This window comes from Zea mays, chromosome 1, assembly GCF_902167145.1.
Source record: "Zea mays cultivar B73 chromosome 1, Zm-B73-REFERENCE-NAM-5.0, whole genome shotgun sequence".
NCBI classification, from domain to species: Eukaryota; Viridiplantae; Streptophyta; class Magnoliopsida; order Poales; family Poaceae; genus Zea; species Zea mays.
The window spans coordinates 42,004,253-42,074,818 of record NC_050096.1 but is presented as its reverse complement, the minus strand read 5'-3'; the positions used below and the strand labels follow the sequence as shown (position 1 = coordinate 42,074,818).

At 47.7% G+C, this 70,566-nt stretch overlaps 4 protein-coding genes across 6 annotated transcripts; 1 reads left to right on the top strand and 3 right to left on the bottom strand.

Annotated features, from left to right (window-relative positions):
- The first annotated feature begins 33,014 nt into the window (after positions 1 to 33,014).
- Positions 33,015 to 42,021, top strand: LOC103644583 (ABC transporter B family member 20). Its single transcript, XM_020546042.2, has 11 exons — positions 33,015 to 33,870; positions 36,169 to 36,223; positions 36,300 to 36,475; positions 36,579 to 36,779; positions 37,013 to 37,272; positions 37,361 to 37,671; positions 37,749 to 37,969; positions 38,058 to 38,398; positions 39,002 to 39,795; positions 39,902 to 40,143; positions 40,510 to 42,021. The coding sequence occupies exons 1-11, from the start codon at positions 33,460 to 33,462 to the stop codon at positions 41,737 to 41,739; spliced, it is 4,242 nt and encodes a 1,413-aa protein (XP_020401631.1). The 5' UTR covers positions 33,015 to 33,459; the 3' UTR covers positions 41,740 to 42,021.
- On the bottom strand, positions 41,902 to 43,941 carry LOC103634474 (photosynthetic NDH subunit of lumenal location 1, chloroplastic). 2 transcript variants are annotated; one of them, XM_020546054.3, is made up of 8 exons: positions 43,699 to 43,941; positions 43,499 to 43,595; positions 43,316 to 43,402; positions 43,119 to 43,192; positions 42,908 to 43,030; positions 42,643 to 42,714; positions 42,409 to 42,505; positions 41,902 to 42,308 (listed from the first exon to the last, which is right to left on the bottom strand). In XM_020546054.3, the coding sequence occupies exons 1-8, from the start codon at positions 43,738 to 43,740 to the stop codon at positions 42,199 to 42,201; spliced, it is 702 nt and encodes a 233-aa protein (XP_020401643.1). In that variant the 5' UTR covers positions 43,741 to 43,941; the 3' UTR covers positions 41,902 to 42,198. The 2 variants fall into 2 exon arrangements, with proteins under 2 accessions (XP_020401643.1, XP_020401638.1); XM_020546049.3 differs by having other exon boundaries at positions 43,499 to 43,619; positions 43,699 to 43,924.
- A 576-nt stretch (positions 43,942 to 44,517) lies between these two features.
- Positions 44,518 to 58,345, bottom strand: LOC103634473 (125 kDa kinesin-related protein). Of its 2 annotated transcripts, XM_008656066.4 has the most exons (24): positions 57,963 to 58,345; positions 57,084 to 57,210; positions 56,791 to 56,946; positions 56,367 to 56,704; positions 56,142 to 56,280; positions 50,072 to 50,169; positions 49,837 to 49,993; positions 49,687 to 49,756; positions 49,533 to 49,609; positions 49,387 to 49,440; positions 49,218 to 49,298; positions 48,996 to 49,107; positions 48,796 to 48,882; positions 48,540 to 48,715; positions 48,295 to 48,456; positions 48,090 to 48,197; positions 47,844 to 48,002; positions 47,686 to 47,769; positions 47,405 to 47,610; positions 47,189 to 47,290; positions 46,991 to 47,100; positions 46,763 to 46,914; positions 45,709 to 46,528; positions 44,518 to 45,282 (listed from the first exon to the last, which is right to left on the bottom strand). In XM_008656066.4, the coding sequence occupies exons 1-23, from the start codon at positions 58,172 to 58,174 to the stop codon at positions 46,322 to 46,324; spliced, it is 3,174 nt and encodes a 1,057-aa protein (XP_008654288.1). In that variant the 5' UTR covers positions 58,175 to 58,345; the 3' UTR covers positions 44,518 to 45,282; positions 45,709 to 46,321. The 2 variants fall into 2 exon arrangements, with proteins under 2 accessions (XP_008654288.1, NP_001333655.1); NM_001346726.1 differs by lacking the exon at positions 44,518 to 45,282 and having other exon boundaries at positions 46,074 to 46,528; positions 57,963 to 58,321.
- Positions 58,346 to 61,168: 2,823 nt separating this feature from the next.
- LOC100282877 (uncharacterized) lies at positions 61,169 to 63,474 on the bottom strand. The gene is given in 2 exon segments (NM_001155783.1): positions 61,169 to 61,955; positions 63,102 to 63,474. Coding segments are annotated over 2 exon segments (918 nt in total). The 5' UTR covers positions 63,341 to 63,474; the 3' UTR covers positions 61,169 to 61,276.
- Positions 63,475 to 70,566: the final 7,092 nt, after the last annotated feature.

Below are 70,566 nucleotides of genomic sequence, written 5' to 3'. Positions count from 1 at the left end.
CCCGAAGGTGCAAACCTCTTCGACAAGATGCTCAAGGAGCCGTGCCCCTACCATCAGGGGCCCGTCAAGCACACCCTCGAGGAGTGCGTTATGCTTCGGCGTCATTTCCACAGGGCCGGGCCACCCGCCGAGGGTGGCAGGGCCCACGACGACGACAAGAACGAAGATCACCCAGCAGGGGGGTTCCCCGAGGTCCGCGACTGCTTCATGATCTATGGAGGGCATGCGGCGAATACCTCGGCTCGGCACCGCAAGCAAGAGCGCCGGGAGGTCTGCTCGGTGAAGGTGGCGGCGCCAGTCTACCTAGACTGGTCCGACAAGCCCATCACTTTCGACCAGGCCGACCATCCCGACCGTGTGCCGAGCCCGGGGAAATACCCGCTCGTCGTCGACCCTGTTGTCGGCGATGTCAGGCTCACCAAGGTCCTGATGGACGGGGGCAGCTGCCTCAACGTCATCTACGCCGAGACCCTCAAGCTCCTGCGCATCGATCCGTCCTCCGTCCGAGCAGGCGCTGCGCCCTTCCACGGGATCATCCCTGGGAAGCGCGTCCAGCCCCTCGGGCGACTCGACCTCCCAGTCTGCTTCGGGACACCCTCCAACTTCCGAAGGGAGACCCTGACGTTCGAAGTGGTCGGGTTCCGAGGAACCTACCACGCCGTGCTAGGGAGGCCATGCTACGCGAAGTTCATGGCCGTCCCCAACTACACCTACCTGAAGCTCAAGATGCCGGGCCCCAACGGGGTCATCACCGTCGGCCCCACGTACAAACACGCGTTCGAATGCGACGTGGAGTGCGTGGAATACGCCGAGGCCCTCGCCGAGTCCGAGGCCCTCATCGCCGACCTGGAGAACCTCTCCAAGGAGGTTCCAGACGTGAAGCGCCATGTCGGCAACTTCGAGCCAGCGGAGACGGTCAAGGCCGTCCCCCTCGACCCCAGTGGCGACACCACCAAGCGGGCCCGGATCGGTTCCGGGCTCGATCCCAAATAGGAAGCAGTGCTCGTCGGCTTTCTCCGCGTAAACGCCGACGTCTTTGCGCGGAGTCCCTCGGACGTGCCCGGCATACCGAGGGGTGTCGTCAAACACTCGCTGGATATTCGGGCCGGGGCCCGATCCGTCAGGCAGCCTCTGCGCCTCGGTCATCGAGGAAGGGTCGGCCTCGCCATGGCGGAGCCCGACCCTCCCTCGGGGGGCTAAAAAGGGGGAACCCCTCTGCGTCAAGATCTTTTTAAATCAAAAAAGGGGCCTCTTGCGTTCTCCCAGCTACGTTCTCCTGGCTATGTCAGAAGCCGGGTCTCGAGGAGCGAACGCGGGTTCATGAAAATGGCAAGGCCGATTGAGCCGAGGAACTCCCGTACCTCCGGGTTAGGGATACCTCACTCATCACCTGCCACGAAGAATGGCCCAACTCGAGAAGCCACTCTATTATTGACGAGCTAGGACGAACATGCAGATGAAAAAAAAGGAGAGTACGATTCCATGCAAGAAAGACAAAAGTGTTCAGGCCTCAGCGGCCGTGGTGAGACACACGTTCAACAAGAAACTGTTCAAACGAGAATCAGGCACCGCCTTGGGAAGGAGCCGCGCCTTCAACTCCACCCCCGCCATCGGTGGGGCCCATCTCGGCCTCCGGTGACGTCACAGGAGGAAGGACCTCCGCCTCAAAGGTGGTCGCCAGCACCGCGCTCGGGCCGGCGGCAACCGCGTCAAGCCGCTGCACCTCCGCCAGAGCAGCATCGTCTTCGTCAGGAAGACAGTACCCCTCACTAACCCGCTCCAGATCCACAACGTAGTGAGAAGCGAGCACGGCGAAGGCCCGCCTGATGCCGTGGTGTAGCGCTTCGCGGACTCTGTCGCGGGCGTGACCACCCAAGGCTCGAAGGCGGCTCTGAGGGGAGCTTCCTGAAGGGACGTCATCGGAGCCGAGGGCGCGGTAAAAGTCCGAGACGGCCTCGGACATGGCCGCAAGGTCCGCCTCCCTCTGCTCGGCGGCTCCGGCAAGCGCCTCAGCAAGCGCCTTGGCGGACTCATCAAGGGCGGACTCAAGCTCTGCAAGTAACCAGGAAAAATACCTCAAGCACAAGCAAGGGAAACGGACAAGAAAAAGAACTAGGGAGGACCAAGACATACTCCCGGCTCGAGCACGGTGCTCCGAGGCCGCGGCTTGGGTCGCAGCTAAGTCAGCTGCGAGGGTCTCGGCTCGGCTTTCGGCCTCGGCAGCCCGGCCTTGAAGTCGGTTCCGTTCCTCGACGACCTGGGCGAGCTCCGATCGCTGCTGTTGCGCCTCCGCACGCGCCGCTCCCGCCTCGGCTCTCAGGTCGGCGCATAGCAGCTGGAGATCCGCCACCTTGGCGTCTTGCTGAGAAAGGCGCGTGGTAGCCCCGGCGAGCGAAGACCTCAGGGATCGCAGCGAGCCCCAGACATCAACCTCACGGCGGATGAACGACGACTTAGCGGCGCTCCGGTCCGTCAGATCCTGGGAAAAGGAAACAGGGCGTCACAGCGAGTGTCACACAGAAGGAAAAAAGGTATGCCCGAAACCGCTACCTGGAGGATTTTTGGGACGTCTCTGCAGAAAACCTCCAGCGACGCCCGGAGCGACCCCACCGTCGCCTCTGTGCACTCGCGGAGCTCACCCCAGGACTGGTCCTCCTGCTCATCATCAAGAACGAAGACGGGGTCCGAGGCCTCGCGGGTCCGGAATCGGAGCAATGGACGCCGGGCCTCGGGGCTCCGCCGCACAGCGATGAGGCTGTCGCTCGGCTGGACGGATTGCGCGACCGCGTCCACCTCTTCTAGGGTCTTGGGCACCGATGCATCAGCCATCCCGGCGCTGGCGGCGGCTGGACACCCTTCGACAAGGACGACGGCAACCTCGGCGGTGGCAGGCGCCGGCATGACCGGCGCGACAGGCGGACTCAGAGCCGCGTGGGCGTCGGCCGCCTCCTCAACCACGATCGCCGCCTCGGCTGAAGAGCCGGCCTCGGGAGCCCGCTCCTCCGAGATTGGCGACGCCCGAGCCCCCGATGTCGGGGTACCCCGCGAGAGGGTCGGCTGAATGGCGCTGGCCGCACAGTTCGGCGCCGTCTTGAGGGCCTTCCGGGGTGCCAGGTCGGTCTGGCCGTGACTTCGCTTGCTGGATAAAAAAGGAAGGGGATCACAACCGAAACATACGAATGGGAGGCCAAGACGAAGACGTTCCGAGGTACTCACCCACTCCGGGCCATGATCCACCGCGCCTGGGGAGAGCCTTCTTGGACCCCGGCTCTCGAAACGGCCGCCGAGGCCCGCTTCGCCGGCGCTTGGGGCGCCTGGGAGGCAGGTTCCCCGGGCACAGCAGCGACGACCTGAGGGTCACTCCAATCCTCCACCAGCGCAAGCGGCGACCTCTGGGGAACAGACGCCTTGGTCTGGACCTCCGGAACTACTTCAGCTCCTCCGGCGGAGGGGTCAGGTGGCCTCTCGGTTCGCCTCCGCGCCTCGGGTCGGGAGCCCGACGCCCCGACTTCGGGGCCTGACGGAGTCGGTTCGCTCGGGGGCTGGCTGGACGGCCCCTGGCCACACCCCAGGCCGAGGCTGAGGCCGAGACGGGCGGCCATGTCGTCGTCATCATCATCATCATCGTCGTCGTCATCGTCGTCGGGCGTCTCTGGCGACGGCTCCCTCGGAAGACCGTCCCTCTCCTGCTGGCGGCGGCGCTTCTCCAAGGCGTCCCGAGCCCGCCTCCGCTCGCGGGCCCGGGCCTTCTCCGCGTCCTTCTTTTTCTTCTTCTCCTCCGCAGCGACCCGCCGCGCTGCACGGTCCACCGCGTCCTCCGGAACCCGTGGCAGGGAGGGTTTGTGACACCCCACATCCTAAAAGGAGGGGAGAAAGGAACCCGATCATAAGGACCCGGAGCAACCAGATATACGAAGAAGGGAGGAGCAAACGCTCACCAAAGTCACGCACCCCTGGTCGGGGCGCATCCGAAGCTGGGAGTATGCGTGGGGGTCCGGCTTCCCCATCGCAGCCGACACCCGCCATTGGAGGGCGTCGAAGGGGAGAGGATCAGGCGACATTCGTGAGCCCTCCCAGTCGGCTTCAGGGGTCATCTCCCAGAGCGACAGCCGCCGCTCCGCCAATGGGAGCACCCTCCGACGGTGGATGGCGGCGATCACTCCCGCGGCGGTAAGTCCCCCCTCCCGCAACTCCTTCAGGGCCTGGAGAAGGGGCTCGAGATTTTTCTGCCTCTCGTGCGGGGTCCCGTGGCGCCAGGCGTCGGTGGCAGCCGTAACCACTCGCTGGGAAAACGGTGGGAGCAACTCACCGTCATTCCGGAGGTAGAACCACCGGCGCTGCCACCCCTTGTTCGAAGACGCGAGAATGGCAGGAATGTACTGCAACGCCCGCGACTGCCTCAACAAGAGAATGCAGCCGCCGGCCCGCACCGCTGCACGGATCCTCCTCTCCCCCGTCGACAAGGCGAAAGGCTCGGCGAGAAAGAAGTAAGTCCACAAATCCCAATGAGGAGCGATCCCCAAGTACCCTTCGCATAACGCTACAAAAATAGCGGCCTGCGAGATGGAGTTGGGGGAGAGGTTGTGCAACTCCACCCCATAGTGGAATAGAATGGCCCGCATAAAGCGGCCCGTCGGCGCGCCAAATCCCCGCTCATGGAAGGAGACGAAGCTCACGACATACCCCGGCGGCGGGGACGGAGCGGCTCCGCCCACGGGAGGAATCCACTCTGGCCGCTGCTTGTCGGTGAGGGGGCGGAGCAAACCTTCGCCGACCAGCTCCTCCAGATCACTCGCCGTCACCGTGGAGAAGGGCCACGGATCGCGCGGGGGATTATGGTCACTCGATCCGCCATCGCCAAGGTGGAGAAGATGGCGGCGCGGGGGGCAGGGAGGGCGATTTCTCTCTCCTCCGACTAAAGTTTCCCGGGTTGCAAAAACCTAAAGGAAAAAGAAGGGAGTAGAGCGAAGAATCGTCACCGGACCCCCTCTCAAGTATATGAAGGCCAAGGCGAAACCGTTTCCAGCACGCCGCCTGGACCGGACGCAGGATTCGAAAAGCGCGAAGCGGCACAGCCGTTCCTCGAAACGGCTCGCACACGCGTAACGGCCGCCCCGCCAACCACCCGCCCCGTCGCATTAACTCCGCGGCGGGACACGCGGCGCCTCTGGCAGGAGGAGCGCGCGACGCTTCACCTTCGCTGTAATAACCGCGTCAGAAAAGGTACGCCACGTCGTCCGATTTCGTATCCTTTTCCGTTTTCCTCTTTCTCTATCTCTTGCAACAGGGACCGGGAAAGGGGGATACCCCGAAAGGGATCCTTCTCCGCGAAGGAACCGGGCTCCGAGCCCCCCATTACTAATCAGGGGTTCGAAGGCTGGCCCCCCAAGGGTTCAACAGTCGCCTCAGGTCGCGTGGGCCCGACACCCACTACTGGTCAGGGGTTCGAAGGCCGGCCCCCCGAAGGGCTCCATGGCCGCCTCAGGCTACTCGGGCTCCGCGCCCATTACTGATCAGGGGTTCGAAGGCTGGCCCCCGAAGGGTTCACAGTCGCCTCAGACACCGAGCGAGGGATGACCAGGGGTACGTTCGATACATAACCGAGGCTCGGGCTGCGCTCCCGAGGTACCCTAGGACATTTCCGAGACCAGCGGGAACGACCTTGTAACGGAATCCCATCGGAGGGAGGCATCGAGCCCTCGGACCCCGTCGCCAGGGGACTGGGTCCGGCAAATCACCCGCAGGTACTTTTGGGCGTGCCTCTGGGCCCCTAGCCGACCCCCAACGAACGGGGCACGGACGTCCACTCGGATTACCCGCTTGCAGCTCACCGGAGACACCATGTTCGGTGCCCTTCGAGGGTAACATGGCGCACTCCCCCCCCTCCTCCTTGCGGAAAGGCGACGTAGGGGCGTATGTAAAAAGTCGAGTCTGTCCCAGATCGCCCTCTCGCCCTGTGCAGAGGCTCGGGGGCTGCTCTCGCAAAAACCGGCTCCGGCCGAATCGTTGACAGCGTCAACATACCAGCCCGAGAGCTTGGGCCCCGACCGTGCACCCGGGCTACGGCCAGTTCGCATGAGGGAACGACCAGACCAGCCGAAGCGTTAAGCGAAGTATTAAGACCTCAAAGGAGTGTAACCACTCCTCCGAGGCCTCGGGGGCTACACCCGGCGGGTGCGCTCGCGCGCACCCACCGGAACGAAATGCAACCGAGAAAGGCTGGTCCCCTTGCAAAAAAGTGCGACAAAAGCCTCCAAGCGAGTGCTAACACTCCCTTCGAGGCTCGGGGGCTACTGTCGGGGACCATAATTAGGGGTACCCTCAAGACGCCTAATTCTCAGCTGGTAACCCCCATCAGCATAAAGCTGCAAAGGCCTGATGGGTACGATTTAGTCAGGGATCAGTCCACACGAGTGACTCGATCACGCTTCACCCGAGCCTAGCCTCGGCCAAAGGCAGCCGACCTCGAGAGACTTCCGTCTCGCCTGAGGCCCCCATTTTATGGCGGACACATCACCGGCTCGCCCGAGGCCTTGGCTTCGCTCAGAAGCAACCTTGACTAAATCGCCACACCGACTGACCAAATTGCAGGGGCATTTAACGCAAAGGTGGCCTGACACCTCTATCCTGACACACGCCCCCGGCAGAGCCGAAGTGACCGCCGTCACTCCACCGCTCCGCTGGCCAGTCTGACAGAAGGACAGCGCCGCCTGCGCCACTCCGACTGCAGTGCCACTCGACAGAGTGAGTCTGACAGGCAGTCAGGCCTTGCCAAAGGCGCCACGGCGAATTCCGCTCCGCCCGACCCTAGGGCTCGGACTCGGGCTAAGGCCCGGAAGACGGCGAACTCCGCTCCACCCGACCCCAGGGCTCGGACTCGGGCTAAGACCCGGAAGACGGCGAACTCCGCTCCGCCCGACCCCAGGGCTCGGACTCGGGCTAAGACCCGGAAGACGGCGAACTCCGCTCCGCCCGACCCCAGGGCTCGGACTCGGGCTAAGACCCGGAAGACGGCGAATTCCGCTCCGCCCGACCCCAGGGCTCGGACTCGGGCTAAGACCCGGAAGACGACGAAACTCCGCCTCGCCCGACCCCAGGGCTCGGACTCGGGCTAAGACCCGGAAGACGACGAAACTCCGCCTCGCCCGACCCCAGGGCTCGGACTCCGCCCTGGCCTCGGCCGAACGACTTCCGCCTCGCCCGACCCCTTGGCTCGGGCTCGGCCACGGCAACAGAAGGCAGACTCGACCTCGGCTTCGGAGGAACCCCCACGTCGCCCTGCTTAGGGCACAGACCGCCACGTCAACAGGAGGCGCCATCATCATCCCACCCCGAATCGACTCGGGTCACGGAGAACAAGACCGGCGTCTCATCCGGCCAGCTCCGCCAGAAGGGCAATGATGGCGCTCCACAAGCTCTATGACGACGGCGGCCCCCAGCTCTCTTACGGAAGCAGGACAACGTCAGCAGGGACTCGACCACTCCAACAGCTGTCCCTCCATCAGGCTCCGCCGCACCTCCGACAGCCACGACATCACGCCAGCAGGGTGCCCAGATCTCTCCGGCTGCCACATTGGCATATACCTAGGGCGCTAGCTCTCCCTCCGCTAGACACGTAGCACTCTGCTACATCCCCATTGTACACCTGGATCCTCTCCTTACGACTATAAAAGGAAGGACCAGGGCCTTCTCAGAGAAGGTTGGCCGCGCGGGACCGAGGACGGGACAGGCGCTCTCTTGGGGCCGCTCGCTTCCCTCACCCGCGTGGACGCTTGTAACCCCCCTACTGCAAGCGCACCCGACCTGGGCGCGGGACGAACACGAAGGCCGCGGGACTTCCACCTCTCTCACGCTCGACTCCGGCCGCCTCGCCTCTCCCCCCTTCGCGCTCGCCCACGCGCTCGACCCATCTGGGCTGGGGCACGCAGCACACTCACTCGTCGGCTTAGGGACCCCCCTGTCTCGAAACGCCGACAGGTGCACACCGGACAGTCCAGTGAATTATAGTCGTACGTCGCCGGTGAATTCCCGAGAGCGGCCACTTCGCTCGAACCAGCCTGGCGCACCGGACACTGTCTGGTGCACCACCGGACAGTCCGGTGCTCCCAGACTGAGCAGATTCTTGGCTGCTCGAGCCAAGTCATTTCCAATTTGATTTTTCCTGTTTCCAACAATTAGACACAATACATTAGTCCATAAAACAATGTACTAAGTCTGAGAAACATACCTTTATCCTTGGTTTGTACTTTGTCCACCATTTTGCATTTAAGCACTTGTGTTAGACACTAAATCACCAAAATAATTAGAAATGGCCCAAGGGCACATTTCCCTTTCAATCTCCCCCTTTTTGGTGATTTATGCCAACACAACATAAAGCAAGTAGAACAAATACAAACTTACTTCAAATAAGAACTCAAATTGTTTTGATTCAAATTTGACATATATGGATCACTCTTTGCCACCACTTGGTTTGTTTTTGCAAATCAAACTCAAATTTCTATCTCTAAGTCAAACACACATGTTAAGTCATAAAGATAGTCATTCCAAGAGAAATTGATTCAAGATTTCAAAAACTCCCCTTTTTCCCTTAATCAACACTTCTCCCTTCAAGAAGCCAACTTTTGACAAGAGAGACAATAAAAGAGTTTTGACAAACCAAAATCTCTATTCTACTATTTTCAAAATCTTTCAAGTGGTAGCTGATCCATCTATCGCTTTGGCCTTTATTTTCTCCCCCTTTGGCATCAAGCACCAAAACGGGATAAATCTTGGCCCCAGAACCCCATTGCCTCACCAAAATCTTCAATAAGAATACAAAGGCAATAAGAGTACATGAGATGAACTTGGAATAAGTTACCCTCTCTTCGGAGTGCAGTGGAAGTCTTTCATGGTCCAAGTCCACCTTTTCCCTTTCAAACCTCCTTTGAGACTAAAACAAGTAAACTCAAGCACATGGTTAGTCTCAAAGGGTCAAGTTGTAACACATCTCCCCCTAAACATGTGCATCACTTTGCAACGGACTTGTGAGGTCCAGGGAGTGTTTGTACAACTTGAGCACCATTATTAAGCAACAAAATGCAGAAGGAACATGATCAAAAGGCATAAACACATGTATGCTCCAAATCAATCCAAGTTCCGCGAATCTAGGACATTTAGCTCACTACGCAACCTGCAAAAGGTCTTCTCATCTAGAGGCTTGGTAAAGATATCGGCTAGCTGGTTCTCGGTGCTAACATGAAACACTTCGATATCTCCCTTTTGCTGGTGGTCTCTCAAAAAGTGATGCCGGATGTCTATGTGCTTTGTGCGGCTGTGTTCAACAGGATTTTCCACCATGCGGATAGCACTCTCATTATCACATAGGAGTGGGACTTTGCTCAGATTGTAGCCAAAGTCCCTGAGGGTTTGCCTCATCCAAAGTAGTTGCGCGCAACACTGTCCTGCGGCAACATACTCGGCCTCAGCGGTGGATAGGGCAACGGAAGTTTGTTTCTTAGAGTTCCATGACACCAGGGACCTTCCTAAGAATTGGCACGTCCCCGATGTACTCTTTCTATCGACCTTACATCCAGCATAGTCGGAATCTGAATATCCAATTAGGTCAAAGGTAGACCCCTTAGGATACCAGATCCCAAAGCAAGGCGTAGCGACTAAATATCTAAGGATTCGCTTCACTGCCACTAAGTGACACTCCTTAGGATCGGATTGAAATCTAGCACACATGCATACGCTAAGCATAATATCCGGTCTACTAGCACATAAGTAAAGTAACGACCCTATCATTGACCGGTATGCCTTATGATCAACGGACTTACCTCCTTTGTTGAGGTCAGTGTGTCCGTCGGTCCCCATCGGAGTCTTTGCGGGCTTGGCGTCCTTCATCCCAAACCGCTTCAGCAAGTCTTGCGTGTACTTCGTTTGAGAGATGAAGGTGCCGTCCTTGAGTTGCTTCACTTGGAACCCAAGGAAGTAGTTCAACTCGCCCATCATTGACATCTCGAATTTTTACGTCATCACCCTGCTAAATTCTTCACAAGACTTTTTATTAGTAGAACCAAATATTATGTCATCGACATAAATTTGGCACACAAAAAGATCACCGTCACAAGTCTTAGTGAAAAGAGTTGGATCGGCTTTCCCAACCTTGAAAGCATTAGCAATTAAGAAATCTCTAAGGCATTCATACCATGCTCTTGGGGCTTGCTTAAGTCCATAGAGCGCCTTAGAGAGCTTACACACGTGGTCGGGGTACCGTTCATCCTCGAAGCCAGGGGGTTGCTCCACGTACACCTCCTCCTTGATTGGCCCGTTGAGGAAAGCACTCTTCACATCCATTTGGAACAACCTAAAAGAATGGTGAGCGGCATATGCTAGCAAAATACGAATGGAATCTAGCCTAGCCACAGGAGCAAAAGTCTCCTCAAAGTCCAAACCTGCGACTTGGGCATAACCTTTTGCCACAAGTCGAGCCTTGTTCCTCGTCACCACCCCGTGCTCGTCCTGTTTGTTGCGGAACACCCACTTGGTTCCCACAACGTTTTGCTTGGGACGAGGCACCAGTGTCCAAACTTCATTGCGCTTGAAGTTGTTGAGCTCCTCTTGCATGGCCAACACCCAGTCCGGATCTAGCAAGGCCTCTTCTACCCTGAAAGGCTCAATAGAAGAGACAAAGGAGTAATGCTCACAAAAATTAACTAATCGAGATCGAGTAGTTACTCCCTTGCTAATATCACCCAGAATTTGATCGATGGGATGATCCCTTTGAATCATCGCTCGAACTTGAGTTGGAGGTGCCGGTTGCGCTTCTTCCTCCATCACATGATCATCTTGTGCTCCCCCTTGATCACACGCCTCATGTTGATGAACCTGTTCATCGTCTTGAGTTGGGGGATGCACCATAGTTGAGGAAGAGGGTTGATCTTGCTCCTTTTGTTCCTGTGGTCGTACATCACCACTCGCCATGGTTCGTATAGCGGCCGTCGGAACATCTTCTTCATCTACATCATCAAGATCAACAACTTGCTCTCTTGGAGAGCCATTAGTCTCATCAAATACAACGTCGCTAGAGACTTCAACCAAACCCGATGATTTGTTGAAGACCCTATACGCCTTTGTATTTGAGTCATAACCTAACAAAAAACCTTCTACAGCTTTGGGAGCAAACTTAGAATTTCTACCCTTCTTCACTAGAATGTAGCATTTACTCCCAAATACACGAAAGTACGATACATTGGGTTTGTTACCGGTTAGTAGCTCATATGACGTCTTCTTGAGGAGGCGATGAAGGTAGACCCTGTTGATGGCGTCGCAAGCCGTGTTCACGGCTTCCGACCAAAAGCACTCGGGGGTCTTGAATTCTCCTAGCATCGTTCTCGCCATATCGATGAGCGTCCTATTCTTCCTCTCTACCACACCATTTTGTTGTGGTGTGTAGGGAGCGGAGAACTCGTGCTTGATCCCTTCTTTCTCAAGGAACTCCTCCACTTGAAGGTTCTTGAATTCGGACCCGTTGTCGCTCCTTATCTTCTTCACCTTGAGCTCAAACTCATTTTGAGCTCTCCTTAGGAAGCGCTTGAGGGTCCCTTGGGTTTCAGACTTATCCTGCAAAAAGAATACCCAAGTGAAGCGGGAAAAGTCATCCACAATAACTAAACCATACTTACTTCCCCCTATGCTTAGATAGGCGACGGGTCCGAAGAGGTCCATATGCAGTAGCTCCAGGGGCCTTGATGTGGTCATCACATTCTTGCTGTGATGTGCTCCTCCCACTTGTTTACCTGCTTGACAAGCTGCACAAGGTCTATCTTTTTCGAAAGTAACATTGGTTAGACCTATCACGTGTTCTCCCTTTAGAAGCTTGTGAAGGTTCTTCATCCCCACATGTGTTAAGCGGCGATGCCACAGCCAGCCCATGCTAGTCTTAGCAATTAAGCATGCATCTAGACCGGCCTCCTCTTTTGCAAAATCAACTAAATAAAGTTTGCCGTCTAATACACCCTTAAAAGCTAGTGAACCATCACTTCTTCTAAAGACTGACACATCTACATTTGTAAATAGACAATTATATCCCATTTTGCATAATTGACTAACAGATAGCAAGTTATATCCAAGAGACTCAACTAAAAACACATTAGAGATAGAGTGCTCATTTGAAATAGCAATTTTACCTAATCCTTTTACCTTGCCTTGATTCCCATCACCGAATATTATTGAATCTTGGGAATCCTTGTTTTTGCGTAGGAGGTGAACATCTTCTTCTCCCCCGTCATATGGTTTGTGCATCCGCTGTCGATAATCCAGCTTGAACCCCCGGATGCATAAACCTGCAAGGAAAATTTAGGCTTGGGTCTTAGGTACCCAACTCTTGTTGGGTCCTACAAGGTTAGTCACAATTTCCTTAGGGACCCAAATGCAAGCTTTATCACCCTTGCATTTTGCCCCTAATTTCCTAGCAATTATCTTCCTATCCTTTCTACAAATAGCAAAGGAAGCATTTAAAGCATGATAAATTGTAGAGGGACCATTCATAACTTTTCTAGGAACATGAACAATATTCTTCCTAGGCACATGATGAATATTTTTCCTAGGCATATCTCTACCATGCATATAGGAAGAACTGGAAGCATACATAGCATAAGAGTCATAGGCATGTGAATCAAAAGTATTACAACTCCTATGAGACTGTCTTCTATCATTGTACATAAAAGCATGGTTCTTTTTAGTACTGCTTGCCATAGGGGCCTTCCCTTTCTCCTTGGCGGAGATGGGAGCTTTATGGCTTGTTAAGTTCTTGGCTTACCTCTTGAAGCCAAGCCCATCCTTAATTGAGGGGTGTCTACCAATCGTGTAGGCATCCCTAGCAAATTTTAGTTTATCAAAATCACTTTTGCTAGCCTTAAGTTGGGCATTAAGACTAGCCATTTCATCATTTAACTTTGCAATAGAAGCTATGTGTTCACTACAAGCATCAATATCAAAGTCTTTACATATATTGCAAATAACAACATTTTCTACACAAGTTGTTGATTTACTAGCTATTTCTATCTTAGCATTCAAATCATCATTTATGCTCCTTAAGCTAGAAATCGTCTCATGGCAAGAAGATAATTCATAAGAAAGCATTTCATTTCTTTTAACTTCTAAAGCATGAGATTTTTGTGCTTCTACAAATTTGTCATGTTCTTCATACAACAAATCTTCTTGTTTTTCTAAAAGCCTATTCTTATCATTCAAGGCATCAATTAATTCATTAATTTTATCTACCTTGGTTCTATCTAGGCCCTTAAATAAACATGAATAATCTATTTCATCCTCATCACTAGATTCGTCCTCACTTGAAGAAGCATAAGTAGAGTTTCGACTACATACCTTCTTCTCCCTTGCCATAATACATGTGTGATGCTCGTTGGGGAAGAGGGATGACTTGTTGAAGGCGGTGGCGGCGAGTCCTTCATTGTCGGAGTCGGAGGAGGAGCAATCCGAGTCCCACTCCTTTCCTAGATGTGCCTCGCCCTTGGCCTTCTTGTAATTTTTCTTCTTTTCCCTCTTGCTCCCGTGTTCCTGGTCACTTTCATTATCGGGACAGTTAGCAATAAAATGACCAATCTTACCGCATTTGAAGCATGAGCGCTTCCCCTTGGCTTTGGTCTTGCTTGGCTGTCCCTTGCGATCCTTAAGCGTCGTCTTGAATCTCTTGATGATGAGGGCCATCTCTTCATCATTAAGTCCGGCGGCCTCAATTTGTGCTATCTTGCTGGGTAACGCCTCCTTGCTCCTTGTTGCCTTGAGAGCAACGGGTTGAGGCTCATTGATTGGACCGTTTAGAGCGTCGTCCACGTACCTCGCTTCCTTGATCATCATTCGCCCGCTTATGAATTTTCCAAGGACTTCTTCGGGCGACATTTTGGTGTACCTGGGATTCTCACGAATGTTATTCACCAAATGAGGATCAAGAACGGTAAAGGACCTTAGCATCAATCGGACGACGTCGTGGTCCGTCCATCGCGTGCTTCCGTAGCTCCTTATTTTGTTGATAAGGGTCTTGAGCCGGTTGTATGTTTGTGTTGGCTCCTTGCCCCTTATCATCGCGAATCGTCCAAGCTCGCCCTCCACCAACTCCATCTTGGTGAGCAAGGTGACGTCGTTCCCTTCATGTGAAATCTTGAGGGTGTCCCAGATCTGCTTGGCGTTATCCAAGCCACTCACTTTGTGATATTCATCCCTGCACAATGAAGCTAGAAGAACAGTAGTAGCTTGTGCATTCTTATGAATTTGCTCATTAATGAACATGGGACTATCCGAACTATCAAAGTGCATTCCACTCTCTACAATCTCCTATATACTAGTATGGAGAGAGAACAAGTGACTACGCATTTTGTGACTCCAAAATCCGTAGTCCTCTCCATCAAAATGAGGAGGTTTACCAAGTGGAATAGATAATAAATGAGCATTTGCACTTTGAGGAATACGAGAGTAGTCAAAAGAAAAGTTTGAATTGACCGGTTTCCTTCTCTCGTAGTCGTTGTGGTCGTCGTCCTTTTGGGAGGAAGTAGACTCATCGCTGTCGTCGTAGTAGACGATCTCCTTGATGCGCCTCGTCTTTTTCTTCTTCCCTTCTTTCCGTCTATGGCCCGAGCCGGAGTCGGTAGGCTTGTCGTCCTTCGGCTCGTTGATGAAGGATTCCTTCTCTTTATCGTTGATCACGATACCCTTCCCCTTAGGATCCATCTCTTCGGGCGGTTAGTCCCTTTGTGAAGAGAACGCTTTGATACCAATTGAGAGCACCTAGAGGGGGGGGTGAATAGGTGATCCTGTGAAACTTGAAAACTTAAGCCACAAAACTTGGTTAATCGTTAGCACAATAATTGTCAAGTGGCTAGAGAGGAGTCAAAACACAATAACCACAAGAAATCAATCACAGAGATGGCACGGTGGTTATCCCGTGGTTCGGCCAAGACCAACGCTTGCCTACTCCACGTTGTGGCGTCCCAACGGACGAGGGTTGCAATCAACCCCTCTCAAGCGGTCCAAAGACCCACTTGAATACCACGGTGTTTTGCTTGCTTTTTCTCAATCCCGTTTGCGAGGAATCTCCACAACTTGGAGCCTCTCGCCCTTACACTTGAAATTCACAAAGAAGCACGGAGCAAAGGAGGGATTAGCAACGCACTCAAGACAAGAAATCACAGCAACACCACGCACACAAGTCGCAACGAGAGCTCACAACACAACTCAAAGAGTTCACTACTCAACTAGAGCTCTAATTGCTATCGCAAAGAATCAAAGGCGCGGAATTGATGTCTTGGTGCTTAGGAATGTTGTAGGAATGCTTGGTGTCATCCTCCATGCGCCTAGGGGTCCCTTTTATAGCCCCAAGGCAGCTAGGAGCCGTTGAGAGCAATCATGGAAGACTGATCTTGCCTTCTGTCGTCTGGCGCACCGGACAGTCCGGTGCACACCGGACACTGTCCGGTGCCCGAATCCTTTCCTTAAATGGCACAGTCGACCGTTGGCAGCCAGAGAGCCGTTGGCGCACCGGACATGTCCGGTGCACACCGGACAGTCCGGTGCCCCCTTCTAGCCGTTGGCTCGGCCACGTGTCCCGCGCAGATCGCGCGGCCGACCGTTGGCCCGGCCGACCGTTGGCTCACCGGACAGTCCGGTGCACACCGGACAGTCCGGTGAATTATAGTCGTACGTCGCCGGTGAATTCCCGAGAGCGGCCACTTCGCTCGAACCAGCCTGGCGCACCGGACAGTCCGATGCTCCCAGACTGAGCAGATTCTTGGCTGCTCGAGCCAAGTCATTTCCAATTTGATTTTTCCTGTTTCCAGCACTTAGACACAATACATTAGTCCATAAAACAATGTACTAAGTCTGAGAAACATACCTTTATCCTTGGTTTGTATTTTGTCCACCATTTTGCATTTAAGCACTTGTGTTAGACACTAAATCACCAAAATACTTAGAAATGGCCCAAGGGCACATTTCCCTTTCAAGAAGAAAATGAAGAAAGTGGTCTACTATGAGACCGACTCTTCATCACCCTCTACATCGGGATCCTACGCCGCGTCCATCACTTCTAAGCGCCAAGAGCGCAAGAAGTATAGTAAGATACCCCTACGCTATCCTTGCATTCTTAAACATACTCCATTACTTTATGTCCCATTAGGAAAACCACCGACATTTGACGGTGAAGATTATTCTAGGTGGAGTGATATGATGAGATATCACCTAACCTCACTCCACAAAAGCATATGGGATGTTGTTGAGTTTGGAGTACAGGTACCATCCGTAGGGGATGAAGATTATGATGAGGACGAGGTGGCCCAAATCGAGCACTTCAACTCTCAAGCAACTACTATACTCCTCACCTCTCTAAGCCGAGAGGAGTATAATAAGGTGCAAGGGTTGAAGAGCGCCAAAGAGATTTGGGACGTACTCAAGACCGCACACGAAGGAGATGAAGTGACCAAGATTACCAAGCGGGAGACGATCGAGGGGGAGCTCGGTCGATTTATGCTCAACCAAGGAGAGGACCCACAAGCCATGTACAACCGGCTGAAGACCTTGGTGAACCAAGTGCGCAACCTCGGGAGCTCCAAGTGGGATGACCATGAAATGGTCAAGGTTATTCTAAGATCACTTGTATTTCTTAACCCTACTCAAGTACAATTAATTCGTGGTGATCCTAGATATAAGCTAATGTCTCCCGAGGAAGTTATAGGAAAATTTGTGAGCTTTGAATTGATGATCAAAGGCTCCAAGAAAATCATTGAGCAAGGCGCCTCCTCCACACCCGATGTGCAACCCGTTGCATTCAAGGCAACAGAGGAGAAGAAAGAAGAATCTACACCTAGTAGGGTCCCCATCGACGCCTCCAAGCTCGACAACGAGGAAATGGTGCTCATCATCAAGAGCTTTCGCCAAATCCTCAAGCAAAGGAAGGGGAAGATTACAAGTCCTGTTCCAAGAAGGTTTGCTACAAGTGTGGTAAGCCCGATCATTTTATCGCTAAATGCCCTTTGTCTAGTGATAGTGACAGGGATAACGACAAGAAGGGAAAGAGGAGAGAAAAGAAGAGGTACTACAAGAAGAAGGGCGGCGATGCCCATGTTTGCCGGGAGTGGGACTCCGATGAGAGCTCCACCGACTCCTCCTCCGACGAGGACGCCGCAAACATCGCCGTCACCAAGGGCCTTCTCTTCCCCAACGTCGGCCACAAGTGCCTCATGGCAAAGGACGACAAAAAGAAGAAGGTAAAATCAAGATCCTCCACTAAGTATGCAACCTCTAGTGATGAGGAGGATAACTTGCTCACTCTTTTTGCCAATCTTAACATGCAACAAAAGGAGAAATTAAATGAATTGATTAGTGCTATTCATGAGAAGGATGAACTCTTGGATAGCCAAGAGGACTTCCTTATTAAGGAAAACAGAAAGCATGTTAAGACTAAAAATGCTTATGCTCTGGAAGTAGAAAAATGTGAAAAATTGTCTAGTGAGCTAAGCACTTGCCATGATGTTATTTCCAACCTTAGAAATGAAAATGCCAAACTAATTGCTCAGGTTGAGAAGTCAAATATCTGTGATGATTCAATTGCCAATCTTAGAAATGATAATGCTAGTTCAATTGCTAAGATTGAAAAATTGAATGCCTCTCTTGCTAGCCTTAGAAATGAGAATGAAAAATTAATTGCTAAGGCTAAAGACTTAGATGTTTGTAATGCTTCTATTTCCAATCTTAGAGATGAGAATGACATTTTACATGCTAAGATTGTTGAACTAAATTATTGCAAACCCTCTACATCTACCGTTGAGCATGTTACTATTTGCACTAGATGTAGTGTTGGGTCTATGCTTCGTCGCCGAAGGTCTTGTAGGAAGAAGCGGCTTTCGGCTGAAGCTGTTTGTATGAGATGACCGAAGGTTCCTCTTCATGAAGCTTCGGTATTACAAACCGACTTAAAGATAGAATGACCTTTTAGTCCATAAAGGTCTGAGTCAATGTTGTAAACTTTTATGAGGGGCATAATTGTAATTCCTCACAGGCTGTGTCATGTGCCTATAAATAGTGAACAATATTCCTTTACTGTTCACGCATTATGGTAATTGCAATCGCATCATTCGGGAACCAATCTTTGCCAAGGCAGAGGTATAACTGTATTTAATGATTCTATATATTAAGTAAATATAATATGATTCGTTTATGATTCATTTACCTTTGATACCCTTTATTTTATGTTATCTTATACAATCTATTAAAATTCGATTACGAAGACTTAACCTTCGTAATCGTATTCTCATCAACCTTCGTCCAAGGTTCATTATCCTCAAGGGAATAATGCCTCGCGGACGAAGGACGTTAACATTTAACATTTTATGTTGCCTTGTTCTTAATTCATAGCATTTGAGAACAAGTCCCCAACATGTAGAGATATTAACATTGATGCTATCCATGATCACATTGCTATGATTAAACAACAAAATGATCATATAGCAAAATTAGATGCTAAAATTGTCGAGCATGAGTTAGAAAATAAAAAATTTAAATTTGCTCGTAGCATGCTTTATAGCGGGAGACGCCCTGGTATTAAGGATGGCATTGGATTCCAACAGGGAGACAATGTCAAGCTTAATGCCCCTCCTAAAAGATTATCTAACTTTGTTAAGGGCAAGGCTCCCATGCCTCAGGATAACGAGGGTTACATTTTATACCCTGCCGGTTATCCCGAGCACAAAATCAGGAGAATTCACTCTAGGAAGTCTCACTCTGGCTCTCATCATGCTTTTATGTATAAGAGTGAGACATCTTGTTCTAGGCAATCAACACATGCTAAATTGCCTAAGAAGAAAACTCCTATTGCATCAAATGATCATAACATTTCATTTAAGACTTTTGATGCATCATATGTGCTAACTAACAAATCAGGCAAAGTAGTTGCCAAATATGTTGGGGGCAAACACAAGGGGTCAAAGACTTGTGTTTGGGTACCCAAGGTGCTTGTTTCTAATGTCAAAGGACCCAAGACCGTTTGGGTACCTAAGAACAAGGCCTAAAATTGTTTTGTAGGTTTATGCATCCGGGGGCTCAAGTTGCATCATCGATAGCGAGTGCACAAACCACATGACAGGGGAGAAGAAGATGTTCTCCTCCTACGAGAAAAACTATGATCCCCAATGAGCTATCACATTCGGGGATGGAAATCAAGGTTTGGTCAAAGGACTTGGTAAAATTGCAATATCTCCTGACCATTCTATTTCCATTGTTTTTCTTGTAGAATCTTTAGATTACAATTTGCTTTCCATTTCTCAATTATGTAAAATGGGCTACAACTGTCTTTTACAGATTTAGGTGTTACTGTCTTTAGAAGAAGTGATGATTCAATAGCATTTAAGGGAGTGTTAGAGGTTCAGCTATACTTAGTAGATTTTGATAGAGCTGAACTCGACACTTGCTTAATCGCTAAGACTAACATGGGTTGGCTCTGGCACCGCCGACTAGCCCATGTTGGGATGAAGAATCTTCATAAGCTTCTAAAGGGAGAGCACATTTTGGGACTAACCAATGTTCATTTTGAGAAAGACAGGGTTTGTAGCGCATGTCAAGCAGGAAAGCAAGTTGGTATTCATCATCCACACAAGAACATTATGACGACCGACAGGCCGCTTGAGCTACTCCACATGGACCTATTCGGCCCGATCGCTTACATAAGCATCGGCGGGAGTAAGTATTGTCTTGTAATTGTGGATGATTATTCTCGCTTCACTTGGGTGTTCTTTTTGCAGGAAAAATCTCAAACCCAAGAGACATTAATGGGATTCTTAAGATGGGCTCAAAACGAGTTTGGCTTAAGGATCAAAAAGATTAGAAGCGACAACGGAATGGAGTTCAAGAACTCTCAAATAGAAGGCTTCCTTGAGGAGGAAGGCATCAAGCATGAGTTCTCTTCTCCCTACACGCCACAACAAAATGGTGTAGTGGAGAGGAAGAATAGAACTCTATTGGACATGGCAAGGACCATGCTTGATAAGTACAAGACTTCGTATCGGTTTTGGGCCGAGGCAGTCAACACCGCTTGCTATGCCATCAACCGGTTATATCTTCACTGAATCCTCAAGAAGACATCTTATGAACTTCTAACCGGTAAAAAGCCTAATGTTTCATATTTTAGAGTCTTTGGTAGCAAATGCTTTATTCTTGTTAAAAGAGGTAGAAAATTTAAATTTGCTCCTAAGGATGTAGAAGGCTTTTTACTAGAATATGATTCAAACACAAGGGCATATAGAGTCTTTAACAGGTCCACTGGACTAGTTGAAGTTTCTTGTGACATTGTGTTTGATGAGACTAACGGCTCTCAAGTAGAGCAAGTTGATCTTGATGAGCTAGATGATGAAGAGGCTCCGTGCATCGCGCTAAGGAATATGTTCATTGGGGATGTGTGTCCTAAGGAATCTGAAGAGCCTCCACAAGCACAAGATCAACCATCATCTTCAAATCAAGCATCTCCACCAACACAAGATGAGGATCAAGCTCAAGATGATGAAAATGAGGATCAAGAAGATGAGCCACCTCAAGAGGAGGACAATGATCAAGGGGGAGATGCCCATGATCAAGACAAGGAAGATGATGACGGTCCAAGACTGCCACACCCAAGAGTCCACCAAGCAATCCAACGAGATCACCCCGTGAACACCATCCTCTGTGATATTCATAAGGGGGTAACCACTCGATCACGTGTTGCTCATTTTTGTGAACATTACTCTTTTGTTTCCTCTATTGAGCCACACAAGGTAGAGGAAGCACTTCAATATTCGGATTGGGTGCTGGCGATGCAAGAGGAGCTCAACAACTTCACGAGGAATGAGGTATGGCATTTAGTTCCACGTCCTAACCAAAATGTTGGAGGAACCAAGTGGGTCTTCCGCAACAAGCAAGATGAGCATGGTGTGGTGACAAGGAACAAAGCCCGACTTGTGGCCAAGGGATATTCACAAGTCGAAGGTTTGGATTTCGGTGAAACCTATGCACCCATAGCTAGGCTTGAGTCAATTCGCATTTTACTTGCCTATGCTACTTACCAAGGCTTTAAGCTTTACCAAATGGACGTGAAAAGTGCCTTTCTCAATGGACCAATCAAGGAGGAGGTCTATGTTGAGCAACCTCCCGGCTTTGAAGATAGTGAGTACCCTAACCATGTCTATAAACTCTCTAAGGCGCTTTATGGGCTCAAGAAAGCCCCAAGAGCATGGTATGAATGCCTAAGAGATTTTCTTATCGCTAATGGCTTCAAAGTCGGAAAAGTCGATCCTACTCTCTTTACTAAAACACTTGCAAATGATTTGTTTGTATGCCAAATTTATGTTGATGATATCATATTTGGGTCTACTAACGAATCTACATGTGAAGAGTTTAGTAGGATCATGACTCAAAAATTCGAGATGTCTATGATGGGGGAGTTGAAGTATTTCTTAGGATTTCAAGTGAAGCAACTCCAAGAGGGCACCTTCATTAGCCAAACGAAGTACATTCAAGATATACTCACCAAGTTTGGGATGAAGGATGCCAAGCCCATCAAGACACCCATGGGAACCAATGGGCATCTCGACCTCGACACGGGAGGTAAATCCGTAGATCAAAAGGTATACCGGTCGATGATAGGATCTTTACTCTATTTATGTGCATCTCGACCGGATATTATGCTTTCCGTATGCATGTGTGCAAGATTCCAAGCCGATCCTAAGGAAGTTCACCTTAGAGCCATGAAACGAATCTTGAGATATTTAGTTTATACTCCTAAGTTTGGCCTTTGGTACCCCAGGGGATCCACATTTGATTTAATTGGTTATTCCGATGCTGATTAGGCAGGGTGTAAAATTAATAGAAAGAGCACATCATGGGCTTGCCAGTTCTTGGGAAGATCTCTAGTGTCTTGGGATTCAAAGAAGCAAAATTCTGTCGCTCTCTCTACCGCCGAAGCCGAGTACATTGCTGCAGGCCATTGTTGCACGCAATTGCTTTGGATGAGGCAAACCCTTAGGGACTATGGTTACAAATTAACCAAAGTTCCTCTTCTATGTGATAATGAGAGTGCAATCCGCATGGCGGATAATCCCGTTGAACATAGCCGCACTAAACACATAGCCATTCGGTATCACTTTTTGAGGGATCACCAACAAAAGGGGGATATCGAGATTTCTTATATTAACACCAAAGAACAATTAGCCAATATCTTTACCAAGCCACTAGATGAGCAATCATTTACCAAACTTAGGCATGAGCTAAATATTCTTGATTCTAGGAATTTTGATTGATATTTTGCACACATAGCTCATGTATATACCTTTGATCATCTCTTTCATGTGCTATGACTAATGTTTTTTTCAAGTGAATATTATGCTAAGTCATAGATTGAAAGGGGAAATGGAGTCTTCGGCGAAGACAAGGCTTCCACTCCACTCCATCGAATTATTCATCCTTCGTCGTCGCTCCACAACGCTCTCCAACTTTGGTATAATCTTCACTCATATTTTATTTGCCAACGGGAGAGAAAGTTAAAAAAGGGCTTATATCTCACTCACAAGTATCCGTTTTTGGCGTTTCATGCCAAAGGGGGAGAAAGTATTAGCGCAAAGCAAAAGGACCGCACCACCACCAATTTCAAAAATGTAGTTGTTCAAATTTATGTTAAGAAAATATTTTTTTTCTATTGGTATCTTATTTGTGATATAATTTCAAATTGGTATACCCTCTTCAAAATTAATATCTAAAACCCTCTTGAACACTAAGAGGAGGATTTCATTAAGGGGGAGTTTTGTTTAGTCAAAGGAAAAGCATTTTGAAACAGGGGGAGAAAATTTCATATCTTGAAAATGCTTCTCAAAATCTTGTTCATATACCTTTGACTATTTGCAAAAAGACTTTGAAAAGAATTTCCAAAACTTTGCAAAACAAAAAAAGTGGTGCAAGCGTGGTCCAAAATTTTAAATTAGAAGAAAGCCATCCATACATATCTAATAGAAATAATTATTGGTTTCACTCCAAGCAACCTTTGCACTTACATTATGCAAACTAGTTCAATTCTGCACTTATATATTTGCTTTGGTTTGTGTTGGCATCAATCACCAAAAGGGGGAGATTGAAAGGGAAATAGGCTTACACCTTTTTCCTAATTGATTTTGGTGGTTGAATTGCCCAACACAAATAATTGGACTAACTAGTTTGCTCTAGATTATAAGTTCTACAGGTGCCAAAGGTTCACAACAAACCAATAAAAAGACCAAGAAAGGGTTCAAATAAAAAGAGCAAAAGACAACCGAAGTGTGCCCTGGTCTGGCACACCGGACTGTCTGGTGTGCCACCAGACAGTGTCCGGTGCACCAGGGAACCCGACTTCAAACTTGCCACCTTCGGGAATTCTGGGAGCCGCTCCGCTATAATTCACCGGACTGTCTGATGCGCCAGTGGAGCAACGGCTACACAGCGCCAACGGTCGTCTGCAACGAGCAATTAATGCGCTACAGTGCGCGCAGAAGTCAGCAGCGCCAGAAGGCGCACCGGACAGTGAACAGTGACTGTCCGGTGCACCACCGGATTGTTCGGTGGCCCAGCTGTCAGAAGCTCTAACGGTCAGAACCCAACGGCCGGGTGATGTGGCTGGCACACCGGACAGTGTCCGGTGGCGCACCGGACTGTCCGGTGCGCCATGCGACAGCAGCCTCCACCAACGGCTCCTTTGGTGGTTGGGGCTATAAATACCCCCAACCACCCACCATTCATTGCATCCAAGTTTTCAGCATTCAAACCTCATACAAGAGATATAGCATTCAATACAAGACACAAACAAAGAGATCAAATCCTCTCCCAAGTCCGGAATCACTCCAACCAAATTAGTGACTAGAGAGAGAGACAATTGTGTTCATTTGAGCTCCTGCGCTTGGATTGCTTTTCTTCTTCCTTCTTTCTTGTGTTCAACTCAATTGTAACCAAGGCAAGAGACACCAATTGTGTGGTGGTCCTTGTGTGGACTTAGTGTTCCGTTTGATTAAGAAGAGAAGCTCACTCGGTCTAAGTGACCGTTTGAGAGAGGGAAAGGGTTGAAAGAGACCCGGTCTTTGTGACCACCTCAACGGAGAGTAGGTTTGCAAGAACCGAACCTCGGTAAAACAAATCACCGTGTCATCTGCTCTTATTCGCTTGTGATTTGTTTTCGCCCTCTCTTTCGGACTCGTTTATTTTTCTAACGCTAACCCCGGCTTGTAGTGTGTGCTTAAGTTTATAAATTTCATATTTTCCTATTCACCCCCCCTCTAGGCGACTTTCAGTTGGCATCAATCACTAAAAAGGGGGAGATTGAAAGGGAAATAGGCTTACACCTTTTCCTATATGAATTTTGGTGGTTGAATTGCCCAACACAAATTAATTGGACTAACTAGTTTGCTCTAGATTATGAGTTCTACAGGTGCCAAAGGTTCAACACAAACCAATAAAAGTCCAAGAAAGGGTTCAAATAAAAAGAGCAAAAGACAACCCAAAGGCAGCCCTGGTCTGGCGCACCAGACAGTGTCCAGTGCACCAGGGAACCCAACTCCAAACTTGCCACCTTCGGCTATTCGGGGAGGCCGCTCCGCTATAATTCACCGGACTGTCCGGTGTAGCACCGGACTGTCCGGTGTGCTAAGCGGAGCAACAGTCGTCCGCGCCAACGGTTCTTTTGGTGGTTGGGGCTATAAATACCCCCCAACCACCACACTTCAATGCATCCAAGTTTTCAGCCATCAAACCTCATACAAGAGCTCTAGACTTCATTCCAAGACACAAACAAAGAGATCAAATCCTCTCCCAAGTCCAAAGATCATTCCAATCAAATAGTGACTAGTGAGAGAGACAATTGTGTTCATTTGAGTTCTTGCGCTTGGATTGCTTTTCTTCTTCCTTCTTTCTTGTTTCCAACTCAATTGTAATCAAGGCAAGAGACACCAATTGTGTGGTGGTCCTTGTGGGGACTTAGTGTCCCGATTGATTGAGAAGAGAAGCTCACTCGGTCTAGGTGACCGTGTGAGAGAGGGAAAGGGTTGAAAGAGACCCGGTCTTTGTGACCACCTCAACGGGGAGTAGGTTTGCAAGAACCAAATCTCGGTAAAACAAATCATCGTGTCATCCGCCTTATTTGCTTGTGATTTGTTTTCGCCCTCTCTTTCGGACTCGATTATATTTCTAACGCTAACCCCGACTTATAGTTGTGCTTAAACTTTATAAATTTCAGATTTGCCTATTCACCCCCCCCCCTCTAGGCGACTTTCAAGTACCATCATGCCTAATTTTTTCTTGAACACCCATTTACTCCCAATGGGCTTACACCCATAAGGACGCTCAACGACCTCCCAAGTTGCATTAGACATAACAGAATCCATCTCACTCATTATTGCTTCCTTCCAAAACTCAGCATCAGGAGAGGAATATGCCTCTTCAATGGTACTTAGTGTAATACCCAAATGGTGGACAATAAAAGTACGAGATAGATCTTTTTATATGTATAGCCTCCCAAGCATGAGAAATATTAAGAATCATCTTTAAAGAGAATAAGTAACTAATAAAGCAATTAACCTATGCATCATTTTGGGAGATTTTATTTGTGCATTAAAACTCAAACAAATAAGTGAAACAAGCATAACTTTAAAAATCTAGTTAGAGGATTAAAATATAGGAGCAAAGGAGTGAAAATAATGCAAGAAAAATAAATAAATAAGGCAAACAGTATGAACTATATTCACATTTAGAATTCTATTAATTTTTTGCAAGACTGAAAAAATTCAAAACCAGAATTTGAATTTAGTTTGAATATCTAATTTGGGGATAAAACAAGAATTTTTAAAAGAAAAAGAAACAAGATGTCTACTGGGCTGCCACTCCCCATTTCGGCCCAGTGGAACCGTTGTCGCGGCCTGCTTTTGCACGCGCGCACTCTGTGCCCTGCCGTGTGGGACCCCCCCCCCCCCCCCCCGCCCCTTGTCAGTGGCGTTGTCATTCCTTCCCCCCCATTCTTCTCTCGCTGTCAACCTAGGCTAGTCCCTGGCTCTCTCTCGTGCGCACGCGTAAGTCTTCGTGGTTGCTGCCATGTGGGCCCCACGTGTCTGTCGCACTGACCCCGCTACTGTGGATCTTCCCAGGCCGAACAACTTGGTACAACTGTACAAGTCATTGCGCCGCCCCTACCTCTCCGCAGCCAGATTACGCCCCACCTCGGCTACAAAAGTGGACCAAAATTTCTCCCTCATAGCTTCTCAACCAACGCCTCGTTCGGCCGCCCCGATTACCAGAGAGGGAGAGAGAGACGTCGATTGTGGGAGAGCGGGGAAATCCCGAGCGCCGCCGCCGTCGGGTACTTGTGCCAGGACTGCTGTCATGTCCTTGCAGTGCGGTCGAAAGGAGTCGCCGCAACGCGGTGTACTTGGCGGGGCGTCGGCGCGCGTTGGGAATCCTTGCGCGCCGGTACCGCGCGCTGTGAGCAGACGGGGCCGCCATTGGGGAATCCACATCGAGCTCCATCGAAGAGAGAGAAAGGATCGAGCTCGCTGGTGACCTTCGGGTTCGTCGCTGGTGCGTTCGATCGGAGTTCGGGGAACCAGCGGACCGCATGGGTGGGTCGACGTCGGAGCGTGTGGGTGGATCACTGACTCAGCATCATCGCGTGCGGGCGTCGCCATTGTGGAACCTTGTTGTACCGCATCGTCGGTCGGCTTCGCTTTCACCCCTGCTTGGTAAATCCTCCCCTAATCGGCTCGCTTCCGCTTTTGTTTTCATGCTGTCATTGTCAGATTCGGGGTTCGGGATCACCGGCGGGCCGAACCGGTGTGCTCGCTGCCATGGATGCGTGCTTTGCCGCCGCGTCCGACCTCGGGGAAGAAAAGAAGCACCAGCGCCGTAGATTGTTCATAGAGCGGCTAAGATTAGATCCATGGATGGGGATGCCTCTGCCGTTGGTTTTTTGATGAACGGTTGTGATTAGGTCTAGCTATACCTTTTCGGGGTTCAATCCGTGTCGTCCGAATCTGATCGGGCGGATGTTATGGGATTGGGGATTCATAGAATCTAGACCCTAGGATTTAGATCCGGCGACCACAGTCTTGTACCGGTTCAGATGGGTGAACTTATAATCTGAGCCCCTGATTCAAGAACGGTCGGCTCTTGTGACCCGATATCCCCTTTGCGGCCTCAACTTTACTAAAGAACCCCTGCCATTTGCACTACTCAACCCGTGGTCCCCATATGTGTAAAGATTATCGTGAATCATCCCTGCTATTTGTAAATTAAACCCCAGGCTTCTGGAAAATAGTGTCCCCAGTCCAGCAGCCGTAGGAAATTTAGAATTTATTTAGAAAAAGGATTTTTAGTATAAAAATAAATCTAGAAACTTGTTTAAATCATATCTAATTCATTTTAATTCCAAATGGATCCATTCCAATTTCTATAATTTTGTAATAATATTGTTTATCACCTACTGCCTCTGTTTTGACATGAAAACAATAATAAAATTGATCTCCTAATTAATCTCATATCAAATACATAAAATATTTGGAAATTCATAACTTCCCCATTTAAACTCCGAATTGATCCGTTCAAGTTGCGTTAGTTTCGTATAAATATTTACTACGCAATAACAACATTTATTATACCATGTCTCATTATTTTATAATTAGATTTCTATTTAACTTATGTTGGTTAGTCTTATTAATCTACTTATCATTATAATCTACTAAAATATAATCTATGGTCAATTTATAACTTAGATTAAAGTTGAGATAATTGTTTATAGAATAACCTCTTATATGAGTTATATTAACCAATTTATAATATAGTTTAACATTTTAATCACATAAATCCTCCATGAAATCATAACTCCTTAACCGTAACTCTGATCTTAGTAGTTCTCGATCCCACGATCTCGTAGCGACACGTAGATCATTATTATGCAGTATTTTCTTATGTTTGGCGTGATGTTAATTTTGTCTATACCATATCTGTTTGTATTGCTATGACTAGCAGCGAGGTTTCGAGTCACCTGAAGATCACCCTGGTAACTGGAATCTCAAGTGCAAGGCAAGTTGTGCCCTTGATCCACTTTTGTTACCCAATAATATTCTTTATTATCACTATTCAATGCATAAGTTTAATTTTGATGGGACCCAATAGGTCACCCTAGTTTGTTTATCCTATTTACCTTGTTTACCCCTGATTCACTTGGGTAGTTATGCTATTGCATTATGTGGTTTCGGGTTAATATTTCATTATATCCATGTTCCTATTATTCTGTTATGTTATTTATGTTCATGATAAGATCATTATGTTAATGGGAACATGGAGCGACCACTCGGGAAAACAGTGCTACCACAAGGGTTTAATGGGACGCCCTTGGCTGATTAATTAGGAAAGCTAATGGATGACTACCTTACCCGAAAGGGGCAAAAGTAGTAGGGGAGTGGTCAGTGTAGGGAGGTCCTTGGGTTGATTTTGCTGCGATGGCGGTCAGGCAAGGGATTCCTGCACTGGAGCTTTCTATAAACTGTAGCGGATTTTCTGAAGCTAGTGGAACTTTGTAAAGGCCTCGTAGTATTACCCTGCCTTGCCTCCTTGGTAGAGGTGTATGGGATTCATGACCCCTTGGCAGATGGGTAACATGACTTGTGGGTAAAGATGTGCAACCTCTGTAGAGTGTAAAACTGGTATACTAGCCGTGCTCACGGTCATGAGCAGCTCGAACCCTCACATGATTAATCTATGGAATTAAAACTCAATTTATCATTTGCATCACATTGGGATTATTTTATTATTACTTTTACTTATTATTACTAAGGTTTGGTATTTACTTATACTTAGTAATTGCTAATAAAATTTTGACCAACTTATAAAAGCAATGCTCAGCTTCAACCTTTATTTTGTTGATCAGCCTTACACTTCACATGAACTCCCACCTTTAGTGAGTTCATGCCACATTATTCCCCACAACTTGTTGAGCGATGAACATGTGTGAGCTCACCCTTGTTGTCTCACACCCCCCACAGGAGAAGAACAGGTGGTTCAGGAGGAGCCACACATCGAGGAGTTCGATTTGATCTAGGTGGTGTCTCCTAGTTGACTTTCTGGCGCCAAGGATAGATTTTAGATCCTGCTATATTTATCTTTTATTTTGTAAGACTTCCGCTATGTATTAAATACTCTGATTATTGTGACATTTATCTCTATACACTCTGTTATTATATGTGTTGTCTTCTTTGGCGCATGTATGAGATGCACCCGACTTTGTTCCTTAAACCCGGGGTGTGACACTTAGTGTGTCATCCACAAGATATACAATGTAATCATCACCGAAAGACTTTACAATCCTTGGCCTCTTACTCTTTCGAGTTGATACAATGTCATCTTTGCACAGGATTATGTATATGGGATTCCTCAGTGTGTTCTACCGGAATAAAATGCTTATGGGGTATCGTTGGTTCATCACTAGACGTATCATGTGTAGCTTTCATGGGAATTTTGTCCTAAAAACATAGCATCTCTGGACTCCATAATAGTACCAACCAACATGTCCGATACTCCAGAGTTTATAATTAAGAACCTATATCCAATGCTGTGGAAAGCATATCCAAGGAAAACACAATCAACAATTTTCGGTCCTAATTTGCGCTTCTTGTTAATTGACACATTCACTTTAGCCAAACAACCCCAGGTGCACAAATAGGAAATATTTAATTTCCTCTTTTCTCATTCCTCGAATGGTGTGATTTCTTTGTTCTTTGTGGGAACTTTATTCAGGACATGACACGCCGTCAGGATCGTCTCACCCAACCATTCCTTAGATAGTCCTGAAGTCTCTAACATGGCGTTAACCAAATAAGTTAGAGTACGATTCTTTCTCTCAGCAACCCAATTGGATTGTGGTGAGTATGGTGGTGTCCTCTCATGAATAATACCTTGTTCCACACAAAAATCAGAAAAATCACTAGAAAAATATTCTCCACCACGATCAGACCTTAAACGTTTAATTTTCCTCTCGAGTTGATTTTCAACTTTAGCTTTGTAGGTCTTAAAATAATGCAAAACTTCGTATTTTAATTTTAAGAGATACACATAACAACATATAGTAGAATCATCGATAAAAGTAATAAAATGCCGCTTGCCTCCTTTAGTCAGTATTATGTTCATCTCACGTAAATCGGAATGTATTAAGTCTAGTGGTGCCAAGTTCCTCGCCTTCGTAGACTTATGAGGCTTGCGAGGTTCCTTAGATTGCACACACACATGGCACTTAGAACCTTTGACTAAATCAAATTTCAGAATTAAATTTAAATTTGCTAACCACGAGACACAACCAAAATTGACGTGACAAAGTCGTGAATGTCAAATATACGACTCGATCGAAATCACATTGTTTACGGACTTATTACAAACATCATGCAAAGATAAGCGGAACAAGCCTTCACTGGCATAGCCTTTTCTAACAAATGTACCATACTTTGACAGTATACATTTATTAGACTAGAACACGAGTTTATAACCATCTCAACATAGCAATGAGCCACTAACAAGAATCTTTTTTGATGGAGGGGACATGTTGCACATTCTTCAATAGCATCGTCTTTCCCAAATTAAACTTTAGAATGACTGTACCAACACCTAGAACACGCGCATGTGATCCGTTCTCCATCAGCAAGGCTCCAGCCCCTTTGCACTGATAAGAAGAAAACAGAGAAATATCAGCACACACGTGAATGTTAGAGAAATAGACATTTTCAGTTTTAATGTAATCTAGAAAATCATAGTGATGTATGTGACGACATGTATGTGCATATGTGTATCACTACTCACATAAGTAAAATATGCACAAATACTAAGAACAGAGTGTACCCTATGGAGGGACCGATGCTCAAGGCTTAGTGGCACCATTCAGACGAGACATCTCGTGTGTATGTTCGATGTAGTCGTACGCAGTCGATGCAGGCAGATGTACGCAGTGCAGTCCCTCAAACGACGTCTGCGACGAGGAACCTGATCAGCGTTGGTCGAGCGGACGAAGCGAGCAGTCGTGAGTACGCTCCACAAAAACTTGATCGCCCGCACACCCGTGCAAGTGTAGCTCTGCGGACGGCGATTTCGGAGGCCTGCTCTCCCACACTCTCTGTGCTCGCAGAAGGTGGGACGAGAATGGATGTGTGCAACGCGTCTGAGACTGTTCACTGTGTTGTAACTAGAAGCAACTTCACCTACTCCATATATATACACGCGCAGAGGGAGGCGAATGGATAGTAACGATCGCCATCAGACAGTAATGAACGATCATCACTTCAGGTAAAATGTGTAACCGTTAGGAAGCAATATTCGGACCAAGGTCCGATCTACCCCGGCCACAGCCGGCGACGCACGTGCGTGCAACAGTACTTCATCCTTTTCTCAGCCTCTCAATAGATGCACCAATGGTCCACCTATTTAAGTTGATTGAATTGTCCCTTAAACTTCCGGTATGATACTAAAGTAATAGTACACCGTAGCAGTAAAGTGAGCATTTATTATTTATTATTATTAAATCTATATCTATACTATACTTAAAGCACCAGTTTCAACGGTCGCCATGCGTCATCTTTTTTACAAATAACCCATCACAGCTATTTCAAATTAATCCGATATACGTCTATAGATGCCCAAACGGCGTCCGGCACGGGCTAGACGCACACGGGCCACAACTATGGCCCAGGCTCGTCATGCCGACCTGCTAACTGTGTCGGGCCAAACGGTGCAAGAGGTGGGGTTCGAACCCATGTCCTGATGGAAGAAGGACGAGAGACACTGGGTGAAGCTGTCTAACCAATAAAACATCATGCTAAGATGTTTTTAATATTGAATATAAATTGTATACAGATATATACGTTTTTTGTAAAATAAAAAATAATCGTGTCGGGCCGGGCCAGCACTACGGGCCGAGGCTACAACCCAAGCACGACACTACGTTCTTGGCTCTTGCAAACATTAGGTCGTTTCTGAGACCACATTGGCGCAATGGACTACATAGTGTTTGAGGTTGCTGAATTGGATGGAACAACAATGATTTGTCACACTAACAGCAAAATGAAAGGTTATTTGTTGGTTTTAAACGTTAGTAATTACTACGAAGTAGCATAATTTATATGGAGTGCATCCAGTTTTAATTGATGCCTGACTTTAGCAATCACTTCATATTTTGATCTATCTTTTTTATAAGTTTGACTTCATGAGACTTATTTTAGAAACTTGAGCTCACAAACTTTGTCTTATTTAGTCTCTGTATGATGGAATTATGTCATTTTATAATATCTGTTTATTCAGTCAGTCGTTGTGAACTATTTTCTAATCGCTCACTTCATTAGCCGTGTTGTACCAAGACATATTGCATAAAATATCAGTTAACCAAATTAAAAAAATATTATACAGAGAGCGGAGACAATTAATAAAAAATCTTAAATTTTTTTATGAATAATTTACGTGGATATTATTATAAGCTGTCGCAACACACGAACAACCAACTAGTATTAATTTTGACTAGACCCACGTTAATTCAACAGCCCCTGCCGCGTGGTTACTTCCACGAGAACACAGCTCCTGCGCGTCCAATTTGTGTCCCTAGGAGGGGAAGAAAGCTCATGCCACCAGGCCTAGGCGGGCACCGCCCTCTTCGGCAGTTCTGCCCACGAGACCTTCCCCGCCCGCTTCCAACGTCGTGCGAAAAATTTTCCACACGCCACAAGGGACGGGACACGTAGGGCATGTTTGGTTCGTTACCCCAATTGCCACATTTTGCCTAACTTTTCTGCCTAAGGTTAGTTATTCAAAAACTCCCTCTTTCTCGCTGTCAACCCTGGCCCACAGGTGCCGTACGCACTTCCAGCCCACACCATCCTGCCACCGCCAAGTAGGGCCCACGCCAACCTGCTTTACACCAAACACCAGGCAGAAAAGGGCCACAGCCATGTGGGCCCGCCCATCACACCGCAATCACACGACTGGCCCCTTCTTACCTTTCCTACGCGCACGCCAGAAGCGAAGAAAACCCATAACTAGGCGCACCCCTCTGCCCCCCGCCTCTTCGCCGGCGAGCGGCGACGAGCCGCCGTGGAGGAGCTCAGCGTGGAGTGGCTTCCTCTGGTGTGGGAGACGCTGCCGAATTTCTTTGACCTGGTCGTCGTTACGGTGTGCCGCCGAGAAAAGAGTTTTTCAAAGGGTCTCTCTCCTTTGCGGCACTGGCCTCTTAGAGTTAGTTTATTAGGAGGCGGCTCGCCCACGTTTCGGAAGCGACCCGGTCGTCGCCGCCGCCACCGCCGCGTGTTCCCGTAGTCGCCGTCTCGGGGCTGGCTGTGGTGATGAGTTCAGTCGTATCCTAGGGTTTTTGAATTCTGACGGCTTCGTCGAGCTGCGCAAGGCGTCGAGAAGGAGATGGTGCCGAGTGGGTTGTTCGGGTGGGCGTCGCCCCATGTACAGCCGCTCACACCCGTATCCGAGGTCTCCGAGCCGCCGGAGTCGCCGTCGCCGTACGGGGACGGGCCGGCGGGGGATGCCGGCGTGGGGACGAGGGAGGGGGAAGGCGCTGGCGCCGGAGAGGAGGAAGTGGAGGACGACGAGGTCGAGCCGCCGCCCGCGGCGGTGTCATTCTGGAGGCTTTTTGAGTTTGCCGATGGGGTCGACTGGGCCCTTATGGCTGCTGGGGCGCTTGCTGCTGCTGCGCATGGCGCGGCGCTGGTTGTGTACCTTCACTACTTCGGGAGGGCTCTGAATTTGCTCGACTCTGAGCGGGTTGGGTCGTCTCTCTATGGACGCGGCGAGGAACTGCTCCACCGGTTTAAGGAGGTAAGCTGATAGTTCTGATGCTTGCCACTTAGAGGGTGTTTGAATGCACTAGACCTAATAGTTAGTTGACTAAAAAATTACTAGTGTAATTAGCTAGCTAACAAATAGCTAACCAACTATTAGCTAATTTGCTAAAAGTAGCTAATAGCTGAACTATTAGCTAAACAGTTTGGATGTCTTCAGCTAATTTTAGCAGCTAACTATTAACTCTATTGCATTCAAACACCTCCTTAGTTGTGCATACAATGACTGCTACATTTTTTATTCTTGCTGGAAGGATGTTTGGAATGTTTAGGGTCTGTTTGGTTTCCTACCTAAGGCGCCACACTCTGCCTAACCTTAGGCGCTCGAATTGAAGAACTAAAGATTAGGCAGAAAAGTTAGGCACGTTGTGGCGCTTTAGGCCACAAACCAAACAGCCCCTTAAATTTTTATGGCGGATTATATATTCTACCGTGACACCATTCTCAAGGATGCCAGGGTCTAAAGATGTTAATTGGTGTAATATGTATTTCTTAGCTGTTAACACATTAAGGGATCGGTTGATATTTGTTGATGTCTTGTGGTTGGTCATTATTGTTGTATCCATGTGTGATTGGAATGTTTTTGAAAGAGTTTTGCATTCTGAACGATATGAGTTATTTTATACTCTATTCATTTGGTTTCTGAAAGGTTGCCGGGAATATCCTGTAGCTGCCGTTAGTAGTTCAGTTATAACCATTCTAGAAATTTTATTGCAAACAAGGTAACTGAGGCAACCAAGTGAAGGTTTCACTTGATACTCTTTCCATAGCTGGTGACTGGTGTACCCTGTAGGTGGAGATAAAATTATGGGGATATGGCAGCTTCATCTGTGACAAGAGGCACTGAAAAAAAAACAGGACTGATGGGACTCATTTCCTCGGGGGTGTTTGGTTTTAAGGACTAAAGTTTAGCCCATGTCACATCAGATGTTTGAATGTCTATTACGAGTATTAAATATAGTCTAATTATAAAACTAATCACATAGCTAAAGACTAAACGACGAGACAAATTTTTAAGCCTAATTAATCCACGATTAGCAAATATTTACCGTAGCATCACATGATTGAATCATGGACTTATTAGACTTAATAGACTCGTCTTACCGTTTAGTCTTTATCTATGTAATTAGACTATATTTAATATCTCTAACTGGTATTTAAACATCCGATGTGACGGGGGCTAAAATTTACCCCTGCCAACCAAGGTTATTAAAGCGATAAAACGTTGAAGCGCTCATGAGTACCTTTTGACTTTAAAACGTTTAAGCGACCTTTAAAACGTCTTTTTAAACAACATGGACAAAATGTCAATATAACATAATTTCACATAACGATATAACATGTCCAAAATCAGAGCACGTTATGGGAGGATGAGAGCAGGGAGGAGACTGTAGCAGGTGGCGCAATAGGCGGCGTTGAGCAGGGGACTCGGGGCCGAGCGCGAGCAGGGAGGCAGGGCCGCCGCCGTGGGGGATCAGGGGACTTGAGGCTGCGAGCCCGCGACACAGGGAGGCAGCGCCAAGCGCGGGCAGGGAGGCAGCGTCGCGCCGCTGCGGGGGAGCAGGGGACTCGAGCAGCAACGCATGGAGGAGGGGAGGGAGGCGGCGAGCTCAGGCATGGTGGCTTACTGACAGCGAAGCCCAGGGAGGCGACGAAGGCGCCGCGACGGCTGGCTCAACATGCAGAGGCTGTGGGTGTGACACAAAAGATGTAGGATGCCTGCTTTAGGTTAGGGAAAATTACAGAACTGGGCTGGGCTGGAAAAGCGCCAAAACACGGCCTTTTTACGGCCCAGAGCGCTTAAACGCTAAAAAGGGGGTGCTTTAGCGCTTAAAATGGGCGATTAAGTTTTTTCGTGAATCGTTGCAGCGTTTTAAGTTCAGAGTAGCGCTTTAGCGCTTAACCATGCCGCCAACCAAACACCCCCTTAAGTGATTCTAAAACATTCAACATTAATTACTCAATCTCATAATGGCTGCTATATGGAACACTCCTAGGATACCAACATCTAGTTCATTAATTGATGTCATTGTTATAGTTGTACTCGGTCTTGTCGTTTATGGCAATCCATTTATTTATTCAGTTGTTTGATTCTGCTTGTACCGAAAGTTTGTACTTTTAAGATTTATTGTCCAAACTTCTCTAATTGGGTGTGACCTTGCATTTTTTGTGCCACCTTGCACGTTTCTTTTGTCCTTTAGGACCCTCCCTCCCACTTTTCCGTATTCTGAAATTCATATGTTGCCCTCTTACATTTTTTTCATCGACTTTGCAGCATGCCTTGTATATTGTCTTTATAGCTGCTGGTGTTTTCGTCGCAGGATGGATAGGTAAGTAACTACTGCCATTTAAATTGCAGTTCTCACTCAGCACGAACACAATTTCCTGATTATTTCAGTTCCGTAGAGGTATCTTGCTGGATTCTCACTGGGGAACGGCAGACTGCTGTCATCAGATCAAAATATGTTCAGGTTTTGCTAAATCAAGACATGAGTTTTTTTGATACATATGGTAACAACGGAGATATTGTTAGTCAAGTGCTCAGTGATGTATTGCTCATTCAGTCAGCTATAAGCGAGAAAGTAAGCCTAAAGAGTGAAGTAACCATCTATTTCTCCGGAATTATGATCTGCAGAGTGAAACTCATCACTTTTAGGGTCTTCTAACAACTTAGTTTCTTTGTAGGTTGGGAACTACATACATAATATGGCTACATTTGTTGTTGGTCTCATTGTTGGCCTTCTGAATTGTTGGCAAATAGCACTTCTAACTCTTGCCACTGGACCCTTGATTGTTGCAGCAGGAGGAATATCTAACATATTCCTTCATAGGCTGGCCGAAAACATTCAAGATGCATATGCAGAAGCGGCTAGCATTGCTGAACAGGTGCTACCTTTATTCATTGTGCCGATCTTTCTTTGAACTTTTTAAGTATACACCAACCTAAGCTGCTGTCTGATACAGTGCTCATGGCTGCCGTATCTCCGATGTCAAGAGTGCTGTATCAGAGGGCAGCTATTCTGCACTGATGACTCTGCAGATTATACTATCATTCTCGTTTGTTATGCGATTAATAAGTTAAAATATGCCTGGCTCTAATATGATATGTGCATGTACAGGCCATCTTATACATCAGGACTCTGTATGCTTTTACAAATGAGACTCTTGCAAAGTACTCCTATGCCACCTCACTTCAAGCCACACTTAGATATGGAATTTTGATTAGCCTTGTCCAAGGAATTGGTCTTGGATTTACATATGGACTCGCCATTTGCTCTTGTGCTTTGCAACTTTGGGTTGGAAGACATCTGATCCATCGTGGAAAAGCTGATGGTGGTGAAGTTGTGGTAGCTTTATTCTCTGTAATTCTGAGCGGCCTGTAAGCAACTTAATTACACAGAAGTTTTGCTTTATATAAATTATCATGTCATGTATATCCTTATCTATGTTTTTTTTTAAATTTGTAGTGGTTTGAATCAAGCAGCTACAAACTTCTATTCATTCGAGCAAGGACGCATTGCTGCTTATAGACTATATGAGATGATTAGTCGTTCAACCTCCAGCACCAATCAAGAAGGGGCAACCTTACCCCAGGTGCAGGGGAATATTGAATTTCGAAATGTGTACTTTAGCTACCTGTCTCGCCCTGAGATCCCAATATTAAGTGGATTCTTCCTCACTGTACCGGCGAGAAAAACTGTGGCACTTGTTGGTAGAAATGGCTCCGGGAAAAGCAGTATAATTCCTCTTATGGAGAGATTCTATGACCCAACATTAGGTAAGAGCATTGAGAAGCATCTTTTGTTTTTGACTTCTATTCCTCCATTTAAAAGACTACTCTTATTTATGTTTCAGGTGAAGTTCTTTTGGATGGGGAAAACATAAAAAATTTGAAAGTAGAATGGTTAAGAAGCCAAATTGGTCTGGTGACACAAGAACCAGCCTTATTGAGTTTGAGCATTCGGGAAAACATTGCTTATGGAAGATCTGGTACCTTTGACCAGATAGAAGAGGCAGCAAAAACAGCCCATGCCCATGGGTTCATCAGTTCACTTGAAAAGGGGTATGAAACCCAGGTAAAGGAGGTGCCATGATCTTACTGTTTATCAAGGCTATACTGCTTAGGCATCGAATCTCTGGTACTCACCTTTAGAAATTCTTCAGGTTGGTCTAGCTGGTGTAGCCCTCACTGATGAACAGAAAATCAAAATTTCTATTGCTCGTGCTGTGCTTTCGAATCCATCCATTCTGTTGCTTGATGAGGTCACGGGAGGACTTGATTTTGAAGCTGAAAAGGCTGTACAAGAAGCATTAGATGTTCTCATGTTGGGAAGGTCAACCATTATAATTGCTAGACGTCTTTGCCTCATTAAAAATGCTGATTATATAGCTGTAATGGAGGAGGGTCATCTTGTTGAAATGGGAACACATGATGAACTTTTAAACTTGGATGGCCTTTATGCTGAACTTTTAAGGTGTGAGGAAGCAACAAAACTTCCCAAAAGGTAAATCCTTTTTTTCATAGGCATTACCCAACATGTGGCTAATCATATCTAATTATACTCCCTCCGTTCTAAATTAAAAGATGTTTTAACTTTTCTAGATTCATAGCTTTTGTAGTGGTGAGAGCTGTCTCACTGAGTCACTAGGTCACGGGTTCGAAGTAGCCTCTCCGTATTTGCGGGTGAGGGGAGAGGAGGCTTGGCTCGGTTTATGCCTTGCCCAGACCCAGTCACGTGGGAACCTCTGGCACTGGGTTTACACTTTATAGCTTTTGCTATGCACTTAGATGTACACTATGTTTAGATACATAATAGAAGCAATGTACCTAAAAAATCAAAACATGTTATAATTTGGAAGTTGGAACAGAGGGAGTACTTATCTAGTACTTGTGGATACCAACAAATTTTATCCTAGAGCATTGATAGCTATAGCAACATCTGAAATACGACCATGCTGAAGAGATTTTGCTTAACCTTTTCTATTTATACTTTATGAATATTTGTTCACTATTGGTTTTTATATGAATGTTTGTTCCGTCATATCTGCTGAAGAAGTGTATGATTTGATTTGGACTGCCTTACTAATCCTATCTTGATTCATGATAGGATGCCTACCAAGAATAGCAGGGAGCGTAAGTCGCTTCAAGCGGAGGACACATCGGTGAGCCAATACTTTCAAGAATCGTCCTCTCCTAAGATGGCAAAATCACCTTCACTACAAAGGACACACGGCATGCTTCAATTTTGGCGATCAGATACCAACAGAAACTCTCATGATTCACCAAAGGATCCAAGTCCACCTTCTGAACAAACTATAGACAACGGGATACCGATGGTTGCAATTGAAACAGAAAGGACACCATCCATTAAGAGACAAGATAGTTTTGAAATGAAGTTACCTGACCTTCCTAAAGTTGATGTCCATCGTATACAGCGGCAGTCATCTAAGAATTCAGATCCTGACTCACCCATATCTCCTCTTTTGACTTCTGATCCTAAAAACGAGCGTTCACATTCACAGACTTTTAGCAGACCCCAGAGTGAACGGGATGATACGAGTTCTGAACACAGTGAACTCGATGAGGTTCAGCACCAGAAACCGCCATCTTTTTGGCGTCTTGCAACACTTAGTATTGCTGAGTGGCCTTATGCTCTTTTAGGTACAATTGGTGCTGCTGTATTTGGCTCATTTAATCCACTGCTTGCTTACACAATAGCACTTATAGTGTCAGCATACTATCAAATTGAAATCCGTGATATGCGCCATGAAGTGAACAGATGGTGTTTATTCATAGTAGGCATGGGTGTTATTACAGTGCTGGTCAACTGGTTGCAACATTTCTATTTTGGAATAATGGGGGAGAAGATGACTGAGCGCATAAGAAGGATGATGTTCTCAGGTGATTGCAACCTGCATCTTTATATGATATTCTTGTATTCAGCTAATCATGTAGTTTAGTTTTTACCTTATTAGAGTTTAATTCTTATTTATGATTTCTTTGACAGCAATGCTACGCAATGAAATTGGATGGTTTGACAAAGAGGAGAACAATGCTGATACACTGTCGCTCCGCCTCGCAAATGATGCTACATTTGTCCGTGCTGCCTTCAGTAACCGGCTTTCCATATTTATACAAGACACTGCTGCAGTATCTGTGGCTCTCCTTATTGGGATCTTGTTGGGATGGCGGGTGGCACTTGTTGCACTCGCAACTTTGCCAGTTCTTGTCATATCTGCTATTGCACAGGTAATAAAGTTTTCTTTATTTGTTTGTTATCCCCTGAAAAGTGGGTATGTTAACAAAAAATTGATGCCTAGCATTTACTTCTTTTGAAGCTTGCACGTGTAAGACCGGATAGTCTACTGAAGACATCAAACTCTAGAATATTACTTTTCATGTTAGTAATGAGCTTTGTGACAGTTCCCTTTAAGATCTACCCCTCTCAAATAAAAAAAAGACTATATATGGGTTACAGATATTGAAATTTTTTATACCATGCTGCTTAATCTTAGCAGCAGCACTTCTTCATATGTTCCATATGCTATGACTGTAGCACATTAGTAGACTGGAAAATCCCTAATGGCCTAATGGGTCTAATAACTTGTGTTGCAGAAATTGTGGCTTGCTGGCTTCTCAAGAGGAATCCAGGAAATGCATAGAAAGGCTTCGCTAGTGCTTGAAGATGCAGTCCGGAACATATACACCGTAGTAGCATTCTGTGCTGGGGATAAGATAATGGAACTCTACAGACTACATCTTGGCAAGATACTAAAACAAAGTCTTGTGCAAGGACTGGCTATTGGCTTTGGCTTTGGTCTCTCGCAGTTCCTTCTTTTTGCGTGCAATGCTCTGCTTCTTTGGTACACTGCTATTTCAGTTGACAAACAACATCTGACAATAGCCACAGGACTAAAAGAGTACATTCTGTTTTCATTTGCATCATTCGCATTGGTGGAGCCATTTGGACTGGCACCATACATTCTTAAAAGGAGGAAATCTCTTACATCGGTCTTTGAAATTATTGACCGGGAGCCAAGGATTGATCCTGATGATACCACTGGCTTGAAACCACCCAATGTCTACGGAAGCATTGAATTCAAGAGTGTTGATTTCTCTTATCCTGCTCGCCCTGACATTCTTGTGCTGAGTAATTTTAATCTTAAAGTGAGTGGTGGGCAAACAGTTGCAGTGGTTGGGGTTTTAGGATCAGGGAAAAGCACCCTTATTTCTTTGATCGAGAGATTCTATGACCCTGTTGCTGGCCAAGTTCTACTGGATGGTCGAGACATGAAATCATTTAACCTTAGATGGTTGCGCAGCCACATGGGCCTGATTCAGCAAGATCCAGTTATTTTCTCAACGACAATAAGAGAGAACATTATCTATGCAAGGCACAATGCAACCGAGGCTGAGATGAAGGAAGCTGCAAGGATAGCAAATGCCCATCATTTCATCAGCAGCTTGCCACATGGATACGACACCCATGTGGGAATGAGAGGGGTTGATCTGACACCTGGACAGAAGCAACGGATTGCCATCGCTAGGGTGGTTTTGAAGAACGCACCTATATTGCTGTTGGACGAGGCCAGCTCTGCGATCGAGTCTGAATCGAGTAGAGTGGTGCAAGAAGCTCTAGACACTCTGGTCATGGGTAACAAGACAACGATTCTCATTGCGCACAGGGCGGCAATGATGAAGCATGTTGATAACATCGTCGTCTTGAATGGCGGTAGGATAGTTGAGCAGGGCACACATGACTCTCTGATGGACCAGAACGGTCTATATGTTAGATTGATGCAACCCCATTTTGGCAAGGGCCTTCGCCAGCATCGGCTAATGTAATTATTCTTTTGAGTTTGTTTAGGTGTAAATTATCCTAGGGGATGATCAGGTTTCCTTGTGCGGCCACTCAGTCAGGGGCCCTTTTCGGCACATGAAAAATGCTGGGAGTTGCCGCCCTGTTGCTGTTCCGAGTAAGCCGACCTGGTCTTCTTGACAAAAAAATAAAAAAAATAGCTTGCAGATCCAAGTAATTCTGGAAATAGTTAGCAAGTTTGGAGGGCATTGTAATTGTTGTAATATATGAGCTGAAACATTCTTTCAGAGGCTCGTGCTTGTGGTGTCTCTCGCCTCTGTAATATTAGTGTTGCACCGACATGTTCACGGAGCGTGTAATTTTGGGAGCCACGAACCGACAGCAATGCAACCACATTCCCCCCCCCCCCCCCCCCCCCCCCCCCCCCATCTTTCGCTAAACAAGTTGCCGCACCATGCTCATGAGGCCGTCACAGAAGCAAGCGATCACGCCGTCAGGTCCGAGATCTTGAAGGAGTCCGCGACGACTTTGAGCCTGTTCCGCAGCCTGCTCCACCGGCGCTCGTTCGCGGTCACGATCAGCGTGTAGTACCGACCTAGTTAGAGCAAAAAACAAACAAACAAACAGAGTTTCATCTCTCTCTATTTCAACGCGAAGCGAAACACATGAACGTTTCCCGTTCATAGGTATCATACCGTTTCCAATGGCGACCGTCGCAAACGCAGAAACGCCGTAGCCCGGAGCCTCCAGATCGTACTCAAACGTCCAGTAGTTCTTGCCGTCCACGGTGCGCTGCAAAAATAGTAGGATAGGCCGCTTATTTCACTAGCACCATTTTTTTTATTTTTTTGCTCAGAGTTATCCAACTAGATTTGGCAACTCCAAACAAATGATAATTGCATGCATAAAGCGATGAACAGATGACAGACCTCTTGCATGTCGTAGATCGACGGTATTTGGTTCGGGGCAGCGTAGACGTTGTTTACCAGGTTGAAGATGGCCTGGTGTAATGTGGAAAAAAAAACATATTCATCACATCAGCAAAAGTGATTATCAGAGCTAAAACGTATATAATTTAAACGGAGGAGAGAGTATGTGTTTTATCTTTTGTGCCTAATCAAAGTGAAGAACACATAGTTTTTCCATAAAAAAGAAGAAGAATACATAGTCGAAAGAAGGAAACAAAACCCCCACCTCATCCATCGGTCCTAGGTCGCGGATGTCTGTTTTCTCGGTAGGAATGAACCCCACACGAACACACTGAAGGGCCAGGTTGCGGTCTTTGAACGCAGAATCATGACCCAAGAAGTCGAAATCCTATCCAGGGACAAGGGAACGAAGGCACCATGAAAATCACCCTACAGTTCTTAACTGTTCAAGAATCGATCGCATGGCGCCAACCTACCCTCCATTCAGCTGGATAAAGGTACGAGTACCCGTCTTTCGCGTCCACGTACGACTTGTAATTCTTCGGCACCTCTGAACAGCTCCGATCAGTGTCAAACAGGTAAGAAACGCAAAAAAAACGCTGCTCGAGGACACCGTCCTAGTCCGATCCTGATAGATACAATGCCAGGCCATCTATATAGGGATGATCGTTACCTTCAGCGAACGCAGCAGAGCTTGTCCTCAGTAGGCCAGTGGCTAACGCTCCAGCACCAAGCAAAGCTAGCCGTCTCTTCGTGACCTCTATACAAGCGGAGAGATGTTATGAACCAGGATTCTGTCGACCACTAGATGCATGAACGGAAAAAAAACAACAACAACAACAAAAGGGGGGGTTACTGGTGTCGTCCAAAGATCCTTGGATCGAGCTCGCCGCCACAGCTGAGGGAGGAGCCCTGTTCAGTTTGGTAGTCGCCGCGCAATTTGGCACAGCCAGCTGGAAACAAGCAACGGGTTCAAGCTGTTATTACTCCTCAGAACTGCAGGGAAAGTAAATGAATTCCAGAAAAAAACAGTGAGGAAGGGGCTTGAGCACGTACTTGTTTGGATACGGAGCAGACCAGGTTCTGCAGGCTCGCCATTTCGGCTTCAGTTGTTCAGGGTAGCGCTGAGCTCGAGGGAGAGTTCTGTGAAGCTTGTTACCCCCATCGTCAGTTATCCATAGCTGCTGGACACGCTCGAGCTCACTTTTCCACTATCGAGTGGGTGGTGGAACCGTGGAAGGGCTCGCTTTTCCCCTATCGAGTGTGTGGGTGGAAGCCAAGGCAGCCAAGTCAGCATGCTCATTATCCTCTCATTTCAGCACTCTTGCTTCTTTGTCTTGGACAGAGCACTGGCTGACAAAAATGGGCGTCCCTCTCAACAGGCAAACAGCCCTTCTGGTGGGTAGGTCGTTGATGACCCAAGACGAACTGTTCTGAATACAGTGATTTTTATGCCAAAAAAACAAAATTTCCAGGTTACATAATTTCATGACACCATGATAAGCGATATACAACAACGGCCACAATTATTCAATGCTAGTAAGCCTGTTGCATAATGCAGCTAGGTTTATTTGTTTTTTTCCTTAGTTGATTTATTAGTTTTTTCTTAGCTAATTGATAGTTGATCAATTAGTTCCCTTTTTTAACTAATTGATAGTTGTTTGTTAGTTTCCTTTCTTAACTAATTGGTTGATTTTTCCTTAGTTAATTGATAGTTAATTAAATAGTTTCAATAGTGTTTGAATGAGAGTCACGTACGAACGAGGTAAACACCAGAGTAGTTTTTGGTGGCGGCGTGATGCTAAAAAATCGAGGGGCGCCTCATCCCATGTTGACCTTAAACCAAACACAGTAAAAGACACTAGGCGCCATTCAAATCCACAACACATCAATAATCTTATAAGTTTTACCGAGCAAGCACTAACATGGCACCGGCCTAGGATTTAGGCAGCATGGCCATGGCCCGTGGCAGGACGTGCTGCAGCTTGAGCTGATGATTTATTACTTCCTTTCACTGCAAGGCCTTTTGCTCGCCAAACTATGACCATAAGTGCCGGAGCCGGAGCCGGAGCTTCTCCCCTGGCTTGAGTCTGCGGTGGCCGGAACCGGAACGACATCCTGCGGCGATTCTGCGACGTCCACCAAGAACATGTCAGGGTCGAAATGCTCCTGGCTCGAGCTCGAGGAAGCGAAGCCAAGCAGCGACGGCTGAACGGCGCAGGTGTCCAGAGACGAGTCGATGCTCCTGTGGCCGAAGCCGCTGGACGACGCAACGCAGTAGTAGCCAGTTCCCGCACGGGCACGCTGCCCCCGCGGCCCGAACGCGGCAGGAGCGAGTGCCTGGGCCTGGGCCTGGGCCTGGGCCTGGATGTGCTCGTAGCCGGTGGCGGCGAACGCGTCAGGCCGCGCGACTCTGGAGCACGATGCTCCGGGAACCGCCGCCTTCATCCGGGCGTTCCTTGCCTGGAGGTCCGCGAGCAGCATCCTCGCCTGGTTCCTGGCCTCGTCCCTTTCTTGCATCCTCCTCCGTGCGAGCGTGGCCAGATGCCAGATTGCATCGTCAGCCTCCGCAGACAAAGCGAGGATCTTTTGCCGCTCCAGTCTGGCCCAGCCAAGTTGCTCCTCCAGAACTCTGCGCTCCTGCCAGCAGAACGAGCAAGGGCAAAGCTATTTGATTTAGTAGTACGAACTCTGCGCTAATGGAATTGCAATGCAAACGTTGTCAAATTCATACGCTCCTTAGAACCCAAAATGCGTACGAAATCTCGACAACATGGTAAACATATACCACTGAAAAAGCTCGCAGTCTTCCAAGATCCATCCATTGATCTAGCTAGATAAATTATACGTAAATCACTACAAAAGATACAATATTATACCCGAAATACTGATGCCAATTGCCAAGCAATGTACAATATTATTATATATAGTAGGTCACTAGGTTGCATCTCTAGCGAGTTCATAACAAGATTGTGAAGAACAGAGTGCACAGAAGACAGTTTCTTTTTTCTTCAAGAGAAAAGTAGGGAAAATGCTGGAACAAGGGAAGGGAAGGGAGGAACATACCTCTGCATCGCTGGTCGATGAAACGTGATCTTCCCTCAGAAGGCCCTGCTCCTCTGTGTTGTTCTGCATCACATATCCTTACCTCTCACCTTTCTCTTTCCCAAAATGATTTATGAGCCGTTCTGCGTATCACTCTATTCTCTGTGCTGTGCTTTCCTCATGTGATCTCCTGCCCAGATAGCACGAACAAACGGAAGGGCTCAGTACTGCAACATTTTGCGTTAGGAAAAAAATGGAAAGCACGTTACAGAAGTAACAGGTGGATTCGCGAGATACATACCATGTTAGCAAGCTTTTAATAGCACTTATTATGGTTTTGAACTTACCATGTACACATTCAGGGACGAGAAACAAATTCGACATTGCATGCTACTTTACTCAAATGACTGATCAGAAATGGAAGGCATAAGTGAGAATATTATGTTGATTTTACATGATACAAATTGAAATCCAATATTGCTGGATTTCTTATCTAACCCTAATCAGAATCTTTGCATGCAGCATCCTAACGTCTGACGAGCACGCTAAATTAAGGTGGTAACATATCGGCAAGATATCTTGCCATCTTTACAACATTTGAGCATCCCAGAATTTGGCGCATTCTCCACTCAGGTTACTGGTTGACAGGCGTCAAAGGACTTCTTGGAGTACGTGTCCTTTGATCCGAGTATTGCTTCCCCTTATCCATTTCATTCAACTTGTTCTCGAGCCTGAACTTTGCCACCAGATCTGGCAGAGAAGCTCTTAGTTTGTCAATTGATTCCAAGCTGTTTGCACTGGTCAGTAGTTCCCGTGGATGGTTTCGAACCGGACTATTAGCCTGATAGGTGAACAGTATCTAGGTCAAATGGACACAACAAATAATCAAATGGTAAGGTGGTTTACGTTGAGCAATATCACTTCCACTTGAAATTTTAAGCATGCTTATAAAGGTGACGGCCAAATACAGTGTCGTTTTGCTAAAAGTTGGTGTACTTACAAAATTACAATATTATCTTATATATCCTTAAACTTTGCCTTTTCATTCCTAGTCTAAAAAGGTGTACCAGCTTACCATGTAATCCTTTTCAAGACAATCACTCATCATGTTTCTTGTAGATTCCACGCCTTCGCTGTGCTTTTCATTCAGCAGTTCCAGATGATCCGAGAAAATGGTAGTGTTAGTCTCTACCATCTTGCAAGTTTCATGATCCAGTAAGAGGGAATCTGAAAATGCACAAAGGAAACATAAGGAAAATGCATGCTTTAGGAAAATAAATTTATCACAAAGGTAATGTGTTACTCTTTGAAACAGTCAGCACGTCAGATGTAATGCCATGAAACTCTGCATCATTCTGTGAAGAAAACAGAAGCCCTTCCTGGAATATATTTTCATTTTTGTTTCTGCTTTCCCTGCATACAAGAAACAGGTAAGAGACATGGGAAAGGCCTGCCCAGAGTATCAACAATGATAGCTTTACTCGACATGGTTACAACTTACTCAATAAAATCGTCAGTCTCCATGATTGAGCTCTTAACAAGATCATGCAAAGATGATTGTATATGTGACCAGTAAGATACAAAATGACTACCTTTCTCCGAGCTGCAATGGACAGTGCCTCTTCAGCATAAACAAACCATGGAAATGAAAGTACTTCAAGAATGAATGGCAGATTCAAAATGCACGATGTTTGAAGTTTACAAGTGAGATCCGTACTATTGTTTTAAGATGCCTTCCATTTGATCATTTGATTTAGTATGTGATGACATATCCTCCTGGAACTGACTCTCTATCACTCCAACACAAGCCACAGACTCATTTTTGCCATTATCTGAAACCTGTTGTAGGTTGGATATCTCCAGTTTCAGGTTCTTCTGATCTTCACTATACCTCTCATTAAGCTGTCCCATATATGATGAAACCTGCTAAAAGATACATCAGTTAAAGCTGAAGTCAACTAAGGCCAGTTTATTTTCACATGCAATGTATAATCTGACCATTGTAGTTTTCTTGGCGGTCAACTCTGATAAAATTGCAGCAATCTTATTCAGAGCAGCTTGCTCGTCTTTAACACAAGTTTCCTGTCAAAAGGCACGAGCCATCAGATAGTTTGTTCATAAATGAAATATATAGCACATGTATCAAAATCAACTACCTTAAACTCATTCTCAAATTTAACAAGCTTGGAGGACCTTTCCATTTGATTCTGCTCCATAAGTGTCATGAGCTGAGACACATGTATCCTTATATCTTCAAAGAAATCAATTGATTGCTTTGACATTGCTTGAACAGAAGCAAGATTCCTTCTCAATCCCTTTAAAAGAATATAGACAGGTGAATTCTCGTGTCTAGCTAAATATGTTCCATACAGGCAAATGAACTAAAAATCAAGGAGACGTACAGTGTTTTGTAGTTCTGCAGAAAAGGCTAATAGTTCCTTGAGATCTGAAGTAGATTTCAGAACATCATTTAGAACTTGTTCAGCTTCTGAAAACATCACTTCTAGAAACTGTAGTGTTCATATACAGGGAATAATTAGGATGCATTTCAACACTTTGTTTTTTCTGCATTGGATTGTAATCATACAAGTTTCTGTTATTCCGTACATTGCCAATAGCATTTGCATTAGTAGATATGTTCTGCCTCATCTGCTCGGAATCTATGATAGACTGCTGTCTCATGGTATTAGCGAGCTCCTTCATGCATTGGACCCCGGAGACATACATATCTTTGGCTCTTGCAATTCTTCTTTCCAATTGGTTTTCTGACTGGAAGCAATTGCATGTTGCAGCTATTTTAGTGTCCTAGTAGGGATAGTAATAATAAAAGTATAACATTTCAAGAATGGTACCTCATTTCTGGCTAAAAAGTACAACTTTGTTTGTTCATTTATAGACTCCAAAATTTTACTCTGTTCACATACTGATCCAACGACTGTAGCATGCAGAACTCCAAGACTACGATCCAATTCAGCCCGAAAACCAGATAGCAACCTTTTGTTTTCAGCTTCAGTTTTTGATTGCCTTTCTATAAATGATTGTGAAAGACAAGCATATTCAGTAGAAGAAAACATAAACTGGATTAAATTAAGTCATAATAGATATTACCTTGTTTATTCAGAAGTACACTGATATCTTCGGTTGCATTCTCCAAGGTGTTCCGCATATCCTTTGCACGTTCAATAATTAAGTGCTCTATTCAATATAATGGATTACAACAAAACAATTGGTCATGGATGGAAGATTTTTACATATATTAAACTCTGAGTTAGAAATTACTTTAGTTACTTATGATACAAAAAAAATACCAGAATGAAGTAAATTTGATATAATGAAGTCCTTCTCCCTCAGGGACATGTGAGCTCTGCAATGAGCTTCTTCAAGATCTATGAACTTGCCCTTCAAGCTTTCAAGATTTACCTAAACAAGGATATGTACAAAATGTGAGGACCCTAATAAATCTAAATAAATGAAAAGGAAGTATGTGTTGTTCAGAAAATATGAAAAGAAAGTTCTCCAAAGTGCTTTGCCTTCAAATCGTTGTTCTGACTTTCAAAGTCCCAGTGGCATTCCTGTTCTGCTAGGTACAAGGCTTTGAATTTTTGAACTTCCTACCAGATCACCAGAAGTACAAGAGTCAGTTCAACTTTGAATTATTGAAAAAAAAAGGTAAACAGATTTGGGGATGTGTGCATGTACTTTGTTCTGCTTTTCAAGACTGAGCTCCAAATGTTCTATTTTTTCCTTCATTGTCTGCAATAAATAGTCATAAGATTAAAAATAGTAAAAATAAATATACATAAGTCGGCTTTGGTGATGGAGCTGTTGTACATTAGTACTTATACCTTTCTTTTTGTTTCGTCTTGGGCAAACCTTTCGTGAGAGATGTAGATTCCATTCTTTTCCCTTGCAGCTTTGACATCTGACAAATGATGATATACTTATGAGATACTATGCTAATTTCAGCAATGCAACCAAATCTAGAGGGAAAGGGAGAACCTTGTTTCATTCTTTCCATTTCTTGGTAGAGCTCCTTGAGCACAACAGTTTTGCATGTTTTTTTATTTGCCTGCAATAGTTTTTAAGTTTCTAACAAGCGTATTGAGTAAATTGAAAGTTCCAAACCCCACGTGTGAATAAAAGATGCACCTCTGGCTTGTTTCTTATGCTTTTAGCACGAGCAGCATAATCAAGTGTGACCAGCGTTTCTTCCAGGGAATGGGCAGATGGAGACACCGTTGCTATGATGCATGTTTTGGCTTTGCCTCCTAATGATTCTCTTAGCAGTCTGGTGAGCTTACTATCCCTGATAAAAGTATGTGAATATGCATTACTAGCCGCTCGCAAAATGAATTACATATCAAATCTAAGCACAGCGTATAACCTGTATGGCACATGAACTGAATGCTCCACAAGTGCATTGATGACACGTCCCAGAGTTAGTAGGCTCTTATTCATTTCTCCAGTTTCTCTTGCTCTACCCTATTAGGACGCAAAATCATGACTTCAAACAGGACTGCCATGCCGGAAGAGCATGGTTTGGGATGCTAATATAGAGCCACAGTGAGATTGTGTACAGAGATAACTTGTAAGTTGTAACAAAGATCTTAATCGCTAGACAAAAGAAAACACTCCATATTGTGGGCAACATAAGGTTCAAACTTCAAACTACAGAGTACAGATGGCTAGTGACTACTACTGGAATATGCAGTACTATTACTGAACTGAATTGGTATGCCCTTGTGCCCCATAATCCCTGAACATCGCAATGACCACTGAGTTGGGAAACTTCAGCCAATGTGTTGATGACAATTAGCTCAGAACCCTCCATATCGTCCTTGCAAAGCATGACCACTTACGCTAGTTTGTAACTGCGGTTAGTTGATATTTCATTATTCCATACACTGTTTTAAAGGAGTCGCCTACGCCTAGGCGTCTAAGCGCCCCAACACTCTTAGGTGTCTCCATTGCCTAGCTAAATCAGCAACAGGGTAGAGGGAAAGAGGAAGGGGCGGCGGCCGAATCAGGGCCGGAGGCGGCAAATTGGGGGCGGCGGCTGAATGGTGGGGGGTGTTAGAATACCCTCTCACCCTCTGTAATGGGCCTGGCCCAGTTATTGTATTAATAGATCACCCAACCCCTGTTAGGGTTAGGGTTTCCAATATGGTATAGAGCCAGTTTTTTTTTCACTCCTCTCTCCCACAGCAGCCGCCGCCACCTTCCTCTGCTCTCCCCTGCTTCCACTGCGCCGCCGGCTGCCTCCTCTGCGCGGGCCGCCTGGGCTGGGCACCTGTGCTGCCCTCCTGCACCGCCGGCCGTGCGGCCCTGCTCCACTCGCGCCGGCCGCCGCCGACCCTGCCCCCATCTGCTCCGGCCGCCGCCGCCTCCTCTGCTCCACCCGCCGCCACCTCCTCTCTCTCCCACCGGCTCTCTCTCTCCTGCTCTCTTTCTCGCAGCAGCCCCGCGCCAGGACGCCGCCGTGGACCGCGCCCTGCTCATCCGCCCCGACGCCCGGCCGACCGGGTCCGCGCGACCCGCGCGCCTGGCCGCTCGCCGAAGTCGGCCGCGCCCTTCTGCTCCGGTCCGTCGCCGTCCCGTCTCCCTGCCGGCCGCGCCCGCTGCTGGCTCCTCGCGCTCCGACTGCGGCCCTGCTCCCCGTGCTCCATGGCGTTCCTCCCCCCAACCGCCGCCATGACCACTGTCGCGACTGCAGCCGCTGACCCGGCCCACCCCGTCGACTCCGAGCTCGGATTCCCCCTGCCCAGCGCTGCCGGTGCCACCACCGCGGTCAGCACGCGTGCCGCCGCCATGCCCTTCATCTGGCGGCAGTACTCGTCCACAGAGAGGTCCCCCTGAGAGAACAGGTGGAACTGGGCGTCGAGGTGCAGAGCGCGAGCGTCCCGGTTCCCGAGGAACTGTTCTTCGAGGGCGAGCCACGCCTGGCGACCTGTGTCCGCCTGGTCGCGGATGATGTCCTGGAGCTCGACGGTGATGGTTCCGTGGAGCCAGGAGAGGACCACGGAGTCCATCAGGGACCAGGCCCAGGATGGCGGGGTGGCGACGTCGTCGAGGACGTGGTCGTCGAGGGCGTAGCGCCGCAGGGTGAGAAGGACCTGCCCCTTCCAGCGAGGGTAGCCGTGGGGGTGGCGGCTCCTCTCGTGGTGGTCCCCCCGGCCGGGGTGGCGGCCAGGCGTGGCCGTCACTCTATAACCCCTGGACCGGGACCATCGCCATGTGGCCGGGTCAGGCACCACGTGCCTCCCGTCCTCCGGTGCCGGCCCTCCTGACTGTGCCACCCTACGGCGTGCCACCCTACGGCGTGCCTCCCACGCCTCCCTATGGCGTGCCGGCATCACATCCGGCTCCGCCCCACCTCCTGCCCCCGGGGACCCCCACGACGACTTGGTCCCCGCTGTCTGGAGGCTGGGACAACACCTCCCTCGCCGCCGCTTTCAGCACCATGGCGATGACCCCTCCTTCCTCCGACTGGGTGATCGACTCTGGTGCCTCCTACCACACCACTCCCACTACAGGCACGCTCTCTCGCTCCCATCCCCCCCACTCCTCTCATCCTTCATCGATCGTCGTTGGGAACGGTTCCACTCTGCCCGTCACCTCAGTCGGTGCCTCGGTTCTCCCTGGACCGTTCTACCTCAACGACGTTCTCGTTGCCCCCCACATCACTCATAATCTCCTTTCTGTTCGTCGTTTCACCACTGACAACTCTTGTTCCATTGAGTTTGACCCCTCTGGTTTCTCTGTGAAGGATCTGGCCACCAGGACTCCCCTCGCCCGCTGTGACAGCTCGGGGCCCCTCTACACGCTCCGGCCATCCACCTCCAGCGCGTCACCGCCTCCTGCCCTGGTCTCCACCACCTCCTCCACCACTTGGCATCGTCGTCTCGGACATCCCGGACCTGACGTCATGACCAAGATTACCAGTAGCCTAGATCCTTCATGTAGTAGGGGACATTTTGGAGGCATATGTCATGCGTGTCAGTTAGGCCGGCATACTCGCCTCCCGTTCACCACTTCTTCTTCTCGGGCTGAGCAGACTTTTGACTTGGTTCATTGTGATCTCTGGACCTCTCCTGTACTCAGTCTTTCTGGTTATAAATACTATTTGGTGATCTTGGATGATTTTTCCCATTTTCTTTGGACTTTTCCTCTTAGATTGAAATCCGACACATTCACCACCCTCACACACTTCTTCGCCTGGGTCTCCACCCAGTTTCACCGCCCGGTCCGTGCCCTGCAGTGTGACAATGGCCGCGAGTTCGACAATCACGCCTCCCGCTCTTTCTTTCTCACTCATGGCGTCCAGTTGCGTCTCTCGTGCCCTTACACCTCTGCCCAAAACGGTCGGGCCGAACGCATGATTCGCACCACCACCAATATGATCCGCTGCCTTCTCTTCCAGGCGTCTCTCCCTGCCAGCTACTGGGCAGAGGCCCTACACACCGCCACCCACCTTCTGAACCGCCTTCCCTCCAAGGCGGTGAGCCACCCTACTCCCTACTTCGCCCTGTACGGCACCGACCCCACCTACGCCCACCTTCGTGTGTTCGGTTGTGCCTGCTACCCTAACACTTCTGCTACCGCCCCTCATAAGCTTTCTCCTCGCTCCACCCGCTGCCTCTTCCTTGGCTACTCATCTGACCACAAGGGGTATCGATGTCTGGACCTCGCCTCCCACCGCATCATCATCTCTCGTCACGTCGTCTTCGACGAGGATGTGTTTCCCCTTGCTGGCCCCTCCCCACCTACCGATCTCGACTCCCTCCTCGAGTCTGATCCGGTCCCCACCCCCTCCCAGCCTCCCCACCTTGCGCCGTTACCCGCACCCTGTGCGGCCCCGACGCCGCGGCTCGCGCCTATTCCCGCGCCACGCGCGGCTCCGTCGATCACGCCTGCGCCACGCGCGGCCCCGACGACCACGCCTGCGCCACGCGCGGCCCCGCCGACCCCTCCCGCACCATGCGCGGCCCCGTCGACGCCCACGGCTCGCTTCGCCGACCCCGCGCTTGTCTACCGCCGCCGCCGCCACGTCACTACATCGGCACCTGCCGACCCGGGCCCGTCGACGAGCCCGGTGCGCTTCGCCGACCCCGCCGTCGTCTATCACCGCCGCGAGTCGGCCACGCCCGTGGCCCCCGACGTCCCGGCAGGCCGCCCTGAGCCATCGGTGTACCACCCGGTCGCCATCCACCGCGACCCCGGGCACGTCCACCCGATGGTGACCCGGCGCGCCGCCGGCATTCTTCGACCTGTCGACCGGCTGATCTTGGCAGCTGATACGACTGCCACTCCACCGGACGCCTCCCCGGTCCCCTCCTCCGTTCGTACCGCTCTCGCCGACCCACACTGGCGACGCGCTATGGAGGAGGAGTACGCGGCCCTCCTGGCCAACCACACCTGGGACCTGGTGCCGTGTCCACTAGGCACCAACGTGGTCACCGGCAAGTGGCTCTTTCGCCACAAGCTTACCTCGGACGGCTCCCTCGACCGCTACAAGGCCCGTTGGGTCCTTCGGGGCTTCACCCAACGCCCCGGAGTGGACTACGACGAGACCTTCATCCCCGTCGTCAAGTTTGCCACTGTTCGCACCGTCCTCTCCCTCGCCCTCTCCTGGGACTGGGCGATCCATCAGCTCGACGTCAAGAATGCCTTCCTCCACGGCACTCTGACGGAGACTGTCTACTGCAGCCAGCCCACCGGCTTCGTCGACGAAGCCCGTCCGGATCTGGTCTGCCGGCTGAACCGCTCTCTCTACGGCCTCAAGCAGGCGCCGCGGGCCTGGTACAGTCGCTTCGCTTCCTACTTGGCCTCCATCGGCTTCGTTGAGGCCAAGTCAGACACGTCCCTCTTCATCTACCGACGCGGCGACGACACCGTCTTCCTTCTGCTCTACGTCGACGACATTGTGCTCACGGCATCCACCGCCGACCTTCTACAGCGCACGATCGTCGCCCTGCAGCGGGAGTTCGCGATGAAGGACCTGGGGCCCCTCCACCACTTCCTCGGCATAACCGCCGAGCGTCGGTCCCAGGGTCTCTTCCTCCATCAGCGCCAATACGCCATCGACATACTGGAGCGGGCCGGCATGTCCGACTGCAAGACCTGCTCCACGCCTGTCGACACTCAGGCGAAGCTCTCAGAGGACGACGGGCCCCTGGTCGCCGATCCGACGTCCTACCGGAGCCTCACCGGCGCGCTCCAGTACCTCACCTTCTCCAGGCCTGACATCGCCTACGCCGTCCAGCAGGTGTGCCTCCATATGCACGCCCCGCGGGAGCCTCATCTCACCGCTCTCAAGAGGATCCTACGCTACCTCCGCGGCTCCCTCGACTACGGCCTCCTTCTCCGACCATCCCCGACGTCAGACCTCGTGGTCTACACCGACGCCGACTGGGCTGGCTGTCCGGACACGCGTCGATCCACCTCCGGTTACGCCGTGTTCCTGGGCGCTAACCTCGTCTCCTGGGCCGCCAAGCGGCAGCCTGTTGTCTCTCGCTCCAGTGCTGAGGCCGAGTACCGCGTTGTGGCCAACGGCGTGGCTGAGGCCTCCTGGCTGCGACAGCTCCTCCACGAGCTCCACAGTCCCCTCCAGCGCGCCACCCTCGTCTACTGCGACAACGTCAGCGCTGTCTACCTCTCCACCAATCCCGTGCAGCATCAGCGCACGAAGCACGTGGAGATCGACCTGCACTTTGTCCGGGAGCGTGTCGCCGCTGGTGACGTTCAGGTTCTCAGCGTCCCCACCACGCTGCAGTTCGCCGACATCTTCACCAAGGGGTTACCGTCGAGTGTATTTTCAGACTTTCGCTCCAGTCTCAACATCTGTACAGGATAGAGTTGTGACTGCGGGGGGGTGTTAGAATACCCTCTCACCCTCTGTAATGGGCCTGGCCCAGTTATTGTATTAATAGATCACCCAACCCCTGTTAGGGTTAGGGTTTCCAATAGGGGGGGTGTGGAGGGGGAGAGAAAGAAACCACGGCTGAAAAGGGGGAGGAGAGAAAGAAAGCAGCAGCTCAATAGGGGTGAGAGAGAGGGAAATAGGGACAGTATATGAGCTAGTTGGTGGGCTGGGCCTCCTACCCCTTCCTTCACCTTTTTCCCTTTTTCTTCCTCCTCCATGCTGTTGTTTTGTTGGTTCTCATGTTGATAAAGCGTCGCCTTGCTCGCCTTAGGGTTCAACACCTTATCTCTTACCGCTTTAAGAACCAAGATTCCATACACCTATCTGTATGATAATATGCAACTATAAGAAATATATTTCTATACTTCTATCATTTTCTACACATGACGTACCATAACCAAATGATTCAATAAAAGCAGACAAGATGGATACATCAATTAAACCAAACTACCCAACTGGACAAGATATGGTAAACAAGCTAACAGGTAATGTTCCTGCTAATGGGTTGCAAATGGCAATAGAAAAGAAGTACCTCTCTTGCCCCTGATCGAGCAATATTTTCTGATCCTGCCAAGTCTACAAGGTTTAACCTCCCATACTTAATGAGTTCCTCATTTCCTACTGTTGTTTCTTTGACTTGGATGTTTATAGAAAAAACAGCATGTGATCGGCTGCATGAACATAATGAAGAGTGCTTAGCCCCTGACAGATGACGACCTCTGTACCAAAAGAAGGTAAAAACAGAATGATCAAGAACCTGCTTTGCTTATTTAGTGCAGTGTCAGCAGTGCGTCTCCTAGCTGACCCATGTTCCAAAAGGCTGTATATGTCGCTAGGACTATAGACAACAATCTCTTCAAGACCTCTTATTACCGCACCGCCTTTGCCATCTTCCATAAGAGTTATAGGCCTTTTTTGTCTACCTTCAGGGAATCTGCTTTGGTCCTCTAAAGACAATAGGTCTGTTATATCTTCATTATACAGCTCTAAGAAGGTTACCTTCATGCTATAATCAGCCTTCCGTGCTGTAAGTATTTCAAAGATATGGCACACTGCTCTAGGAATGACACCGGCAGTATCCGGTAGTTCACTAACCTGACATATTAGGTAAGACAAATTATTCAACAGTTACAAAGAACTTCCTGTCTTCATCATAGATGATGTCCAGATATTATGGGTACCTTCTGTCTCATCTCTCCCTCCATGGTATATGTCTTTCCGGTTCCAGTCTGCCCAAACACGAAGACAGTGCAGTTATAGCCTTCAAGGACTTCAGTCACTAATGGTGCAACGGCATGGTTATATATCGACCTTTGCTGAGATTGTGGTCCAAATACCTAGGACAAAACAACAACCACATATCTAAGAACAATGGTGGTAAGCAACATGAATCATACAAATAGATTCAGTTGCTAAACCTCTATAATCATATAAAGAAAGATAAACACACATACACAGGTCAAAGAGGCTTTACCTTGTCGAAGGTAAATGTCTTGTCTGCTTGCTTGAAGAGGCTGTGCAGAACTGTGACCTCCCTCTTTGATTCATTACAAGAGATAGCGCTCTGCGCATTCACTCTCTGCTCCTCCTCACTGAGTGGCCTAAAAGATAGACGGACACGTTAGTACCGGTAGCCGCAGTCAGGCGCAGTTATGCAACGGTAGCAGGTTTTCTCACAGCCGCAATGAAGCACCAGTTGGTCTTCAAGGTTGTCAAGATCCATATCCTAGAATTTTACCATAATATAATCCTACCAAACCAAACGATATCAATCCTAAAGTGTATCCTAAATTCAATAGTACTTCGATACTACGTGAAGACTCCATATGATCCTACGTTAAATTTGTAATCCCATAGATCTCATGATACCACGTAATAATTGATATAAATGATTTTTAAACCATTCGGTTGTAACGAAATACTCCCTCCCATCCTAACTCATAAAACGTTTTGATTTTTATTTTTTAGATTTATTGCTTTCACCATGCACATATGTAAGTGCATAACAAAAATCATATTTTTTTTAAAAAACAAAACGTCTTATCAGAACGGAGGGGGGGTATTATTCTAAAACAGTCAAAATCAAGATTATAGGTCTCAAACTTTATAACATATTACATGCTACAAACATAATATAAGAATTATATTTTATAAAATTCGATAGCATCCCGATGCTACAATCTGATAATACAAGGACAAAAACGATCCTACTTAGAATCCAGGTCCTTTGAACATTTACATAAACTAGAAACTCGAGCTGAAGAAAAGCAAGCGACTCGTTGGATTTCTTCCTTTTCGGCATCCAATTAGCGGTAGCAGGAAAACCCTTCCTCCACAGTCTCGAGTAACTCACCTGCACCGCAGCATGACCTGAACGTTCACCTCCTGATCCCTCTCGCATCCATCCCTGGCAACGGCGCCGACGCCGCTACGGCGAGCAGCGCTTTGGGACACTCCGTCCGCCCACCGCATCTCAAGGTGCCGCCGCTCCGGCCGCGGCGTGAGGAATGGCATCGGCGCCGGGCCGACCCACGACCTCCTACTGGGGTTCGGCGTCTGCGCCATGCCCCCGGCGACACCCACGACGCTCTGATCCGAGAACTGGTTTGAGGGAAATCGCGAGGTTCTGGGGCGGATTCGCCGCTCTTCGGAAGGGCGTGGATTGGGGAAAGCGGAGTAGGGAGCCCGCGATGTTTTCCGTTGGGAAGAAATTTGAATTAAGCAAAGCCGTCTGGTGGGGAGCGTAGACCGTAGACTGATGAGTGATGAGTCCGATTTTTTTTTTATTTTGGCCCCTTTTCTGAAACAAAATCACATTTAGACCCCTAAACGACTCAATTCCAGTTTTGAACCCTTCCCTCGGCGTGGTAGGCCATGGTGCCGAGTTATATAACTCGCTGGCTGATGAGGCCTGACGCGACCCTCACGTGGCACCTAGCTCGGCGCCACAAATTTTGACGCCAAGCTAGAAAATCCTATAAATCAGAGATTTCTTGGGCGAGTGCTACACCCGGCCATTTGTTTCCCTCGTTTCCATCTTCATCCATATCGCCGAGAGGTGCTCCAATCTTTGTATTCGAGTTAAAAACTTTGATTTGATCCTTATATTTTGAAGACAAATGTATGGTGTATCACTAATTCTTTTGTTACGTATATTGTGTTGTATGATTTTGATTAATTAGTTTTAATTGATGCGCATATTGATATTAGTTATGATTCCTAGGATATATGGTTGATATGATTACTGCGGTTTGTTAGATAGTTTGTGAATCATGGGTTTATAAAATATTTAGGGTTTGGAAGCTATGAGTACCACAGTATTTATTAGTTAAAATCATTTCTGCTATTTCTATATAGTGGTGTTAATATATAATGATTTCTTAGATGAAAGACATGTATCGAGAGTCGTTGTAGTAGAAAAGATGTCGTCCTTAGGAGTTATATACGGACGCATCTAGTAAAGATGCTCTTGTTCCTCCTAATCTTCCTGTGCCTAATTGTGATTGTGGCAAACCGGCTTGTGTATGTCAATCCAAACATTCAGGCATGACTGCTCGCTGCTTCTACACTTGTGGCAGTTTTAATATACGTAGCTTATGACTTGTGTGTTATTGGTGTTTACTAGATGTGTGCTAATGTTTCGTTCTATTTCTGTAGGATCACTTGATGTGTTCATTTTCCAGTGGATCGACGGTCCTGATAAGTTTGACCCTCGATATCTCATTTTCTCTAATTAGTTATGCGGAAGGAATACACATTGGCGTTTTAAGCGTTGGGTGCCTCCTCCCCCAAACCTGCCACCAATGACGGATGAGAAGAACTTAGCCATAAGAAGACGATTGGAGTCTCTGCCTCGGTGCGATTGCGGAGATCGCGATGTGATATGTGAGGACACTACGAAGTACTTCATGTGTCCCAACAGTAATTATGTAAGTGCATAACAAATGTCCAAAATTTTGTTAGTTTTTGCATAAATTTACTAATTTATTCTCCTGCAGCCATATAGTGGGAATAAGTGTATTTCCAGAGAGTGGTTGTATGGGCCTAGGTCCCATTGGGCGGAAGAGTGGAAGTTTGATCCCGTACTCTACAAATGTGGTATCCCTACTACTCTTAAGCGTGCAGTGTGGGCGTGCACCGGCTACACCATGCCCCCGCTCCATCCCTGCAGCGTGTCCGCGGCCCTCCGCGCCTCGCCCTCCCCCCTGCAAATCTCGCCTCCTCACCCAACGCCATCAGCGCTGCCCTCCGCTCCATCCCTGCAGCGCTGACCTCCGCCCCCGTCACCGCCCTTCCCCACTGCGCAATCACCGCCCTTCCCCACGCGCCTCGACCGCCATCCACGCAATTCGCCATCCGTGGCATCACCTTCCTTCCCCATGCGTCGAGGCCGCCATCCACGCCATCACCTTCCTTGCCCACGCGCGCACCCCCTGCTCCGTGCGTGCCCCGCCACCTCCGCTGCGATAGCCTCCCCCACTAAGTGCCCCCGTGATGTTCGCCCCGCCACGAACCCCTCCCCCTAGATGACTGCGCAGAGTGCCCGCGAGATGCCCGCTATCCTACCCACGCGACATTGAGGGAGATGGTGGCGGGCAGTAGGGCTTCAATCCTGATAAAGGCGCGGCGCACAGTCGTGTACATCAAGGAGATCGTCGGCGACCACACCGACGAGGAGGTCTACGCGCGCTCAAAGGCTCTTCCCCTGCTCGCGGTGCCGAACTCCCCACCGTGCTTGGGCGAGGTGGTGGCAACGACGTCTAGAGAGATGGCGGCGAGCAATCCTAGCAGGGGCGTGGCGTAGAGATGCAACGCGAGGTGTCTGCCCGACTACACTCCCCTGCCATGGTCTCTCCAACCTTCGAGGACGCGCTCTGGGCCCATTTCCACTGCCTCGGTCAATGGCTCGATCGAGCATCGCCCACAGAGACGACACCAACCTGCCATGTGCTCTCAGGTCTGCGATCCCTGCTTCATATCCCCTTCTTCCTCCCTTTGCTCCCAAAAGGAAAGGGTCCTTCTTTTCCTCTGAAGGATATACATTACTCTGGTAGCTTTGAAGAGTCGGTGGATGGATTGTGTATACATGGGGAAGAAGATGCCAATGTAGGGGTGACAATAGACTCTAAATTTTACACTATAAGATTTAAGAATCAGATTATAATTGAACTCTATTTCTATTCATTTTTTAGATCCTATCATTTTGTGAAGAAGCATTTGAATAATGATCCATTATCACCCCTAACTACACCATTTTCGGAAGTCTGGAGGAGGAAGGGCATGGTTTGCTGAATTCGGAGACTACTGTAGGCTTGGTAATTCTTTGTCAGTGCACTGGCTGACAAAAATGGGCATCCCAACAGGCAACCAGCCCCTTGGGATGGGTAAGTGGTTCCGATGATATGTCCCTGCTCGTTTTCTGGGTAATATTTAACATAATATTAAGATATATGCCAACACCAAGAGCAAGCGGATCATAGTACAACAGCTCCAGCTTAACAAATTTGCCAGAATGAAAAGAAACATGCATATCAGATAAATCGTTAAAGACTGGAGAACTGTCCTGAATAGAGCGATTTTGATGCCACAAAACAAAATTTCCAGGTTATACATAATTTCATGACACCATGATAAACGATATATAAAAGCGGCTACAAGTATTCAAGGCTAGTAAGCTTTTGGTGCAGGCTTCACTAGTCCTAACCCAGAACCGCTGCCCAAATGCTTGAAATCCCTTGCCTCCAAGCGTTCATCATGTGCCGCAAACCCAGTTCCTCCTTTCTCTAATGGAACCAGATTCCTCTCCTTGAATGATTTGCTGCACTCTAAGCAAACTTTATCCTTTACTAGAAACTTGTCAGAGCACTTCTTGCAGAAGACGTGGCCACAGGCGCTGACCGCCACGAGGGACATTGTATTTGTGAGAGTGGATTTGCAACTAGGGCACATATAGCTCTTTTCCATTGCCTTCTTCCTCTTCGGATCAGCAGTTTCCTCCATAAATGAGATAGGGAAGAGCGATTTCAACTTGAGCTTCTCCTGCCCCTCAGGGCAGACAGTGTCGGCGGAGGGTGCATCTACCTTGACCGTAGCTTCAGGAGTAGCTGAAGGAAGCCAGAATGCCTTCATGTTACGGAGGGCTTCCTCTTCAAAAGAAGTGACCTTCACACTGTTCGCTCCATGAAACCCATTCTTGCCTTGGGAACCACTGCGATCATGGTACTGGGGAACAGCCCCATGATTCTGCTGATCAAAGGCATCCAACTCCTTAGCCTTCTGCAGAATTAGCTTTTCCTCCTCCTCTTCCTTCTCTTGCTTCTTCTGGGCCTCGTGAGCTGCTAGCTTACTGGAAGAATAAGAGTAAACCCTCAGTACTCTGTTCAGTAGACTGAATTACAAAGCAGATAGTTCAAGGCCAACTACAAAAATTTTGAGGCTCATCATGAACAACAGGAATTCTAGGTAAGGAAACTACAAGAGGGGAATTAGGGGGTGTTTGGTTCCCACCTCCTAAACTTTAGGTCCTAAACTGCCAAACAATATGACTAAATAAGACCTCCCAAATAGAAATTTTAGGAACTGAAGTTTAGTATGGTGACTAAAGAAACCTAACACCTCCTTAGTCTAATGACCAGTGACTGATGAACATGAATGCTCGCAAAATGAACTTTAGCAAAAAAAACATATACTTGTAGCTAGACATGTTCAAACATCAGGTCGGATCAGGTCGTGGGTTGTTTGGCACGCCCCATACCCGGCTCATGGATTATTACGAGTCAAAAACTATGGCTCGTACCCATCCATTGCATTGCTAGGGTCGGATCGGGTGGCCCATGCTCAGTTCTACTTGCAAGTACAATGAGAAATGGCTAGGGTCAAATGTTGGATGCCGAAACTATACTACATACAAGAGTTCGAATCAAAGACACGGTAGGGGTAGGGCTAGTTTGGAAACTCAAATCTCCTCCAAGGTTAGAGGGGATTGAGTGAAAAATTAGTTCATTTCACCTGAGGCCCCGTTCGGTTCCTCCGGAACCAGTGCCCGGAATGGATCAGGATTGGAATGGTTAACAAATTTGTATTACCTTGATAGCTAGAATGGTTCCTGTCTACAATCCAAACTAACCGAACAAACCCTAAATCCTCTTTGATCCTCGATTTGAGTTTCCAAACTAGCCCTAAAAGATAATTTTATCCCAAGTACAAGTGCGACCTTGCAAAAACTAAATCTAACTCCAGGTGAGATAATGTTGGCCTAAAATTCATGGTCGTGCTTAGCTTAATATCCACACGAAAATCATCAGCCACCTAAGTATAGCACTAATATTAGCCTGACAATTCTTCCAGCAGATATTATGAAACCCTATAGCACCCCTACCACCGCGCACCCTCCTACCCCAATGGCCCAACCAACTACCACTTAAATCAATATAAAAATACTAATAAGCAATCAATAATTTAGATTAGTAGACCGTGCAGTGTTGCTACCTACCGCTTGATGTCCTTCTTCTGGGCGAGGAGGCACTCAAGGATGCACTCCTTGCAGAAGGTATGGCCCTTGGGGCAGCAGAGCGGGTCGATGAGCGGCTTGAGGCAGAGGCAGCAGGCGTCGAAGGGCTTGATGGAGTCCTTCCCCAGGCGCTCCCGCTGCGTGCCGTACCCGAGCTTCCGCTTCTCCTCGTACGTGAAGAAGGCGAGGTCGTTGTTGTTCTTTGAGTGCCGCTGCGGCATCTTCGCAGGTGCCTCCAATCGGCGGAGAGGATGTTGGTAGATCGGCTGGCGGAGGAAGGCTTTCGCTCGCTTGGAAGCCTAGATTTGTTTGACGCGGCACGCGGGGAAGGGGAATAGGCGAGGGAGGAAGATATGATGCTGGTGAGGAGAGGAACCCGTCTGGGTCGGGCTCGGGGTGATTCTGGCCGTGCGTGCAGCGGTGGTGAGCTGGGCCGAGCGGGATCGACAATGGGCCGAACATGTTTTAGGAGTATTAGACAAATACTCGTATTACTGCTTTGTAAAATGCTGGTTATTTACAGTTTTAGACACAGTAAATCTTTAGAGTTTCTAAAAAAAATAAACCTCTATTTTTTGAAGCATTGATTTTATTAAAAAAATGGGTTATATATATAAAGCTTCAACACCATAGTTTTTTTAAACAACTTTAATTTAAAGATTGTTTTAATATTTTTCAAAACTATTTATAAAAATAACGTTATTACTTTTTTTTTAAAAAAAAACTCATCTGCTCAGCCCTGTCGTGGTTTCGAAAACTAGGGGACAATAAGATTTGTATTCAGCAGGGGTGCTAGTATGGACTCACTCCGAATGATGAGACACAAGGGGCTCGAATATGGATCTGAGCCAGGGGTTATACTGGTTCAGGCTAGAGCCTTAGTCTGGTGTAGTGTTGATCATAGTATTGCTTGGAGCGTGTTACAGTTTAGTGCTTGTGTGTAGTTGTCTTCTGAAGATGGGGGTTGTCTTGCCATTTTATAGCTCAAAGTTAGACTTTACAATGAGAACTTGTATTCTGCTCGGGTGGAGTTCGGGCTCGTGCTTCCAGGCTGCGTAGCCTCTACGATGTCGTCTGCTAGGTCATGCGTCGCCGTACCCCTTGTATGGTGTTGCGTCTTGTTCGTTCATCATACGAGTTCCTGTAGCTATTTTTATGTGGTGTCTAGTGGGTCCCGCTGAGTCGGTTCTTGGTGAAGTTTAGGGACATCTTCAGTACAGGTTCATCTTCTGTCATCCCATCTGTGTCACCTTCCATCATGCGTAGGCATACACCTAGAACGGTGTATTGCCATGTCCCTTCTAGCGTATATATGGGTCACTGTAGAGACCCCAATGTTGAGATATTCGTGGCTGGGGTTGACTGGTACCACCGATCAGCGAGGGTGATACTCTCCATAATGTATTCGGCGTCATGTTTGACAGAGGCACTTCGGTACTGCTCCCATGGTTTGGACATGGCTTGGTCACATCGTCGTGGGCCTCATTCTCCCTAATAATACATGATGCTGGTCACACCACAAACACTGTTGGTATGATCTCACAAGACTACAAACCCCTCTTAGTACAATGATGGTGCACACAAGCACTGAGTAGTAAGAGGCATACAAAACTCACTAAACACTAAACCTAAATCTAGATCAAGCGCATAAGTGGTGGTCCAACTAGTCTAAGCACTCCATAAAAAGCACTTACGTTGACCACCATATGTATCACTAAGCACTATGCAAATGGATAGCATTAGAATAGAGTATCAACTTTCTTGGTATGTTTATTAGCTTCCGCACACTTCAAATGCCCGATTAGGTTGGTAGGTATATAGGCTCCAAGTCCAAAACTAGTCATTGCCAAAAAGTTATAGCATTTTGCGGATGGCATCAAATTTTAGATGACGAGACAGGAATTGTATCCAGTTTTATAGTGGAGGGAGAAAAGTGTTTTTTAATATAGTTGGGAGAGGTAAATGGACTTTTTCCTTATTTTGCCGACCAATATATATAGCCATGAATAAGCCAGGTCAAAACTCAAAAGTCAGGTCAGACTTGGATCGTTAAGTTGAGTTTAGATTGGATATTCCTTTTTTTTCTCTCGTATAAAGAAGAGGTTTAATTAACTTGTCATGATTGCATAAAGGTACGATCATGTCAAAAAAATACTTGGTCGCTGTGTTAAAATAAATTATCATCTGTTCAACACGGAGAGTTTGCAATTGTTAAGAACAAAATAGTGGCTTGCGAGGATTTTTATTAAGAATTATCGAAATGTCAACGACAGCACGATCTCACTCGCCAGAGACGGGGCATGCGCATGCTTGCTTTTTCTACACCCGCTTCTACTGCTTCAGTCGCTGTCGATGAACCAGACAATTCTATGATACGTGCTGCTTGCAGTTTATTTGAACTCGCACAAACTATAGCATTGTTGACTTAGCGCGGCACGTTGGTTCTGAATAATGCCGCTTAAACTAACCTCTTGTTGGATTGCATGGAGTGCTGCTATGTCCAACCAAATGAAGCTTAGCTACACCTGGAGTCAGCTGCATTTTTTTATGACTGTTTTATTCTCTCTCTCTCTCACTAGGGGGAAAGCGAAGGAGCATGTTTGACTTGGGAAGCAAGCAGGAGTTATTTACTCGGCTGGATCAGCTGACTTCGCTTCAACTTGGATCTAGAAGGTCAATAGGGAATATTGTGTTGTTGAATATTTATGAGTAAACACACATTAGTTTTCCGACGTTCCGTTTCCACATGAGTCATGGTGAAAGATGTTGCTCAAAAGTCAAACCTCAACAGTTCCGTGAGACGGTGGGCTAGCTTGACTTGAGATCGGCGTAGCAGTTACAAGCTGACCTGACTTGGAAAATGGTAGCTCAATCGGTGAAAACACGTCGATCATGAATGAATAGAGATGTTAATGAGTACACACGATCCGATACCTTATAGATATTTACTCTATTACAATATGTATGTATATGAGTTAAATATTTTACCCATATGTATCTTATCATGCAAAAACTTTCATCTAATAGGTAAATGGGTATTAGAACGTTCTGCCCTCACACATACTCGTTAACCTATGGGTATAAAATACTCAGTATAAACTTGGTCAAGAAACATGAACTTTGGCTTCAATAATCTATCTTTTTTTTGACCATTTAACAACCCTTTGAACGGTAATGTCATGAAAGGCTTAACAACTATTTAATGGCCATGTAATGTGTTGTGTTGATACTATTTTAGTGTTGCTATTTTATCTAATTATCTACAGTGATATTGAATGGATGGTTCAATGATGCTAGAAGTTTTATAATGGTATTTAGATGTATATACTTCGTTTGTATAATATATCATTTTGATATATGTTTAATATTTATGGATACGAATATGTTTAATATTTATGGATACGAGTGACCCGACATGTGACACATACCCATATGGGTATGGGCGGTATGGAGGTGAATCCATACCACCAGTGGATATGAGTGACTCCCGATGTGATTTTTTTTTTGTCGTAGGTATGTATATGGAATAGTAATAACCGATGGATATTTACACATTGTCATCTTTAAGGTGAATATATACTCAGAGCAAATGTATATAGCGAGAAGAGATATATCATTATTCAGTTCAAGGACGTACTGTTGTCGTCATCAGATAGCTGTGTGCAGCCACCACAGCACATAGAGGCGACTCCTCAACATCTTTCAGGCTGCTGCAGCTGCTAGGCGAAATGCGACTATTCCTCTGCGTCAAGGTACCGACCAGCAGCGGCGAAAATGAAAGGCAGCCGCAGTGCGTCGTTTGGCCGGCTGCTATTATGATTGAAGCATGACGAGCTCGATCACGGCTGCGGGCGTAGCGCTGGGTTCAGTGCATGGGGTCATGCATGCAAAAGAAATTTGTCAAATACGCACGCTAGAGTCATATTTTGGGAAATCCCAACTGCCTAATAATTCGGTCAGGTACGTCATGAGCAGCTTGAGCTTGGCCTTTGCATATACAGAATAATTAATTAGCCACGTCTGTTAGAAACGCGTCATCGCGTGCGTACTCAAACTTGCTCTTCTCTGCAACGCTGTCCACACACACACGCCACACATCTACTATCTAGCAGTCTAGCACTGCTTCTGAACAAGTCGTCTGGATCTACAAAGCACATTGAATGGCTGCTCGATCTGGATGCTGTTGCTGTTGCTGTTGCTGTTGCAGTCAAGGACCGAATCTCTAGTCTTCAACTCCTATCAACAAACCCTCTCGTCGTACAGAGAACGAATACGCGTATATATATATACGTGGCGCGGAAGAGCACCGCGCGCGCGTTAGCTATGTACATGGCGAGTAGATAGTATTATTATGTATTGTTTGACCTTTGGTGTAGCAGCACAGCAGGTACAGTATTATTAATATTCTTGCAAACAACTAATGTCAATGGGCTGGGATGTAAGCACTTCCCTTTTCGCTTTAATTAACAACCGGAATAATAGATAGATGATAGTAGCTTACATCATATTTTACTCTGATCTTTTGTGCGTAGTAAGTTGTGGACATGTTGTTTCAATTAATTATTGGAAGCCTAGTTGATGAAGGCTCGGTTGCGGCTTTATATATTATTATCATTGTAATTTGTATCCCATTCACATGTCCTATATGATCAGTGTGATCGCATGCATTATGTACTACTGTAATGCTATAAACACACACACGTAGTACACGCATGAATCGTGAGTTCATGCTGCACGCATCGCCAATGAATCATGAGTTCATCATGCGGAAGAATTGTGTTCGGTTGGGAGAAATGCACGGGGCGGGGAATTTCTGATTGCAAGCATATGTGTGCTGTTGAAGTTTTCGGCAGCCTACGGTTAGTTTAGTTGCAATAAACAGCTACAGCAGGAGCTAGGGCGACCGGTTGCTTTGCATGCAGTGCCATTATCAGAGAGACTTCAGAGCTCATAGACACTGTTGAGCACCAAATTGAGCGGACGGACGGTCCGCGGTCCGGACAGTCCGCGCCTGTGGGTCGGACGGTCCGCACTTGCGCAGAACAGTTTAGGGTTCCGAGTTTTGTGCTATGATTGTTGGCTAGATTCGCGGAATTAACTCGGAATCTAGTCGTGTAAAGGGTCCAACCCCCCTCCTCTATATAAAGAGAGGTCTATGGCCGATTTGTAACAATCAATCGAATCAATACAACTTCTATTCGCATTTTATCCTAGGAGTAGTTCTAGTCTAGTTTAGGTTTAGCCTCTCAATCCCCAAATTCTCCGCCTCTCCTCGACTCTACGTCGATTAGAGGAGTCTAGGTCGGCCTGCCCGAGCCTAGACAACTCCTAGGATCTCTCCTCCCCGACGGGGTCCCTCCCGGGAGCGAGATCCAGGCGCCGTCGGCGATCTTCCGCCGCCCCTGCGCACGCGCGGACCGTCCGGCCCTAGGGCGCGGACCGTCCGGCCGTCAGGCAGAGGAGCCCTAGCCGCGCACCAGGCCACGGACCGTCCGGCCCTAGGCCGCGGACAGTCCGCCCCTGCGCAGAGAGTACCACCGCGCCTCGCACCAGGCCGCGGACCGTCCGGCCCCGGGCGCGGACCGTCCGCCCCTGTGCAGAGGGCACCGCCGCCGGTTCTTCTTGAGTATTTGGCGCTCCGAAAAGGCGTCAACATACTTTTTGGCGACTCCGCTGGGGAGATACATATCTAAGCTCATCAAATCGGCCCTCAATGGCCGGTTCAAGGGATAGCTCTGATATTTCTCCAAGCAACATCATAGAGCCGCCTTGGGAAACCTTGTCGGCTGACGAGCAGCTCCAGTTTGAGGAGCACAAGGAGCGGATGATCCAGGAGGCGAAAGCAAAATTCTTGGGCAACTTCAAAGTGGACAGGAACAACAAGGTCGTCCGACATCGGGCGACGGATCCGGCTTCGCTCCAACCCCCGCCAGATATCCCCAATGTAAGTAATACCAACGAGCTACAATCTCTTAGAAATTATGTAGAAGAGCAGCGTGAACAAATGCAGAACATCATAGGGGGTATGCAAAGCGATGTTAAGAGACTAGTACGTGCATTCGATAAATCTAACATCGCAAATTTTCCTTCACACGAGGTTGAGTTAGGAGGTAACACACGTAACACATCGGCTACAGGTTGTCACGACCAGTCACAACCCCTTTATGGGATGCCGATGGACACATACCCTGAACAACCGCAAATCGGCAGCAAATCAGCCGATCTGCACATGCCCGGATCGTCCGCACGTGAGCGCGGACCGTCCGGGCCAACAACAGTCGGGCCTATTTTTAATGAGTTACCTAGATATGCGCCCGAACCACCACACATGACACAGAATCTAAACTACCCAGTCGGACCATCCGCGTACAACGACGGACGGTCCGCACATAATCACGGACGGTCCGGGCCAATGACCGGACAGTCCGCGCATGACCTTTTTGAGGAGATTGCTACCTGAATCCTCACCCGTCCAGCAACACTTCCCATCGCACTATACAATGCATCAACCTATTAATTCGAGATCTAGAACCCAGGAAAACTTTCCGGCCCCACCTAGAAGGCCGGAAAGGAACGATCAAACATACGAACCATATAGGGCAAGTGGCAATGCACCACGTAGCTCAAACCAATGGGGGGAACGACAACATACCAACATGCAACCAACCCCACCTATGTTTGACCAGAGAGCCGGTGGTCTTGCACCGACTGCCATTGATATAGTGAGGGAAGAAATAGCCGGGGCGTTCCGAGATAAGCTCGGAGTAAGCATGGTCCCTGGGGGGGCAATCATATCGGAAACCTTATGACAGCCGATTTGATCACCACCCATACCCACAGGGAACTGGAATATCCGAATTCGCAAAATTTTCGGGTGACCAAGGGAAAAACACGCGTGAACATATAGGCCAGTTCTTAGCACAATTGAGAGAATTGGCCGACACAGAGGCATTTCGCGTGCGCTTATTTTCATTATCTTTAACAGGAACCGCGTTTGCATGGTATTCCACTTTACCTCCTAATTCCATTTCATCATGGGGGGATCTAGAACAAAAATTTCATGATCATTTTTTCTCCGGTGACTATGAGTTGGATTTGGTAGATTTAGTGTCATTGCGACAGACAAAAGATGAATCGGTTAATGATTACATCCGGAGATTCTGAGATACAAGAAACTGATGCTTTCAAATTCATTTAGCAGAAAAACAGCTAGTAGGATTAGCCTTTAATGGTCTACGATATTATTTAAAAGAAAGATTAGAAGGCATCCAATTCTTTACACTAGCACAATTACACTAGAGAGCTTTGGCTTGTGAAAGCCGAAGCAAAGAAACCGCTAAAACAATTCGTCACAACGTACATGTAGTAGAATGCGACCAAAGTAGCTCAGAAGATGAATCAGCAGAGGTGTATGCTGCTGAAATGGTTTGGCCAAAGCAGGCCAAAT

Excerpts from the sequence above, each read along its gene's own strand:
- LOC103644583 (XM_020546042.2), top strand. The coding sequence starts at position 33,460 with ATGGTGCCGAGTGGGTTGTTCGGGTGGGCGTCGCCCCATGTACAGCCG. Across the intron at positions 38,399-39,001 it reads GCAACAAAACTTCCCAAAAG|GATGCCTACCAAGAATAGCA; the intron begins GTAAATCCTTTT and ends GATTCATGATAG. Across the intron at positions 39,796-39,901 it reads AAGAAGGATGATGTTCTCAG|CAATGCTACGCAATGAAATT; the intron begins GTGATTGCAACC and ends TTTCTTTGACAG.
- LOC103634474 (XM_020546049.3), bottom strand. The coding sequence starts at position 43,740 with ATGGCGAGCCTGCAGAACCTGGTCTGCTCCGTATCCAAACAA. Across the intron at positions 43,031-43,118 it reads TTTATCCAGCTGAATGGAGG|GATTTCGACTTCTTGGGTCA; the intron begins GTAGGTTGGCGC and ends GTCCCTGGATAG. Across the intron at positions 42,309-42,408 it reads GACGGTCGCCATTGGAAACG|GTCGGTACTACACGCTGATC; the intron begins GTATGATACCTA and ends TGCTCTAACTAG.
- LOC103634473 (XM_008656066.4), bottom strand. The coding sequence starts at position 58,174 with ATGGCGCAGACGCCGAACCCCAGTAGGAGGTCGTGGGTCGGCCCGGCG. Across the intron at positions 57,211-57,962 it reads CAGGTCATGCTGCGGTGCAG|GCCACTCAGTGAGGAGGAGC; the intron begins GTGAGTTACTCG and ends TCTATCTTTTAG. Across the intron at positions 46,529-46,762 it reads GTCTTGAAAAGGATTACATG|GCTAATAGTCCGGTTCGAAA; the intron begins GTAAGCTGGTAC and ends TTCACCTATCAG.